The 53,296-nt window shown below is 38.6% G+C and overlaps 3 protein-coding genes and 1 non-coding gene across 4 annotated transcripts; 2 read left to right on the plus strand and 2 right to left on the minus strand.

The window, feature by feature from the left end:
• Positions 1–2,049: 2,049 nt before the first annotated feature.
• LOC140241896 (gem-associated protein 2-like) lies at positions 2,050–9,607 on the plus strand. Its single transcript, XM_072321648.1, has 6 exons — positions 2,050–2,208; positions 5,004–5,091; positions 5,963–6,109; positions 6,950–7,129; positions 8,192–8,371; positions 9,053–9,607. The coding sequence occupies exons 1-6, from the start codon at positions 2,084–2,086 to the stop codon at positions 9,146–9,148; spliced, it is 816 nt and encodes a 271-aa protein (XP_072177749.1). The 5' UTR covers positions 2,050–2,083; the 3' UTR covers positions 9,149–9,607.
• Positions 9,608–23,148: 13,541 nt separating this feature from the next.
• Positions 23,149–41,574, minus strand: LOC140241908 (persulfide dioxygenase ETHE1, mitochondrial-like). The gene is made up of 7 exons (XM_072321659.1): positions 41,210–41,574; positions 35,148–35,292; positions 34,126–34,274; positions 30,328–30,469; positions 27,231–27,320; positions 26,145–26,261; positions 23,149–23,684 (listed from the first exon to the last, which is right to left on the minus strand). The coding sequence occupies exons 1-7, from the start codon at positions 41,477–41,479 to the stop codon at positions 23,632–23,634; spliced, it is 966 nt and encodes a 321-aa protein (XP_072177760.1). The 5' UTR covers positions 41,480–41,574; the 3' UTR covers positions 23,149–23,631.
• A 431-nt stretch (positions 41,575–42,005) lies between these two features.
• On the plus strand, positions 42,006–42,077 carry Trnad-guc (transfer RNA aspartic acid (anticodon GUC)). Its single transcript has one exon. It is a non-coding gene; the product is annotated as a tRNA-Asp (tRNA).
• A 2,289-nt stretch (positions 42,078–44,366) lies between these two features.
• On the minus strand, positions 44,367–52,985 carry LOC140241918 (NADH dehydrogenase [ubiquinone] 1 alpha subcomplex subunit 5-like). Its single transcript, XM_072321668.1, has 5 exons — positions 52,908–52,985; positions 48,066–48,110; positions 46,770–46,886; positions 45,811–45,876; positions 44,367–45,123 (listed from the first exon to the last, which is right to left on the minus strand). Exons 1-5 carry the CDS (start codon positions 52,926–52,928, stop codon positions 45,025–45,027), a joined length of 348 nt encoding a protein of 115 aa, XP_072177769.1. The 5' UTR covers positions 52,929–52,985; the 3' UTR covers positions 44,367–45,024.
• Positions 52,986–53,296: the final 311 nt, after the last annotated feature.

Here is a 53,296-nt window from a genome sequence, read left to right on the forward strand (position 1 = left end):
TAACATGAATGGCATAACGATTAAATGCGAGCGAGCGAAGCGAGCGAACTTGAAAATTTTGTCATTTTGCAGTCCCAAAACTGCCGTTTGTAGCTATGTATTTTCGCTTTGGAAATTATTGGGAGGGGGCGCACCGAGCGCAACTGCTGGCAATTAAAATTTTTGACATTTTACAGTCCCAAAAATGCCGTTTGTAGCTATATAATTTCGCTTTGGAAATTAAGGGGAGGGGGTGCACCGGGCGCAACTGCTGGCAATTACTGACAGCAACATCAGGAGAATCGCATAACGATTAAATGCGAGCGAGCGAAGCGAGCGAGCTTGAAGATTTTGATATTTTACAGTCCCAAAACTGCCGTTTGTAGCTTTATTTTTCGCTTTGGAAATTAAAGAGAAGGGGCGCACCGGGCGCAACTGCTGGCAATTGCTGGCAGTAACATCAGGAGAATGGCATAACGATTAAATGAGAGCGAGCGAAGCGAGCGAGCTTGAAAATGTTGACATTTTACAGTCCCGAAACTGCCGTTTGTAGCTATATTTTTTTCGCTTTGGAAATTCGGGGGGGGGGGGGCGCACCGGGCGCAACTGTTAGCAATTACTGGCAGTAACATCAGGAGAATGGCATATAACGGTTGAATGCGAGCGAGCGAAGCGAGCGAGCTTGAAATTTTTGACATTTTACAGTCCCAAAAATGCCGTTTGTAGCTATATTTTTTCGCTTTGGAAATTAAGGGGAGGGGATGCACAGGGAGCAACTGCTGGCAAATTACTGACAGCAACATCAGGAGAATTGCATAACGATTAAATGCGAGCGAGCGAAGCGAGCGAGCTTGAAGATTTTGACATTTTGCAGTCCCCAAACTGCCGTTTGTATAGCTACATTTTTTCGCTTTGGAAATTAGGGAGAAGGGGCGCACCGGGCGCAACTGCTGGCAGTAACATCAGGAGAATGGCATAACGATTAAATGCGAGCGAGCGAAGCGAGCGAGCTTGAAAATTGTGATATTTTACAGTCCCAAAACTGCCGTTTGTATAGCTATATATTTCGCTTTGGAAACTCAGGGGGGGGGGGGGGGCGCACCGGGCGCAACTGCTGGCAATTATTGGCAGTAACATTAGGAGAATGGCATAATAAACGGTTAAATGCGAGCGAGCGAAGCGAGCGAGCTTGAAAATGTTGACATTTTACAGTCCAAAAACTGTCATTTGTAGCTACATGTATTTTTTTTTTTTTTTTTTCGATTTGGAGGGAGGGGGCGCCCGGTGCGCCCCCTGGATCCGCCGCTGGTAGTCAAGGGTGTTGGTTTGTGTTCATGATTGGGGGAGTATGACCAGCGAGGGGGCGTCGAAGTGACCAAGCGGGAGAAGGATGTCCAAAATCTGCACTTTATAGGAGCATCCCCTAATTTGTTTGCGTTTGTGGGTGTGTGTGTTTCATATAGATGGAAAAGTTAGGAAATAGCCAAGGTCAAGTCTTATTATTGGCAATGCAAGGCATTTTAATATAGACTAGTATGTAAAGCAACACTGCAAAATCAATGATCAAGCTTTGATAGCAAATGCGCACAACCTATCAAACATCACATTGCGTAACATTGCAGCGACTCTTTTTGCCATTCCGATGTTCTGAGTACACTGCGCACATCCTGCTTATATTCAAAATGCCAACCAGGAATCACGCTGAATCACAATCTTTTGTCGTCTCCGGGCTTTTTGAACAATGTTTCACTATAATACCTCTTTAGTTATATGGTTAAAAGAAATCTTAGAAAAATATCTTTTTTCTTGATCATCCTTTCATGTCGATTTCAAAATCAGTTTACTAACCCTTGAATTACCATTTTGGTATATATATATATATATATATATATATATATATTTTTTTTTTTTTTTTTTTTTTTTTGCCAGCGGATTGGGGGGGGGGGGGGGGGGGGGTTACGCCACTGATTTTAGTACTACAAAGAGCTTGTAAAGAGTTACTCTCCGGGCTTTGCAATAATAAATTTATTGTGTCCTTGTTTTGACCAGCGCCATCTATGGTCGGGGAGCGCGAGCACAAACTTCCGAAGTATCGTGATTCGTGATGGACGACTTAATGCCGATTGCACTACCCCTGAATGAAAAGGGAGATCAGTTCGAAAATATGGAAGACGAAGAAAATCATGATAGAGCCCCAACAACTGCCGAGGAATATCTTTTACGTGTCAGGTAAACGGGAATGTTTTTGTCCGTCTAGCCGCGTCTTGAGTACCGGCGTCGCGTCGAGTAGAACGATGATGCAGTCCCACGAACTGTAGATTGTGTATACCAGTTTTGCTTTAGAACCATGCCCGTGATACTGATAAGATGAAAGCAGATCACTCAGCTCGCCAATAATAATAATACGAGACTGGAGTCTAACGTTAGAATCTTGGTCTAGAACCACCTTGGTAATCTTCATTCTCATGTAGGCTTCCCCTCGTCTGTCTAACGGACTAAGGTCTTGTTGGTCATGCTTTTTATTAGGCCCTATTCAGGCTATTGCCTAGTCTAGATGGTCTAGGACCTATTTTTTTTGTACTAACTGTAGTACAATGTATCTACAATTTGTAAATTTTAATAAAAGTTTTTATAAATGACAATGTCAATGACAATGTGAATATGAAACAAACTTGAGTGCCTGCATCTACAAAGATCTGTATATGCATCCGTTCGAGTGCAGTAAATTTAGATAATCTAGATTAGAAGCCCTTCTAGACTCTATTCAAAAATTTTACATGTAGACACCTAACGTTTAACTCCTTTACCTAGTACATTGTATCCATAGCTACAATTTTGTAGCCACCCCTACCATGTCCATAAAATACAAACTTTAAAGGGGATGGCTACAACTTGTCCTTGTAAGTTGTAGTAACTGATCATCAATCAGTGCAGTGGGAATCAGTGGGGATGCTGGGGGATGATTATTCCAATCCTTGCGGGATTCATTCAAGAGTACATTATACAAATGTATATCTATAATCTAGTGTTGTGTGAGAATTATTTGCGTCAGAATGGTCTCGTATTCAATTTCATAATCAAGTAATGTGCAGTTCAATGTTTCCAGGTTAGCATGCCTGTACAATGTTGGGGTGCTCGTTAACAAGCCATTAACAAATGTATGTGATGAAATATCCAAAGCTAATAACTGCTACCGCTCGCTGGAAATACAACATTTTCTTTATGTGGCAGTAAAATCTACAATTTATTCTCATGCTAAGTTTATGTGTTTGTGACAAAGTTCATCTCTGGCTACAATGTATGTGACCCTGCACCTCAAAACGAACAAAAAGTCGCCAGACATGAATTTTTAGTTAAGACCATATTCTGAAAGAGCAGACTTTAAGCTTAAAAATGATGTGTAACTCAAATCAAATGGACTCTCCTAACCTATCTAAATATTGGAAAGAATGCACAAACTCAGGAAAGGTGTGAACTGAGAAAAGAGGCTCTGAAGTACAGTGTCTATTCAAGCGCTTAATCTTTACCAAACAGTGCTGGCTGTGCGATGAATGGGACAAAAAAAAAAACAAAAAAAAACAGGAAGTAAACCACCAGAGTAACAACAATGAAGGGATTATCAGATTAAACTGAAATTAAATATGCCTCATTAACACAGTCTGTCCATAATTAATGCCAACTTTCAAAGCAGTAGCACTATCCTTTCAAAAGTTATTAGAGTTCAAAGTGAAGAGTGTGGACAAGGTTTTTCAGAAACGAAAAAGGGATTCTAAAGACACATCTAATCACACTATTCTACCAAAAATATTCGAGATAAACTGCTAAAAACACACTTTTCTGCCCGTTTTATGATACCAAATTTTAGCATAACGTAAAAGAAGACCCGCTCTTTCAGAAAATATGAAAAAGTCAAGTTCGGCTAGGTTGACCCATTTCACTTATTTTCAGTCCTCGCGCAAAATCAGTGTGTGCGACTTTATGTTCGTTTTGAGGTGCACGGTCATGTATATAGATGATTTAGCTGGTGAACATTCTTGAAATTGTCACTTTGCGTCTCAGTAACACTAACAGGTTAAAGGTGGATTTACAAACATGTTACTTTGGATATGTTTACATATTTATCTTGCACATCTTGGAGGGTTAATATAATGTTTTCTCTATTTTCGTTAATTTCATGTATAAAATAACTCAACTGGTCTGTTTGCTTCACCCACCCGTTATCTGGCACAGGGGGAAACGAATGCACATACAATAATGTATTTGTACAACATATCATATCAGTTGTACAGTGAACAAAAGAGGTTTTTTTTTTCTCTCTCTCTCTTCTCTCCTGTTCTTTCTCATTACCTTCCATTATAGCAATCCCTTCTGTTTTTTCTTAGCATCACCTGTGTACATGACCATATGTTTTGTTGTGTGAGTTTGTTATTTGCTGTTGTTAAGTACATGTACACATCGTTTGTTAAATTCTTTTATTTCTTTGTGCATTTAATGAGGCCCCTAATATTGTGCTCAGCTTAGTGGGGATCCTCCTGTGTGGTACTTTGATTTTTTCCCTCTTTTATTATATCTCTACTTTCTCTCATGATGATTTCTCTATCTCTCATGTGCAAAGTCAGACATAACTAATGATGAATCAATGTGTATGTTTTTGAAAGTGAGTTGTTGATTTATTGTACCATGCAGAGACAATAAATTAAATAAAATGAAATCAGGTATAAGTTGTACAAGCAGTGACATCAAATCTTCATGTACATGTCATTGCATCTCAGATGCCCTTGTGACTAAACTGGTAGACTGAACGAAGGGGATTGTAATATGATATGTCTTTTTACGGACTCACTCTGAGCTTCTGAAGAGCTTTTTCCCATTTAATTTCCACTGGACTTTGAGTAAGATATGGGTATAGACATATAAGGTTAAAAAGAAGAAGAACTGGATGAAAAACATTTGACAGCTTCTGATATGACTTTTAATACTGTTTAGTAACTACGAACTGTAATATTATTTTGTAAATCCAACAGGTCTGAAGCAAGGAAAACGCCAGATGTTGTGGTGGCTCACTTGAACCAAGATACCTTCAGAAACAAGCAGACGGTTATAGTATCAAATGTGAGTAGCATCTTCCCATGTGCAAGCACTTTTAAAAAAGATACATGTACATGTACATACTTCATGGGTTTTCAGCAGGTTTCAGGTCTAAGGTTTTCAGCATGTTCCATTTACATATCATTCATTTTGCATGACATATCTTAAAAATGCAACATTCTTCAATAAAACTGGGCAAAAAATGGCAGACATTCAGAAAACATATTACTTTTGCAAAGGTTCTATCTGCTGGACATACGCTAACATTATCCAGCAAGATGTGACTGACATGCTTTATAGAAAAAAAAATCTATTCCTCATCCAGGAAACCTGGACTGTCAGTATTCACCATTCAACTGGAAAAAGTGGTCTACAGTACAGTTTATGATTTATCAGACTAGTGTCATTTTTTGTAAGTTGGTGTGATACAACAATTCTCACACTACTCTAACACTATGGGTATGATATTATACAGTATATGCTGGTCTGTAAAAAATACATAGGGCATCAATCGAAAATATCTGTCACAACACATCTTCACCTCTCTGGATAGTCTTTCTTGTCAATGGTCCTCTACAAAAGTTTATGTGTTCATGTAAGCTGATGTACCACATTTTCAGCTTTGATAAGAGTGTACATGTTATTGCTTTTTATTTTAGTTTGATAACAAGATGTCTGTTTACGTTATATTATTTTTGCAATACATAAAAATTGCACAGTCTTCTTTTTCGTTCAGTCCACTAATACAAAAGGATTTGTTTTCTGGGTCATTTTCTTTTGATGATTTTCATAAGACTCAGGGAAGCAAGAGTAGGAGCACATGTATTATATGTTTTCATTCTCTTTTGTTCTTATCTCATGCTTTAATTCTTTTCTTTTTCCGTATATATTCCAGTCCACTGGATTTACTCCTGCCCCGCGGGGCTATGCACCCACCTTTCATTGGCAACGTCAGCAGGCAGCAGCTTTCTCAGAGCTGAGACAGAGACTTGTGCGAGTAGAGGCCAGGATTGCAGCAGAGAAGAGAGAGAAAGTTGTCTTGGTGAGATCCTGTTGTTGATTTAGTATTCCATTTGCCCAAAACAAAAGAAAAAAGAAAAGGATTTTTTTTTTTTAAATCATTGTGTTTGTTTGTTGTTGTTGTTGCTTTTAATGAAGATCTACTAGTAATGTAGACCCTGCATCCATTCTGAGTTTGGTGGAAAGAATCTGAATTAAGCATTTTTTTTTCTCGATCATTGTAATCTTTTTTTTTTTTTTTCATCTTTTTCTACGAGTAATGTAGACCTCCCAACCATCCTGAGTGTAGAGGGAAGAATCTCAATTATTTTACCATTTCCAGCGGCATGTTTCAATAGGGGTTTCCTGTTTTTCTTGATAATTTTACAACACACTCTTAGGATAAATGCACTTTCTTTTCTACTTTTCATTTATAGCAGTTGATATCATATTTATTTTCATTTTCAGGCAGTTGACAGGTTGTTGTATTAAATCATTCTTGAAGTCAGTTGCTGTGTGATGGATTACAGTTATCAGAAAGGAAGTGTGGAAAAGCAAACAAATATACCGGTACAAACAAACATTACCTTCATTCGGCGTATTGTTAAGCCGAGCATATATATACATGTCCACACGAGATATAACTTTTCTTGTCCATTTGACTTGTAAAATTGTTGTAGGTTGCTATAGTTTTACTTTGAGCTTTTCTTTTTTGTCCCCGTCAAAATATAATGGTACAGTGTTATTCATTTCAGGCTTCCACCAGACAAACAGTGCAGCTTACACCTCCAGCTAATTAATGTTTCTATTCCTATGCTTGGGAATCTATGCAGGATAGTGCCAGGTGACATTTCGTTCCATTTTCATTTCCATTTCCACTCAGCCCAGGTACAAAGACGAGGACTCTTGGTGCCAATTCTGCCTCGGGCGGGCGTTTCTCGACAGGCTGCGAAAGAAGCAAGGGAGGCCGCCCGTCAACGATGAAAAAGAGAACATCTGTGACCTCGTCACTCTGAGTACACCAGTGCCACCACTCGTCACTATCATTAGCTCTTTGGATCAGGTAGACACATTTGTGTTCCATCATTATAGATTTTTTTTTTTTTTTTTTTTGGGGGGGGGGGGGAGGTAGGGGACTATCAAAGCCATTTATGTTTGTGTCAATTAAAAGATGTCTTGAAATAAAATGGAAATTACTTGTGCTAATACAGCTGTATCTCTTTTTGTGTGCTCTATTACAGTATGCAATATTTGCAATGAATGAAAATTTCTATTTGATATGGAAAATTGTGAAAGGAAAAAAAAATATGGTTAAGAGGGTCATCTAAGATATGTTTAGTCTTTGATGTGGTGATTTAAATTGACCTTAATTGATAAAGCATGATTTTTGTGACATTCACGACATTGTGTGACATCATGATGACTTTGTCACAGTAGTTTCTCAAACTTGTGCTTTTCTACTCAGGCCAACTCTCAATTTTTTTTTTTGAATTTTCCATGGATATCATGTTTAGGTTACACATACATGTATGTACACATATGATGGTTGAATATCAGTGTAATGGAGGTTTTAAGTAGATTTTACTGTGCTACCGATAGTAATTGATTAGTGATTTTAAAAAAAAAAGGAATTAATGAGAGGGCAGCCCAGTCTTAAATGTAAAATTTCAAATGCTTAGAGGAGTTCAATCCTTGCCTTCAGAGTTGTATAGGTCTTCTTTGTGTTTGTATCTAATTGTATTTTTTTAAGCACATACAGTATAGTTATTATCACTTAATTCAAACATTCAAGCTCTCAGTTCTATATGCAGGAGAAGTATGTCAAAGGGAGTACTTTTTAAAGACTGTTTGAATGAATATGGAGTTATGGAATTAGTTTCTCCTGCATTTGCATGCATTGTTAATTAAAAGTTGAGATTAAACATAAGTTAAAAAATCAAACATAAGTCTCTAAATACTCCATTGTGATTGGCTGATACCTGATTTATGTTTGATTTTCTGACTTATGTTCGATTGCATATCTTTATGCAACAGGGCCCAGAGATAGTTTCTAAACTACATGTATGCATGTACACAATCTTTTTCTTCGTGACTTTCTTCACTCTGTGGGTACTGCATTCGCCAGGCTATGGTGCAGAAACTACTGGAGTACCACGTGGAGTGGTTAGAGACGGTGGGATTTTCCATCGCCCAGGGCTGCTGGCTGTTTGCCCTGTTGTCCTGCCTTGAGAAGCCCTTGCTAGCTGACTCTACAGCAACCATTCGGACACTGTCAAGGCACTGTGCGACACTGCGTGCTGTCTTGGTAGGTGCAGAAATGCTTATTTTTATTTTTGCAAAGGCATGGTGCTGTGTGCATCCTTTTTTTCTTTGATATACGTGGATATTCTTGTGGAACTTGAAGTATAAAAGTGCTATGAAAATGCAAGAGTACAATACATTTTCACTGAAAAAAGAAAAGAAAATGTGTCTCAGGGCATATCCTAAAAAAGCTGGTTCTTTGTAACATTGTAAGGTAGAGTCTTCCATAGGTACATGTTTCTTTATTCACACGTTTGTCGTGAAAAGCTGCAGTGGCCGCAGGACCATACAGTTATATTCATTACCAGGTACTTCATCAATTTGTGCCTGTGAGCCTTCTTATAACCTATACCTCCTCTGCCTGTCTTATCTTGCAGATCAGAATGCAGATGTTTCTGCAAAATTGTCTTTAATAGTCGATAAAGTGTACACTATTGGGGCAGTATCTCCTGCTAATCAAATAGGGACTTTCTCTACGTCTATTTTTGCTATTCTAAACAGAAGTTTACCCAATCCTTTTCCAGTAAAGGATGTTAAAAAGTATGGGACAGACACATATGGAATGAACAGCATACATGACACATGTTGTTTATCAGAGGCACTAGGGAGAGACTAGATCTTTTTAAATTCCAGTTCATTTTTCACTTTCATCCCCATGTCATGTTTACCCCAACTTCTGTCTCAGGAGTCCACCAAAGATGACAACCTGCCGCCACTCAATCTCCTGATCAGCATCATCGCCAGGTACTTTGACCAGACCGATCTGGCCGACAATGGCTGATGGATACACACCAAGTGTACACGCTGGATGGAGACCACAAAACTACCTATGGACCCTCATCATGCACTTTTCGCAACCATTGACAAAACACCAGCAGCAACAGGAAGCGACCCAAAATGGATACTGGTTTGAATGAGGAGGCACCATTATGGACCCATCGCAAGTTCCATGAATTGTTGTGACAGCCAACACTGACATCACTATGAAGTTGTTGGGGCTTGGTTTTCATGTAAGAAATGGGAAAGAAGCTGTGTAAAGATTAAACAAAAAAAAATGAAAATGAAAAAAAGCAAATTATCCAAAAGACTTACAAGTGTGTATTCATTGGTCATCTTAAGTTTAGAGAGTATTGTATGCCCAATCCTCACTTGCCTTTATGAAACATCTGCTTGATATCGCAGAAACTCAAAGATTGATGTTTAGTGCAGTCAATTGCCCTTGTCCTCCATATTATTTCTCAGAAGAGGTGTTATCAAATGCTGGCTGAGATGAATTCTAATATTGATGGACAACAAGGTATTGTTAAGGTCATACTAAGGATGCACTAGTCTTGTCGTGGTCGTATGATCAATTTATGTACACATAATCAGGACACCCCTACTATTTCCAACTATATTTACCTACTGACCTTGAAAGTTTTTGTTGACAAAGGTTGAACTTGTTGACAAGGTTGACAAAAGCAAAAAAGTCCCAAACCTTAGTGTATGAAAAGGAAATTTAGAACTTTCGAATTCATGAAATTCTTCCTGTAGGGCAAATTTAAAACTGCTATCTAAAAACTTGTCTTGAGTTTAGATTGTGCTTTGAATGAGGAAGAAAACTTGATGAGCCACATACAAATAGATACACTACAGTCTGTAAGATTGCTCAGAGACCATGTAACCTAAATGCCACAAATGTGATTAAATGTCACTTTTAGCTTTTCTTTCAAAGTTTGCATCCACACCACTAGTTGCAGCCTTCTACCTCATCCAGTCTGAGTCATGGGACAGCAACCTTCCAACAGTGTCAAATGTATCATCTTGTGTCTTTGCCATTTGGCAGAGGTGTCTCTTGTCTCCCTCGCATATCATCAGATCTCACATCACATGCCAAGATATTCCTTTTTTAGCTCTGGGTCATCCTTGCTCTCCATGTCCAAGTCCTCTGGTGTGTTCAGGCCACTCATTTTTGTCTGTGTGAAGAAATTGTAGACCTTCCTTCCACAGTTTTGTGTCAAGAAATTGACAGACTTTATATCCTATGAAGCGCAGATCAGCTAGATCGAGTACAGATTTTACGTGCTGCCATTGACTCACTCATGATTTGCAACAAAGGTTTTGAATCATGCTCTCTTGCTTATGATACAATACAGCACTGTAATGCTATCTGTCCAAAGATATGTACCAGTGACAGTACACATACATCAAGCTCCTCTTTCACCCTTCATTTGCACTGTTACTGCTGTGGCTGTAAGTTCCATTTGAGAGATGAAATCTGTATCAAAGGAGCTGCTCTTGCCTTGCTCATCAGGAAGCTGATTTTCACTTATCACTTTGCCCTTGTCATTTACCATTCTGGTGTTTGATATGGTACCATACCCTTTCTTGCTTGCATCAGCAGATTGATGGAGGGTGATTGACTTTGCTGCCCTGAAAGGCTTCAACAGTAGACATCTATGTATCCTAAAATTCTGACAGATGTGGAAGCTTCCTGTGCCAGTCTTCCCATTTCTTCAGCAGCTCTGGTGGGATAGGTTCATCCCAATCTAGTCCCAGCCAACACAATGTCTGTAGAAGTTGCTCTGCTTGTAATGTGGCAGCAGACACGCATCCAAGGGGGTTGAACAGAGAACAAACTTGATAAAATTCCTCCTTTGGCAGGCAGTTGTTCCTTCGTCTGGATTTTGAATACAAAGGCGTCATCTTCCTTATGCCATAACATGCCAAGTGCTCTCACTGTTGGCATTCCTCCTTCCTCAAATGTGAAATCTATGATGACCTTCGCTTTCTCCTCAGTTATATTCTGCTCCAGGACTTCCCTCTTGTTGACCAGACTCTTCCCTTCATCCCTTTCAAGTCCTGCTCTTATATCCTTTCAGCATACTCCTTCTGTACGGTTGTATCCATGCACTCCCTGTATTTCTCATAAGATTCAGGTTGTCTTCAAAACTTTCTCTTCAGATGTGCAAGCCCCTGTTCCACAAGAGGCCTGACATTAAGTAAGTCTGCCTGCCGTTGGAATGGAAGTCCAATTTTGCAGTGCTGATCTTGCCATTTGATTGATCCTCCAACATTTCAGAAATTTCTCATTATGAAAATCTTGGTTTCGAGAATTGCAATTGCAACCAGTAGCTGTTTGACAGGTACAATTGTATGCATGAACTACTTTGTTGACATGCTCCTTCCAGTTGGCCTTCTCTTGGGTGGTCAGGGTACGTAGCATTGACAGGAGTGTGCGGTTGAACCACTCCACCTGTCCATTGCCTTCTGGGTGGTATGGTGTGGTTCTTGGATTTTTCAATTTTGCTGTGTTGATGGAGTTGGTTGAAGAGTCAGTTTTCAAATTCTCTACCCTGATCATGGTGGATCCGTCTCGGAAAACCGAACCTCGGGATGTAGTCGTTGAAAAGCCGATCTGCTGCTGTTTTTGCTGATTTGCTTGTTGTTGGATATGCCTGGGTGAACCTGGTATAGTGGTCCATGATCACCAATATGTACTTGTATCCCCCTTTACTCCTCTCCAGGTGGAGGAAATCGAGGGAAATGAGTTCAAATGGCTCTGTGGTGATGATAGGGTTGAGTGGTGCCTTGGAAGGAACATTAGGTTTGCGTTGTTTCAAGCAAGGGCAAGCCTTGGATGTGTAACGTTCGATTTCTCTCTGCATGTGCGGCCAATAGAACCTGTCACGCACTAGGCTTGTCACACGGTCTGCTCCTACGTGACCCACTTCATTATGGAGCTGGTAGAGGACAGTTTGTCGATACTCCTTGGGTAGAACAAGTTGATCGCGAGTTCCTGCCTTCCAATGGAGAATACCATCTTCATCCAGGTAGAGTCTCTTCCACTCATGGGGGAGGCCAGAAGCAGATTTTGACCATGCTCGCCGCTCTTGCCGACCAACCTGCAAACCCTGCCTCTTGGCTTGTAGGACAGGGGATATGTCTGGGTCCTTCTCCTGGGCCCGTCGAATCTCCTGCTTGGTGAATTGCTGGAGGGAACTGGGGAGATCTGTTGATTCTTCGGGGGGTAGTTCACTTGTCATACAGAGCCTAGCATCTATCGCACACGTTTGTATTCGGATTGCTTGGGCAGTTGCCTTGATCGTTGGGGAGGCGATCTCCACAGTGAACTCGTCCTTGTACTTCTTGAAGTCAAGCGAGAAAACGTGGAGAGAATGTATGTCAGTGGATTGTTGTCCATGTAAACTGTGATGTGGGGGGCGTAATACAGGTACTCCCTGAATTTCTCTGTAATGTCCCACTTCAGGGCCAAGAACTCTAGTTTTCCAGAATGGAAGTGGTAGTTCTTTTCAGCTGGGCTTAGGGTTCGCAAGCCATAACCAATTACCTTCTTCTTTCCATCTTGCTCTTGGTATAGTACTGCCCCAAGGCCATCATTCAAAGTGTCTTGCTTGGCTTCAACTTGATTCCTCATTTCTTGAGGCACTCGAGAGCGTTTACACCGACTGTTCTACTGTCTTATACACTGGATAGCACAGCCTATGGCTTGTTCACACTCACACAAGTAGCACTTAATCCAGAACTAACGCAGCTTAGTCGCAATTTCAACTCTGTTTTCTAAAGTAAATTGCTAGATCACTACAAAAATACAGTAGTAACACAACTGCTAGTATTCATAATCAATAACATCTTATAATCACACAGTCATATCCAGTATCAAATGATAACAATGAATATTCGACAGCGTCACTGAAAACACTGTTTATAATATGAATTCCTCTTTTCCTAAAAGAGGAAAAATACAATTCAAATACAAAACACTAGATATCATAGAATTCACCAAATACGCCCATCACAAGTTATGAATTAGAATAATTGAACGGGGGTAGAAGTTAGATTTCTTACCTGTAAGCAGAGAAAGATAAGACGTCCAGTCAAGATTGATGCAGGGATAAAAGTGTGCTCAAAACCACATCCATCTGAGTGATGTCAATTTTCTCTGAATTTAAGGCAGTTTGGTTAGCTCTACTCTGATTTTTAGGGGAGGATGGGTCAAATTTGTGAGGGGTTTGTTCTCTCGTTCGAATCAATGCTTGTATGAAGAAAACTTTCCCCCAAAAAAAAAATCAGGGGGGGGGGTATTTTCTTGGGGCCTTTACACAATTTTAGCCGTTGTTAATGTAATACTCGTTACTGAAACAAATTTGGATGCAAACTAGTTTGGACACTTGGTGTCCAAAATCAAGTTCAGACACTCCACAAGCTGGGCAATATTCTCTTAATGTTCACCAATCATTCAGCTTTAATCCTTGAATCCATCCTTGAATTTGGTGGGGCTCATCTCACTTATTTTCACCTGTAGAGAATTACCACGTCTGGTGATGAATCATCAAAACTTCTCGCCTTCCTTGGCTTCCTCACCATATAGTGGAAGGGGAACAAGGAGAGGCTGAAGAAGCAGGTCTGCTCTCTGTCAGTTTCTGTGTTAGACTGTTTTGTAGGGGAGCTTGTTGAGTTGTTATGATGAAACCAGCATGCTTGGGACTGGATCTGCTCAATCTTCTTCTCCAGACTGTCTAAGTGTTGGATAATCTGCTCTATAACTGCTTACTGGATAGAGTTGAGTTGGATGATTGGGTTGCAGCTACTCGTACTTGGGGCTCGACGGAGGATGTATGCCCAAGAGTGTGAGCTTTTTCCAGTCGTACTGCTACTTCCACTGCATCCTTGAATTTGGTGGGGCTCAACTCATGTATTTCCACCTGTAGAATATTACCGAGTCCGGCGATGAATCGCCGAAACTTCTCACCTTCCTTGGCTTCCTCACCATATAGTGGAAACACTTCCTTTACTAGGGTTGTTATCAGCGCTGCAAAAACCTCAACTGGTTTGTTTGGTCTTCTGACTCGGGCGTTAATACAAGACTGGAAGGTGGCTTGATGAATTGTCTGACCAAACACTGTAGTGAGTTTCTTCTTTGCTTCTGTAGAGTTCTTCTGTTGTGAAGGGCAAGACTTTCCCAGACGGTGAAGACTGCATCAGCTAGATGAAAAAGGAGTAAGATGTGTCTTGTGGTAACTGAATTGGAGTCAAGTTCATGTTAAGCTACCTCAAAATGTTTCACCCCACTGGCCAAAATCATGGCCATCTTTGCCTGTGAATATTATTTCAGGAAGTTCTAGACGGAACATGACAGCTTTCGTAACTTGTTTTTAATATACGACGAGGGGAGGTTTCTCAGATTGAAGTATGGGGCGAGATCAACTTACTGAGTGCTGTTCTTCTGTGGAGTGTTCGAGTGACTGAATTTGATTTTGGACAACAAGACGAGTGTTACATTTATATGGAGTAGCTATACCCCAAGCGCCCTCATTGTTTAGACTTTTATAGGATCACATCATATTTTATTTTTGTATGTCTTATACAGTGCACTCCCGTTATAACAAACACGGTTATAACAAAATTCCGGTTACAATGAAGTGAAAATTCAGGCCTCAAAATTATCCTCCCTTACTGTTCTTTACTGTTTATTTGTTCGGTTATAACGAAATTTCGATATAACGCAAGAAAATTGGCGGTCCCGAGGACTTCGTTTTAATGGGAGTCCACTGTACCAGCCTCATTCTCATCAGATTTCATTGTATCCTGCAACAATTGCCATATCAGGGGCGGATCCAGGAATTTTGTTTAAAGGGGAAGTGCCTTTACAAAATTAAAGGGGGCGCACGAGCCCCCCTCCCCATTTTGTTCTTTTTAATTCTTTTGTTTTAACCAAAAATAAAGAGGGGGCGTGCCCCCGGTGCGCCCCCCTCGGGATCCGCCACTGCATATAATACAACATTTTGGCCTAAAAAGTCATCTAGATGAGGTATGGGGGACATGTTTGGGGGATACATGTACTCCCCCGTCTGAGTGCTCTAGTTCCTTCTGCATTTCAAATGTATACAGCACAGATGCAGACCCCCAGTACCCACAGAGGCACAAATCTGAACGTACAATTTGTAGGACCTATGTTCAGTTTACCGTACATTGTAAAACCAGAAATAATTGTGGCATAAAATTTTCGCGAATTGCCACCAACACTCAGTGCAAAGTGTATCGACCAGAACTTACACATGCATTTTGATTTTGTGAATCTTGGCTCCTCAAAAAAATATCATGAGAATTTGTGCTTTTTCAGAATTTTTTCCTCTCCTCTCCCCTCATTCTCCTTTTCTTTGTCTCACTCTTATTCCTCATGTGGCTTACTCTCAGCTCACATTTAGTTAACAGTAGGTGTATATTTGCATGGAGAAAATTTCGGCCTTGTACTGATAGATGCATCATCAAAGATATCACAAGGAATTCAGAGTCAGGGTATAGCTTCTCGAACAAAAACTTTTTGTCATGAAGTTGATGAAAGCAGTGTGAATTTCTTATATTCCTCTGGAAAAAAAAAAATGCTTAGGTATCGTTTTATTTATATCTGTCATCTGTATAGCTGCAATGTATTTCTGAGTCCCTACAAATGTTTTCATGCACTTTTTACCCCCATTCATATTATTCACATGGACCATCTGTCTACAACATGAAAATTGACAATGCACTTTATGTAGATGTGGTTCGGAGGTCGTGCCACTCACCCAGGCTGCAAAAGAATCTACAGCAAAGCTTTGTGTGTGAATATGTACACAGTGCCAAACTGTGTTAAATATGTAACGAAAATTACTTGAACAGTTTGCAAAGAAAATACAATATTTATCTTAAAAAGCAGGAAATGTGGGTATCATTTGCGAAGAGTACTGTATACATGTAGAAGCTGCATCTAAAACGAGTGCTCAAAAATATTTGTGTGTGTGTGTGTGTGTGTGTGTGTGTGTGTGTGTGTGAGTGAGTGTGTGTACCTCGTTGCTGTGAAAGCTACATTGTATACAGGGAACCTTGAAAATTCAGGCTGCTTGGGACTACTGAAATTTCCTTATTGTATCGGCCATCTCAGGTATATCTAAAAACAAAACAATATAAAAGGAACGGGACATATCAAATTACATTGTACCTCATTATACCAGGGTCCCATTTTATAAAAGATGTTAGGATATCAACTCTTGCTTAAATGGCAACTTCCCATATAGCAACAGCCAGTCGGGAAGCTGGATTTTTGTCATTACCATGACAATTGCCATTCTAGCAAGTGTTGCTATCATTGTATCAACTTTTTATGAAATGGGGCCCAGATATCTCACTATATCTGAATTTGTTTTGACGTTCCACTATATTGGGGTCCGTTTGTCTTGTTTGTTTGTTGGTTGGTTGGTTTCTTGCATACTTTTCAATGCTGCATTGGAACCAACAGCACATGGAACACAAGTAATGAGATAAAAAATATTCTTTCGTTTAATTGCAATCAGATTTTCTTGAAATATTTTGCACATAGCTCGCACACAAGTGTAGTGTACATGATCAGCCAATTACACTGGAAAACTAACTTGTAAATGATGAATGCACACCATACACTGCATATACTCCAGAAACAAAGATCATCAATGTAGTGTGTCTGGTACTACATCTAGTAATGTATTCAGCACACAGCTCATATACAGTATAGTAACCAAAAAACAATTTTAAAAAAAAGTAGAGAAAGTAATATAAGTGTAAAAGTGGAAATTTTCCTGCACTGTGCACCAAAACAAGTACGAAAAGACAAACATGCAGTTTTTTTTTGCTTGTCATATGATGTTACTGCTTTCCTTCAGCAGAACGAAAAACACAAAATTCATCTTTGCCCACTTAGTGAAAAAAACAAAAAAACTTTTACAGTACCTTATTCTCCAAGCTAAATTTTATCGGTCCATCAAACGCAATGTTGGATGGGTCTGATGGCATAAATTTACCCTTGCTTCAATATCGAACACTGACAATTATTGGCTGTAATGTCGGGATTTTCCTTTCTTTAAACAGCAGGGCCAGCAGAACCACTTTTTTTTTTGCACCATACAAAGGAATACATATTAAGTGTCACCACTTTTTTCACCCCGGAAGTGCGAAAGTGGCACTAGAAAGAAACACGTAAGAAACCTTGAAGTGTGAGCGCGCTAAGGCTTTGTTTTTGCGCTGAAGACCTTTTTTTTTTTTTTTTTTTGCCCAACAGCTGAAGAAACCCCGAAGTGGCACCCGACAGATCTACAGAAGTTGTACTGAAGACCTTTTGCTTGTCAGCTGAAGAAAGCGGGAAGTGGCAGGGCACCAGAAGTCTGAAGTGGGCCCCCCACTTTTGAAAACGTGGCGCCAGCCTTGTACAGTTTAGTAATTTCTACCCTCTACACACACACAACAGTAGGGAAGAAAGAGACCCTACAGGAAAAAGTTGGAAGCCATTCTGGGTTGTCATCAATGACATACAGTACAATGCTACAGTGTACATATCGACAATGAAAATCTTGCAATGGGCAGGGTTTTTTTTTTTTTTCTTTTTCTTTTTTTGTGTGTCTTTTTCACTGTCAAGCAGCTGAAAGCCTTGAAGATCTGCAGTACATAATTTATCCCCAAAATAGAACATTTGCCAGCTGAAGGATTGTGGCATTCATTCTTCAAATTTCAGTTTTAACTGTATTAATATGAAGTTTTTTTTTTTTACACAGCTTCTTCTGTCATTTTTGTTTCAAGTGGATATTCAGTGTCCCAATCACATCACACCCAGAATGATTTCTACCTCAAATTGAATTTTAAATTCTTATTAACCACAGCATATACATGTACAAATTAATGAGATACACAGATTTGATCAAGAAGACACAATACATAATCCAATTAACTATGGATTTTAGTCGCTTACATTAAAGCAAGAGACCAAGGGATCCAGCATTCATCTGAGTATCACAAGCACACCTCCCATGCATTCTTGGAGACTCTCATCTATGAACATTGCAAGCAGGGGGAGACTTTGAGGGAATCCATGGAGGCATGGTGTCCACTTGTACATTCTATCACACTAGTGATTGTACCTGCCAAGTTTGTAGAAAAATTGATCAAAATGTGAAAACTGACTGCCGATTCAGTCTTGGCCCTTATGGAGCCACCCCTGGACCTGCAATTTGCAAACTAGGTCATTCATAATTCCCTGAAGAGTAATTTCAGTTGTGTTTTCAAGTAGAAGATGAAAGTGTAACATTTGGGCCCCAATTTGGTCCCCGGTCCCCCCCCCCCCCCAAAAAAAAGTAAGCAGCCTAAGATCTGCTGTGAATAAACTTCAAACTACAGTAACAACCCCCCCCCCCCCCCCCATGGCAGAGGCACCAAGGGTTATGGTACATGAGAACATCATCCGACCTGCCAAGTTTGGTGAAAATCTGTAATGGGTTTTTCAAATAAGCTGAAAATGTAAACAGTTTAATTAAGGAATATGCGCAACACACAACGCCTAACAGATGCCAAACAATGAATGATTGCAATAGCTCATCAGATGAGCCAAAAAAGTGTTCCAAGCACAGCTTGAAATCTTACTAAATTCAATCTGCATAACCAAGATAATGGGCAAACACAAAACACTATTAAAGTTAAACAATATGGCCCGAATTCACAAAGGTGGTACAAATGAAACCATGGTTTAAACATGGACAAAAACCATGGAGCACTAAGTGTCACATGGAATATTTTGTTACGAAATCAGACATTTCGTCGATGAAATGATTATTTTGTAACGAAATGACAACATTTTGTAACTAATGAACATTTCGTCCACGAAATGATATTGTTAACGGAACGGTCATTTTGTCGACATAATGACCAATTTCGTAACGAAATATTCCATGCGACACTTGGCACTCCATGGTTTTTGTCCATGGTTTAAACCATGGTTTCATTTGTACCACCTTCGTGAATTCGGGCCTATGTGTACAGGTATTAAAGTTGAGGAAATGCGTACTTGGGAATGCAAAAATGGCCTAAATTGGCCTCATTAAAAGGCATGCAGTGCGGCTAAACAATTATATAACCAGTACATAGGCATACAATGGACTCTTGAGTTGCAAACAAAAAGCATATAAGCATAGAATGAAATTGAAATTAGTGAAGATCCAGTTCTAGCAATGCCACATGTATTCAGTATTCCTGTGTCAGTTTTTACTACGTACCACGTTAGTAGCATGACTAAATATTGTACAAAATTCTGAATAGCAAATGGATCGCACTCTGTGTATCATACTAGAAACAAAACATACGCAAAGCAAAGAACTTATATCATTCCTTACATCAAATTTTTGTTCCTGATAACTTGCAGTATCGATCTCTTTTCTTCCTTTTTTTTTGTTTGCTTTGAGCAAAATATTACCTGCAATTACTGTCATGTCACTAGTAATGGTCATGATAGGACATTGTACCATGTAAACATAAAGTCATGAAAGTTGCAATGCTTGCAAAAATTAGCACAAACACAGCCTTAGCATTGAAATTATTGTAATTATACTCTGGCCAATGCATAAAAAGAAAAAAAAAAAAACAAAGACAAAAATATGTACAAAAAGATTGGTTATCTGATGCCCTGAGAGTCATTTTCTTCTCTGCACTGGTAATATGACGCTTCTTGCATAAACACACATTTTAACTGACAAGAAAAAAAATATCTCAAAAGTTTATCACTGTTTACTTATCATTTTCATTACAACTAGAAATAAATGCATCAATATACTCAAACCCCACCAAAACGAAAACACAAACAAACAAACAATGATATAATGGTTACAATCACAACTCTGCTTTGGCAGTTATATAAAAATACAGCATGAATCACAATGGCACGAAAAAGGAGAATTAAGAAAGTTAGGCTGTTTGTTCTGACAGCATCACTGGCATTACCACCACAAATCACTTGTGATGTTAGCATTCTATCACTTCTGCTACATTTCTCTTTGAAGTTTTCGGCATATAAGTCTTCAATTGCAGTGCAGCACTGAAATACAGATATTCACATCATAGCAACTGATATACAAGGGGCATGCAAAGGGATCAATTTGCTATCGTGATGATCAGATCAGTATCAGAATTGGCTGAATCTGCAAAAAGGACTATATAAGGACATTAATATGCGCAACAGGCACATGGAATACTAAAAGGTAATTGCTATAGAGATGTCACATAAAATATTCACCAACATGAAGTGATGATCCCCCTTTTTTTATTTATGAGAAGTGCAAAGATTACAGGTTTTCATTGCCGACGATAAGCAGCAAGTCAAATATTTGTGCAGAAGTTATGTGATCAAGATATGATTCATGATGGATTCTCAAACAAAAGATAAGAATGCAAAATAACAAAAGGAATGCTCTACTTGTGCAACCTGAAAATCAGTGCCTCACAGAGCTAATAAATGCCTCCCGCATTATGCTTCCATGATCTTCATCTATTTGATTAAGAATTGTGTGTACATTTGTCATACTACTTTGGGGTTGATCGTCTTTATTTGCATTTCTCTCATACTAAGGGTTAAAATGTTCATAGTACTGATTAGGAAAGAGCATATTAGGCTCAAATATGCAGACATTTTGGCAGACAGCAACTTGAGTCATTTTCAGAAGTTTCCACCCAAACATAGCACACTGCTATGTCTGTAAGATAAAGTTGTGTACATGTATTACCAAATAAACTTAGATTATATATTCATAGATGCATTGCATAATGCACCTTTAACACAAATGTCCAAAATACATACACGTATATAAACACCATCATTCTGCAGACAAATTGATATTTACACAGCATTAGTGGGGAGATGCAAGGAACTAAAGACATTGATGCAAACTCACATCTTCACAACTCACTTCACTTTAAAAAGAGAAAAAAAAAAAAACTTTTACAATGTGCTTCAATCGATTATGTGATTTATGAGTGACTTTTAGTATACCAAACGGTTGCAACTCATCCATGGATTAAAACACAGCAACGTGTAAATACGAAACAACATACAATGAAAAAGAAAAAAAAGAGAGAGAGAGGGAGAGAGAATGTAAACGAGCTATGTCTCCGAACATGCCATAAAAGCTATCAGGATATACTTAATATTACGGCCTGTTCAGGTCAACAATGACTCGTTCAGTGCCTGTTTGTCACGTATATTACTCACCCCCCCCCCCCCCCTTTCAGTTTCCTGTTCTTATACAAAAAGATGGCTGGGCATTGGTTCCACAATGGTGTAAAATGTCCATTGGTTGGTTTGCTCAAGCACTGGGATTTGTGAGCATTATCAAGCTCACGCTTCCACTATACATATAGCTCCTCTCATTATCCATCTCTTTTTTAAGTCTGCATTATCAGCAAGTCTGCAAGTCTGCATTAGTAATCAAGCCCTGAATATTCAGCGCATAACTGAGAAGACTTGCCATAATACTTTGTACTATCATATTTTGTTTCTGTGGAAAACACTAACCAAGGAAATATCACCATCAATATCTACACAAAATAATGCTGGAAGAACAAAAAAATGAAAAAGATAATAAAAACATAAATTTCCGTCCATTTCCTTTACATGGTTCAACAAATTAACTGTTACATCTATCATGAAAGAAGACAAAGAATATCATGGTAATATGAGACAGTATGTGTAATATGCCCAGATATTCACATGCTGCTAAACAAGAAGTTCCTTTGAAGGATTCATACATTTACATACTGTAGCCATTTTTAACCAGGATGAAAGATTTTTTGTGTTTGTATGTTTGTGTTTTTGTTTTGTTTTGTTTTTTGTCTTTTTTCCTGAAACTTTAATCCAGTTTCAGTTAAACACAATTGCATAGCAGAAATCACATCTACACTGGTATCAAAAAGCAACTGAAAGATGAAAAACTTTAATACAACATACACAGTATGTAAAAAAAAAATACAATCCAATTTCTGCCTTCATAACTTTCAAAATGATTAAACAATTAGAATGCTATTTCACGGTAAGAAACTACAACTTTTTACCTACATGCTGGAGAAACCCCATTCAATTTGGTTGAGTGAATGGTCAAAGAGAAATGTGGGTTGTTTTAAAGCATGTCATGGGATCGTTTCTTCCAAGTTTACCACTTTGATGCTCTTGGCATCCATCTTAATGAAATTATTTTGCCCCCACCTGACAGGATATTTACCAAATAAATTCAAATGTTGTGCATGAAATCATACCAATATGGAAACATGTAATAAATATGCAAGTTTGTAAATATTATTGTTCATGATTATCTTGATGAAAAAATGAGGGGAAATTAAAAATAAAAGGAGAACAGAACAAAGAAAGTTAAAAAGCAGGAACAGCTCATCAAATCTTCCATGAATTTATAATTAAATCTTTCCTTCATCATCAATTTTCAACGCCTTACCACTGCTTGCAAACTCAAATCTGCTTCCTTTTTGATGTAACGAATCTTTCATTTAGTTAGTTGAAGCAAATCAGCAGGGGTTTTGGGTAAGATTTACATGTAGGTAATAAGTTACTGGGTGTTTCATACTTTGAAATTGCATTTTGATTGAGTAAATATCTTTGAGGTTGACATTGCAGAAGGTCCCATTGTAATTTCTTTGGGGGCGTATGGTATATTCCACAACATGATTGGCAATGTATGCTTTTTTTTCTCTTTGCTATGAATTAAAAGGTGACACACTTAAAAGTCTTTATAACATGATAAAATTATGATTTCGGTGTAAAAATTCTTCACACTTCAACCTAGATTCTCATGGTTACTCTCTTTAGACACACACTACAAGTAACAATCATAGATAATGAATTTGAAAAAATATATCTGTAAGTTAGAGCTCTGACCCAAAAGCAAAAAAAAAATTAAAAAAGGAACAACAACCCAAGACTTCTTTTGTGTGTGTGTGTGAGTGTGTGTGTGTGGATGCTGTTGGAAAGAATCTGCCTTTCAATGGATTTGTAACACTGGCTGGACTCAGCAAGTCCTTACGAATCAGGTACTCTACTGAATTCTGTTTGGACTTTTCCAGCACGGCGACAACTGGTTTTCTTTAGATGCAGCAAAACAAGTCTATACATCTTTAGGTGCAGCAAATTAGGTCTATACTCTGTTCGAGTGGGATGTAAAACATTAGACACAATAAATTTAGATGTCTTATTTTAGTCTTGGATACATTTGACATCACACTGTTCAAAAAAGAATTTAATTTCAAAAAGGCACTTGGTGCATAAATTCATATCAGCTCTTTATCAAGGTTCAGGTGTGTTCATCGCAGGATATCTCCTGCCCATGTCTATCAAAGACTATTGCAAGACACGGCACTATTCTTGAGTGCACAGCCATATTGATTCATTCCTCATTTCACTCCCCTGAATGTCTTTGTCCTGTTGGATGCTGCTCAGTAGCCTTCATCCACGACGCCACACACCAAATTAGCTGGAAGTGCTCGATCTGGGGGGAGGTAGGGATACAAGGAGAATAAATGCCAGCCAGGAATTAAAAAAAAAAAAAATGGCAAAAGTTGTCCACATGTAGTATGAGGCAATGGCATACTGACCACACAAAAAAAGAAAGAAAAATATTACTGAACACTGTACTAGTTGTATGATAGCATACTTACTACACTTCAGCCATTGAGATATAAGTTGTCCAGCTCAAAAGAACAAAGTAAGACTATATGGCTATTACTATAATCATCGTTGTCGCTAGCATAACTATTAATATTATCATCATTTCTATCACCACTATCACTATCATATCACTTTTGCCATCACAATGGCGATTATTATATTATGACTTCTATTATCATCTCATTATTTTCATTATTACTGAATGGCACAGGGAATAAAACAGCACAGTCCAATCAAAATTCTTACAAATAAATTGAAACATCATGTCAAGTGACTTGACTGCATTCCATTTTTTAATAGAAGTATTTAATACAGTCATGAAATCACATAACTGCACACAACACAGAACAAGAGACCCGTGGGTCTAGCGCTCACCTGAGTATCGCACATTCACCTTCCATGCAGTCACTAATCTTAAATTATTCACAGCTCTACCAAAATTTGACCAGGCATTCTCAAGTAGAAGATGAAAATGTACAATAACGGCCCAAATTTTTAAAGATTCCTTAATTTGGGGGGATTGGGGCCCCCTGGGGCCCTCTGGTGGGGCATGGTGCCCATTTTAATAAATTGAGATCCTGACCCCCTAGGGATGCTACCTGCCAAGTTTGACAAAAATCAATCATGAGGTCTTCAGGAAGAAGATGAAAATGTACAATTCAGACCCCATTTGGACCTTCCCACCCCCCCCCCCCACCCCCAAGAGGGGCACCCCTGGATCTGCTACGAACAACCTTGAAACTACAGTAATTAATGTACTCACTCGTAGTATTATCTTAGCTCTATAACTTCTGATTCTAGAGAAGATTTTTAAAGTTTCCTTCATTTTGGGGCATTTGGGCCCCCCTGGGGGCCCCCCTGGGTGGGGCATGGTGCCCATTTGAACAAATTGAGATCCTAACCCCCTAGGGATGCTACCTGCCTGCCAAGTTGGGAAAATGGGTTATGGGGTTCTCAAGAAGAAGATGAAAATGTACAATTTAGGCCACATTAGGACCCCTCCCCACCCCCCTCCCCTGGGTCCCAAGGGGGGACCACCCCTGATTCTGCCATGAACAAACTTGAAACTACAGTCATCAATGTACTAACTCATAGTATTAACTTCTGGTTCTAGAGAAGAAGATTTTTACAGATTCCTTAATTTGGGGGGGGGGGGTGGGCCCCCCTGGGGGCCCTCTGGGTGGGGCATGGTGCCCATTTTAACAAATTGAATTCCTAACCTCCTAAGGAGGCTACCTGCCAAGTTTGTTGAAAATCGGTCTTGGGGTTTTCAAGAAGAAGATGAAAATGTAAAAAGTTTACGCACGACGCACGACGGACGCCGGTCGAAGGGCGATCGCAATAGCTCACTTGAGCCTTTGGCTCAGGTGAGCTAAAAATAAACATCTTTTAATGGTGTTTGACATAATACTACCATCATTAAAATCAGGTTTATTAACAAACATTTACATTTGCTCATATCCATATGGGCTTCTGCCAACAGGTTCTGACATGAAAGCATATTTGTAGAACACTTTAATGCATAATGCAGAATATTTACATCATTTATTTATTACATTCATATTATGTTCGCTATCAAATACGGTTCACTCTGCGTTATCACAAACATGTTATAACAAAATTATTGTTACAATAAAGTCAAATTCCAGTCCCAAAATTATCATTACCAATCTATACACTACTCTCTTTGGTTATAACAAAATTTTGTTATGATAAAAGAAAGCTTCTGGTCCCGAGGGGGAAAAAAAAACCACAACTAATGCCCCATAAAAGAAAGCTTCTGGTCCCGAGGGGGAAAAAAACCACAACTAATGCCCCAGTCACATAGACATCCCCGGATCACCCCGGACCACCCCGGATCTGATCCGCGGAGAGATCCGTGTTGACGCCGGGAGGCCAACACGGCAACTTTTGGAGGTCAAAAACATCCGGCGTCATCCGGGGATTGCCGTTTTGGCAGAGCAATCTGGGGTGGTCTGTGTGGCTGCCGTGTAGCTGCTGTGTTGATCCGTGTAGATGCCGTGTTTGTCCGTGTAGACGCCGCGCTCTTCCGGCCTTATCCATGTAGCTGCCGTGTTGATACCGTGTGTACGGTCATACCAAAATCCCGGATCTCCCCGGATATCCCCGGACGTCCCCGGATCACCGTGTAGATCCTTAAGCATCCGTGTTTATATGTGACTGGGGCATAACGAATAGACACAAACACACAAACATTGTACATATACACATACATACATACACACATACATTCATACAGGTAGGACAAGTGACAACTCACCAATGGCCTTGGGGTAGGGCAGGTTGAGCTCTTCCATGACTTTGATGAATTCTTCTTTGGACTTGGTAAGTCTCGGATTGTAGAGAAGTTCCTCTTTCACCGTGGTCATTGTTTGACCTGTACACAAGGTGGGGGAGGGGGTTTGAAGAAGCACAAAAAAGCATTCATGATACGGCTTATTACTCTAAAGAACACTAGAGCAAATACTTATCACTAGTAAGGTATGTTCCTAGGACCCAATGTCCTATGTCACAGCTCTGAGCTAGTAGGGGTTATCACATCTATTTGATTGTGCAACGTTCAATCTGCTGCACAAACAATCTCCTGCACAAACAATGACAGAAATTCAGGAGTACACCACAAAAATGTCCCTCTTATGTCACCTACTGAGACTTGTGCTAGGAACACAGGGCCAGCAGAACTGGGGAGGGGGGACTTGCCCCCCCCCCCCCCTTTTTTTTTTTGCACAATACATAGAATACATAGGGTGTAACCACTTTCGGTCCCCTTTTTTTGTACTAAACCAACGAAACCTTGAAGAGAGAAAAAGCGCAGGTAAGACTTTTTTTTTTCTTTGCTTGTCAGCTAAAGAAACGCTGAAGGGGGGGGGGGGGGGGGACTGTTGCACTGAATGCCCCATATCCCTATAACCTATGTACCATGTTTGGTGAAAATCAGTTGAATGCATACATCTCAAATGAATGGAATGGCTCATACTTTGAGCTATAACTCATTTCATCCCAAATTACTCTGGTAAATTGTTCCTTCATTGCGCTAAGTTTGAATGAATTCTGCTCATTTTCCTTTTCTTATCAAGTTTCCATGAATTCCATATATTGCCCCATTGAATGACCTCATTACTCCCAATCTCAGATTATGCTACTGCCGCACATGATACACAAATTTCCAAGCTGAGACACCTTGAATCTTTCTCTCAAGAAACTATAAAGCACACATAGACAAACCTGATGAAATCTAGCAACCCCTTGCTCCACTGTGATCAGATGGGACATAAATGGGTGCATGAGAGAGAGGTCAAGTGCTACTTTTGCTCCACTACATGGGTCTACATAAAAACATTCTTACCTGTGTAATCATGAGCAGGATATAGAACTGTGTCTGGTGGTAGGCTAAGGATTTTCCCATGGACAGAGTCATACAACCTGGAGGAACAGCCTGTTGCAAAGGAGATAATGAAACTGTCATTAATCATTAACATAGTATCCCTGTACCTGGTTTCTTTCCTAATACAATTTAGTAACACAAGACATGCAGTATCTCCAGTGTGAAGTATGGATAGAAGCAAGAACAAAAATTTGGCCAATGGTCGAATTGCAATCAAGAACCACAGTGACAAAATGAGATATAAGTACTATCCTTTTTCAGGACAAATATCAGTGACCATTCGCCTTGGTAATGATATATGGTACATTGCATAACAGGAGATTATCATTGTTATCATGTTTGTTTTGTTTGTTGTTGTTTTTTTTTTTTTTGGCAAATATCAGTCCACTAACTAAATTCTCTGTTAACAAATAACAGTACTGTGTCTACAATACTTCTCGCATACAAAATCAGAGTAATGCAGCATCTATTACTCAACTCAATCTTACCTGGAAAAGCCAACAAATTTGGCACATTTTCCTAATTCTGTGGCAGCTGATACACGAAATACCTGGAAGCACTCACTTTTTTTTTCAAGTCAAATTTATTTAAGTCTTTGACTGACTTTTTCCATATTTTTAGACTGTAGTGCTGCACCAATAACATTTCATTACAAGAAAATGAAACTACGTCATTTAGTATGCATACATATGTGCATTGTACAGGTCAAGAAAGTAGGTGAGCTCAAACATTTTGTTTACTTTAGTATTAAATCAAAGGGCAAGTTTATAACACATTATATTTGCTTTAGATATGAGTAATACATGTAAGATAAACATGATCCATTTCAATATCTTTACAGCACAATTGTAATCTGTGTTAAGAGTTAGTTTTAAAGAGTGAAACATAACCACAAAATCAAAAGCTTCATGTGGACCTTTTGTTTCCAGGAAACATAATGTGGCAACCATTACAGATTTAAGTTATTATGCAAATTACAGAGGTCGTGGCTGTTATGTGCAGTTGAGTTTCTTTCTATAAAAACTGCACGATATACATTTTAATTTATTATCTCATTTCTATAAAGCTGCATCACTACACAAATGTCTAATTGCATCTCAAATCTACACTGAATTTTCAGACCCATTTTACAGTAGACGTGAAATCATGACGCCAAAATTGTATCCCTCACATCAAATCATTGTTCTATAATAATAATAATGATAATAACAATAATAATAATAGTAATAATGATAATGAAAATAATAATAATATCAATAATAATAATAATAATAATAATAATAATAATAATAATAATGATAATAATAATAACGATAATAATAATAATGATAATAATAATAATTATAATAATTACAATAATCATAATAATAATGGAACAAAACATGTCATGGAGCAATGACAAAATTAACTTTGGGTGCTGGTTTTAGATAAATAAGGATGAAACACTTGTCTTGTAGGTAATCAAAAGAATAAACTGGATGACATCATCATCCACTCAGCTCATTACATCATAGGTAATCAAAGAACAAATGTGACTCGCGACAACGGTTTCAGGCAAAAGTCTCAAGAGCAAATTCCCTCCTAGGTGGGGTACAAAGATCTTTACCATCATTTTTGTCGATTTTGGTTTTTTGCAAAAATCAAATCTTTGATATATTTTCTACATCCACACTAAATTTCATAGCATAAGACTACGTTTTTCCTATCGAAAATGGAATTTCAAGCACCCTATGTTGGATCGCACTCGTCAGTTTCGAGGTTCTTTCGAACGCCGCGCCAATATCCCCAGCGTTGCTACGGCGCAGGGTCTCACATGCGATTGGCTGGTGCGTCGCACACATTTACATAATTCGGCCTTCGGAGACACCAGGTGCAGCAGCGTTTTGGGAATGCTTTGTCCACGCGTGCATGATTACATGCTCCATTGTTCTTGTTACAGTGGTTTATACGCTCGCTGTGTAGTGCGTGCTCTTCGTTTGGCTTTCTATCCAAACTATTCTACCGCATTGTTCGACAATGGAAGTGAAACAAAAATCATGTAGCACGACATAATCGTGTGAAAAGAAAAAAAAAAATAGTCTACTTGTACATGTAGTAAGAATTAAAACAGCAGACTGACTCAAGGGAAGGATGATGAGAGGAAAGGAGAGGTCACATGTAACCAGTTATATTCAAATACTACACATCAAGATCGCACCAAACGAGTCGTACGTGTTTGTTTGTTTGTTTTAATATAATCAACACCACCGAACAAGGCAACATATGCACGGCTTGCAAAAGCAAAAAACAAACAGGAATCATGACCCTTGCCAGCACTGGCATTTTTCTGCCTTCAAAAGGGTCGTCAATGATAAAGTCAAATCAACAACAATGAAAACGCGATTTGTAAATGTGTGGATTCGCCACCCGCTCCCGTTTACATGCACATGGTCATGGCGTGTGGATGCCATTGCCTCATGTGTATACCATACACAATGTACACAATACGTGCAATTATCGTATCCGCCATCTTGAAAGACGTACTGGTAAAACAAACCCGAGCGAACCGCATTGTTTTTCGGCTCCATACGCGGAGCTACTAGGAAGGGTGCCCGGGAAATTTGACTCTCTCAGTGAGCCAATCAGAAGGCGATGTGGTTGCTAGAGGCGGAGCTTAACATCAATTGGCACCATCGTACGGATGGGTGATTCTTACCTCGCATCGCCGCTCGGACATTGTCTTTGAGTAAGGGGTGAAACTTCAAAGCCCGTTTTCTCGCAATTTTGTCAGGCTTACAACTTAAAAAGTACATTTTATTTCGCTTTCCATGCCAACTTATGGTGCCGAAGAATACAAGTGTTTTATATCAATGCAAAGCTTAGGAAATGGGCAATGTGATTCAGTGAAAACATGAATTTTCAAAATGCCCGACTTTTGCCTGAAACCGTTGTCGCGGGTCACAAATTGGATTACGTTATCCACTCGGCACATTACATCATCAGCTCAGCGCACAATGGCTTAAATGTAGCTGAAACTTCAGTTTATTCTTGTGAGTACTGGCCTGATTAATGCACATACCTTGTTGAAAGTCAGTCCTCCCACAGCCCCTGATGAGGATAGCGTCTCCTGTGAATGCCATCACCGGCTTTCCAGACGAGTTGCGCAGAACGTAAGTCACGCAGCCGTTCGTGTGACCTGGTGTTGCCACAACATCGAGGGCCTTCAAATGGAACAGCAGTCGGATTTAGTATCAAAGCATGAAGATACTATGACATAGAGGATTAAAACAGAGCTCTTGACCCATTGTGTACCAGACACCACAATTCCGAGGTTTTATCATAATCTTCATCATTTGTCATTACTACAAAGCCAGAAACCCTCGCCTGCATTTTAATTTTGCGAATTTCGAGAGAGCCAACATTTGCTAAGTCAAAATGCACTTGACCATTCTTGTTTTTATGCATTGAACGTCCATGGAATTTTGTTTAAAGATAAAGATTTTCCTTTCATTTGAGCCTTATTCTGGTCATAAACCATCATTTCTTTGTGTTTTTGGATGTACTGTAATCATGGAAAGCCAGTAAGAACTGAATTTGTGACAGATTCTTACACTGATCACAAATACTTAATGATTAAAGTAAATAATTCTTTTTTCAAGTTTGAAAATTTTGGCACATTCTTTTGGTACTGTAGGGATTGATTGAAGTTCATCAAATTCCAGCTAGTCTTCTGCATTAAATGAAGAAGAGATGATCACTTTCAAAGCAAGATTAAACAGAGACTTGATGGGTTAAACAACATACTGTATACGCTATAATTTTCGCATACATAAATTTTCGCGAATTGCCGATGTCACACATTTTTGCGAGTGGTTAAATTCGCGATTGGGGGACCAGAGAAAATATGAAGTGGCAAAGAAAGTGTGAATTTTCAACTTACTAGCAACGAATGCTACCACAGCGACTGGGCTGTGTATACTAATACTAGTAGTTAGACGAGGACATGTACATTGTATGTACGTAAACAAGCTTAGCCAGCATGGTCTGTTCGGTAAGCCGTAAAATGTTCGTATCGTCAAGGCAAGGGATTCATTTTGGAAGGTAATATTTTCGCGTGTTGTTAATTTCGCGAATAGCTCCCGACTCGCGAAATTCGCGAAAATAAAACCCACGCGAAATATATAGCGTATACAGTAGTGACTGACACATAATAATGCACTTTGAAAACTAAAATCTCTACATAAGGTAATCAGTAATCCCCAAACAAATGCCCAGTAGGTCAACTGCTTGTTATGTCTATGTGGCTAGTTCATAATACATCCCATTGTTTATGTGTAAATGGCATCTGCTTCATCTTATCACAAATGGTTTATCAAGACCAATCTCGAGTTTGCACAGCAATTCTTGAAGGATTTTCTATCACGACAAACACTAAGAGTTATCTATCAGTTCCAGCAAAACAGATAGTAGGACACACTCATGCGCACGTAATGTGGCTTGTGATCTTGTCACATCCAACAAAATAGGATGGTTGATAGCATAAGATACAAGCTAACCTTCCTTTTCATTGCCGTCTATTAAAAGCTACTTGACTCATGACTCGCCTTGAATTACTTACCACATCAGTATCAGTACACCCAGATATCTTAGGTCAATAAATATTATTCAGTCATCTAGACAACATCAACAAGGATATCTATGAATAATTGTGAGGAAGCTGGAGAACGTTATTAAGTGTCACATACCCCTTTTGCAAATGTCACAAAATAATGGTTGAAGAATTATATCCCCAACATCTTGCATGAAATCTTACAGTAACATACCTCAGATTCCTTAAAATAAATGACATTTGAACTAAACCAATGTCACTCAAGATTATGCTCCCCTTTTGTACAGAGAACAGCAGTTGGAATATTTTGGGGGTCCAAGAAATTCACTGGATATCTATTTATTATTCCCCCTCAACCAGAAAGAAGTTTCCAAGTTTACCAATATCAGGAAAGTTCTGAATTGCCCCCTCCACAATAGACCAGGTTATGAAGGGAATCTACAAATGTAATTGTCAGTGCTGCAAAATGGACACACAAACTCTACACAAACCCAAGCGCAAAAGAATTTGAAAAAAAAAATCTAATCAGCAAATTTGTCAATACAAACATACACAAACAGTCAGATCTGTATGAAAGGACTCTCATAATTATGTTATCAATGAGAGAGTCATTATAGAGAAATTACTGTCTAGTACCATGATGACAGAATAAACTAGGAAAGCACTCATAGAGCACAGACCTCTGCCAAGCATCTAATTTCCACCCATTTTTATACATGCACGCTCAAAATTGCTCACTTTCCCAATCCAATATGGAAGCCATTTGTTTACATCATCAGTTTCCAGCTACGCGGCACCTCGTCTGAGCAGAGCATGCTTTAGAACGCGCATGCAAACCTCGAATATGTGCAGCTTGAACTACCGAGGGCACTGACCTGTCCATTCACAACTTTTTGAGTTATTTTGCAAGTAGACAAACCAACGCAAAGCCAATGATCGCTTAACCTCCTCCTTCCTTGGCGGACGTAATTCGGTACACACAAGTAACATGTATAAACAAGGCTCAAGTAGTATGCTGTACAGGATTCACATGCTCAATGGCATACAGAACGCTATATATCTTGGACAAACTATAAGACTAGGCCATATTAAGAGTTTCTCACACAGACTTGTAAATGAGTGCCCTCCGGTTCAAGAAATATTTGCAAAGTGCTCACTCTCGACAAACATTCAATATTTCATGATTCATATGACTCTTATAACTTTTACAACTACATGTACGAATGACATACTGAATGATCCCATGTATGCTTTTTAAAAAGGGATTATACAATGGTTTCTTTGCATAGCCTACAATGCTGTATTACTGTAAAGTCCTCATATACATTTTTTCTCCTCTCTTTTGAGAATACATTCCTCTCCTCTCTTTTGAGAATACATTCCTCTTTACAGTGACCCTTCATAGACCTCCCAATGTTTAAAATGCAAAATGGCAGTATTATAGGGGCTCCTGTAGTGATGGATTACACACTACTTATAGACAATTGTGGACAAGATTAGTTTGACTTTATACATGTACATGGGTAACTTGACCAATATGACACATCTTATATTTTAAAACCATTGGCATTACTGTACATTGTATATTGTTGTTTGTGGGTATTTCTGTTCTAAAATTCTCCATCCCCTAAAAAAAAACACCAACCAAAACAACCAAAAGAAACAAACAAACAAACAGACAGACACAAAAATCTAATGAAAGACAAATACCCTAATTGATGTTGTTTTTCATTATCATTCAAGATGCCATGATATAGTTTTTAGATTTGCCAACAGTTCTAGCAGGGAGGTGACCTGGTTCCAGCATTCAACATTCACAAACAATGCCAAATTTTAGTACAATGGCCTGTGGAGTACTGTACGAGCTGAAATTTTCGCATACAGATATTTTCGCGAATTGCTACTAGGAGGACATTTCCATGTGTTGTTAATTTTGCGGTTGCGAGGTCTAACTGTACTTATCTATTCGCACGTTGTTATTTTCGCGGTTCAAAGGCGATTCGCGAAATTCGCGAAAATAAAACCACCGCGAAAATTTCACCTCGTACAGTACATAGATGGGTCAAAAGTGCCTGTTTAAATTACTCCCCCCCCCCCCCCACCACACACACACACACACTCATGTAAGATGAAATGCCAGGGCATGCTATTTAATCACTAATACTTTGAACTCTCCCTATACCACTCCACCCTGAATAACGGGGATTTTGTTACTACAATAATTGTAGGCCCTAGTTAGTGTAGAATTGTCAATTACGAGACACCCACCAGAGAACCAAACTTGACTTGGTCACCATCGTCAATGAAGATGTCGGCCTTGGCCCCACTCTCCCTGCTGATGACACTCTGGCAGCTTGGCACCTTCTGCTTCAGAAGGCCCGTCCCAGTTATGTGGTCGGCATGGCAATGGGTATTGACTGATAGAGAGGGAGAGAGAGAAAATAAACACAAACACAAGAAAACCAATGAACAAGGAGATAGTTCATCAGCTCTACACCACATGTACATGTAGGAGAGAGATATAAACAGATTTTTGTAGAAAAGGAAAGACGAGAGGAATACAAATGCAAGGCGACGACTGACCTGCAAATGGAAAAGAAAAAAGGTCTAAAGTGACCTTGCTTGGCCTATCTGACTAGCAGTTAACAACAGCCGCAGTAGGGTTAGCACCATCTGAATATTACAAGTTTACCTTTCAAGCATTCTTGCAGAGTGATACCTAAGAAGATCATAGCAAACTTGGGGGGGGGGGGGGGCCTGGGGGCCTCGAAGGTGGGGGGGGGGGGAAGAGCGTGGTATCCATTTGCATATTCGATCACGCTGGCGATAGTTCCTGCCAAGTTCATAAAAAATTTGGGCATGCATCTTCACAAAGATCAAAGTGTGGTACCTGGCCTCCACCTTGTTCCCACTACCACGCGAGTCGAGCCTAGATCTGCCATAAAGCAAACTTGAAATAATGTGCACTGCGCCCATTTGATCAAAATGAGGTCCCGTAATCCTAGGGATGCTACCTCCCAAGTTTGGTGAAAATCTGTCGCCATCGGGTTTTAAAGAAGAGGCTGAAAAATTGAAAAGTTTACAAACAATGGATGCTGGACAATGAATGATTGCAATTGTTCACTTTGATGAGCCGTTCACCTAGGTGAGCTGAAAATACTTGCATGAGTTCATCATTCGGTGTTACCCTGCTCCTACCCTGGAGCAAGTTAGTCATGATGATAGGAGATATTCTGCAGGAATAAAAGACACACAATGCGCATCAAGAATGACAGTGACGAACCACCTACTTGCATAGACAAGAGTGAGACCTAGGTCCTCCAGAAGATGAATGTCTCTCCTGACGAGTTCAATAACTGGGTCGATAAGGATTGCATCCTTGGTGTCAGTATCTCCGAGCAGATAAGTGTAGGTGTAGGACTGGTAGTCAAACAACTGTCATGTGTACAAAAAGAGGTGGGAAAACAGTATAAAGTGTTAAATGTATCAGTATGGTTCTATTTGTGGTTAAAGTTTACTCTGACAAATGTTCACCATCAATGCCACAATGAACTACTTTTAGTGATTACTAGTGGTTCATAACGATCTGAGTCATATTCTTCCTGAGAGGCTTAAGTCTAATCTCTTACAATTATGCAACATCTACAAATATACAACATAATCTGACAAAAATGACAGAAGAGCATTGTACAATGTATTCACTTAATCTTGACTCATTTAGGTATTAATTACTTTCCTGGTATTTTCACTTACTTTCACATTTACAGTAACCCGTTGAGGATGGACTGATTTCTCTACAAGATGTATTTTCCATAAACACCTGCCCAAGTACACTCAAGACTTGTCCATAACGGGTTAAAACAAACAGATTCAAGCAATATTGTCCAAGTACACTACTATTTGTGCAATTTTGGATGCTTCCAATTTTTGATCTGGTCAAACTGAATGTTCTGTTGTTTATGTTCTAGTATCATCAAAATATGTTGCCCGATGTATTCAGCAACATGTTCCAGATGAATTCCTCATTCCACTCAGGGAGGTGCGAGAGAAGGAGAGGCAACTACTGCTCTCCTTTGAAGTCATGCGCGGCACCGCCGAGAAGTTATGCGTTCAACTACAGGTGTTACCCATGTGCTTTGACAAAAGAGAGCATCAATAATCGGGACTAGCGCTCTCACATCTAAAAATATTTGCTCCTACTGCAATTCACTCTCTCTTTCAAAGTGATGGCAACAGTGAATTTGTGTACCTTGAATTGGAGCAGCGAATCAAAATGCAGTGTAAAACTCACGATTTTAACAGCAAATAGTTTAAAAACACGCTGGAACACGCTTTAACGGAGTACTTTATTTGAAAGATCAAAATATCCCTTATTAAAAGATAGAAAATTAACATGCGGAAATGTGCGCATTATGGAAAAATATTAGGTTTTTAAGAGGGCCTAATTTTCATTTCATTTCGATTTGCGAATTAGGAAGAAACTAGAAATACATGTTAATAATATTGAATTCTTTCCTAAACTATTCTAAATCAATTCGAGTATTTCATTTGAAATTTTGCGGTGAAATAAACTTGTAATTCAACGAAAGGTGAAATGCGTTCTTCGTCTCCGAACTCCGTCTTGCAACTAGAGCGGTGCCGAGCATGACTTCAAAGCGTAGTGGAATGCTAGATATCCCATTGTAACGCCTTGAACCCAAACAAGTGTTTGCATGAATTACGAAGAGTTGCCACTCCATCTCTGTAACACCTCCCTGTTCCACTTATATCCCACCTGGGAACACAATAATTTTCATAAACCTCTGACTTATTCAACTCTAAGATTGCAATCCATAAGTTTTTACAGGTGTCAAGGAATGGAATTCTATTGATGGTAACCTTAAATCTAGCACTATATTTTTTAGGTTTTAAGTTCTATATAAACAGAGTGTATTTAGACAGATGGTATATTCATGACTGACAAGACTTCCTTTCTTTCTTGATACCGTACCTTTCTTTCTCTCACTCTTATTCTCTGTACACTTTGTGAGTGTGTGTGTCTGTGTGTCTACCAACGAATTAAGCTAAGATAAGTCTTTGTGTTTGAAAACAGATGATTTAAGTCCACCTATGTGTTATTTCAATCTCCTGTTCAAATGTATGTATTGGTCCATGTCACAACAAGTGTTGGTTGATTGCATGTACAACTTGTACAGCTGTATTTTGCTGTTTTAGTTTGAGGGCTCCAGCCACAAGCACATAAATTGCTTCTTAGGAATCCTGACATGTGCTGTATTTGTTCCTTTCTAATGACCTGTAAGTTGCATATTGTTTTATATTTTGCCAAATAAATGAATGGATGAATGAATGAAAGAATGGTTTACACTGAAAATACACAGACTTTTGGTGCCACTTCTAGGTTTCACCAGCTAACAAGCAGGGTAAAAAAAGTGGGGGACCCAAAGTGGCGACAGCTCATAAATGTATTCTGTATTCCTTTGTATGGTATGGGGGGGGGGGGGATTCCCCTTTAAGTATAGACCAAAAGATCAGTCTGTACATGGTCGGGATATGTTCTTAAATACAGATTGAAGGCTGACATACCCAATACCCGATACTGTAAGGGGACGATCTGGCATGGAAACCAATGTGTGATTATTAAACAAATGCATATTTGCCAGTAACAGTTATCACAATGCGGTAGCCTGTCAATGAGCTGATGCGCTGGTAGAGCCCTGTGTCTTATTCCATGAAAATTCCACCCAAATCTTAGACACTTCAAACAGTTGGCGAGTGGATTCAATTCAATTCAATTCAATAGAACATTTATTTCCAGATCAATTCGTGTAACAACAGAAACAATTCAGTAATGACAAATTGGAGGTGACAACTCAGTAAGCACAGCTTGAATTGAGTGCACCTTTAACATTTGAAAACGTAGTTGAATCTGAAACATAGCTAAAAAGACATTAAAATACATTTACAAGATGAAATACAGATACACAAGAGACTAAAGCTAAGGATGCAGGAGGAAAACAGATAGGAAGAAGGAAAAAGAGAAAGAAAAGAAAAGAGAAGAAAGAAAAAAAATACATTAAGGAGAGGTAAAGAGAACCCAAAAATATACACTTGTAATACTAAACCAAACAAGGCAACATTGTACATACATGTATAATGCATTTTAATAAATCAAGAGAAATTTAGCAGCCCTCACTATAAACTACCTTATATGGATGAATACAACTTTTTCTTGAGTCTTATCTTAAAACAATTTTGAGATGGTGCATTTCTTATGTCTTTAGATAAATTGTTCCATTTCTTGGGGCCCATAAAACGAATATTATGTAGGTAAGACAAGGTTCTGGGTCTGGGCAAATGCATTAATGACGAGGAGCGTGTATTGTAATTATGCACATTCTGATTGATATCCAACAATTGAACAAAATGGTCAGGCATAAGTTTGTTGACACACTGATATACAAAAATACATTGCTGATAGGTGGTGATATTTTTCAAAGTAAGCAATTTTAGTTTTGAGTGTAACGGGCCTGCTTTAGATTTCGGGTTCGCTCCATGTATAACTCTTACTATTTTATTTTGCTTTGAAGTCAATTTCTTTAGACTGGACTGAAAAGTACTTCCCCACACCATGTTGCAATTGTAAGACAAATAGGGCAAAACAAGAGTGGAGTATAACATCCGTAATACATCAGTAGGTAACATGTAGCTTAGTCTGGATATAATACCAATGTTCTTTGATATTTTTTTCTCTGTCTCTTGTATATGAGGCCTCCATGTTAATTTTGAATCTAAAATAACACCAAGAAGTTTTGTTTTCTCTACCCTGGGAATTTGAACATCATTCAATTCCACTTTAACAAAATCAGTGTCATATGATTTGTTACGATTACTAAAAACAATAAAGTTACATTTGCGGGGGTTAACAGATAATCGATTTGCCTGAAACCATGTACACAATTTTGAAAGGTTACTATTTACTTGATCTTGCAAAGAAGGAAGATCCTTACCACTGAACAATATATTAGTGTCATCAGCATATAATATGTACGATGAGGTATCGGAATTAGAAACATTTACAATATCATTTATGTATAATATAAACAACAGTGGTCCTAATAAGGACCCTTGTGGAACTCCACATAATATTTTCTTTAAGTCTGATATACAACTGTTATATTTTGTACATTGATATCGTTTGGAGAGGTAGCTTTTAAACCAACTGTATGCTACACCTCTAAAACCATAATGCTTTAATTTAGCTAACATAATATTATGATTAATTGTGTCAAAGGCCTTTGACAAGTCAACAAAAACACCAATAAGAAAGGAATTTTCCTCAAACGTATCAACAATCTTATTCGCAATGTCAGTTAGGGCCATGGAAGTTGAATAATTGCTGTGAAAGCCGTACTGATAACTACCCACAATATTATTTTGATCAAGAAACTTAACAGCACGGTTGTAGACAATCCTTTCCAAAATTTTCGAAAAACAAGGAAGCACTGAAATTGGTCTGTAATTTGACAATTTACATTTGTCACCTTTTTTAAACACAGGGGTTACACCAGCAATTTTCAATTTTCAATTCATCTGGATTGCATATTTATGAGATTTTAATTTGATTAAATGTAAGTGTAAATTTGCTGGTGGAGATGAGGATTGGGCTTTTAACTTTTTGTGAGATACCAAGAAACCACTTAATACAGAGCACACTGTTCTAAGACTTCAGAGGAATTCAAAGTTTATCATTAGATGTGAATCAGTTTTGGAATGACTGAGTAATCCCAAAACAAAGTAAAACAAAGCAATCCTAATAAAAGGTGCAATTGGTCCCATCTTTTATATGGATTGCTCTATTTTTTATATCTTTACAAAGCCATTTCAAAACCAATTTTCATTCAATAAATGTTAAATCCCTCTTGGAATTACATCATCTTTCATGTTTCATCAGAGCTTTCTCACTATCTCCAAAAAAAAAAAAAATGTTAGATACCTGAAGTGACGATCCCTATCAGGCTGGTCTCCCCTTAACTGCGACCAGCCGGGCAGCCCGAACACCGAACAATGGTTAGTCTCCTTATTCTTACACTTCTTATGAATACTCTTTAGTTTTCGTTACAATAACTTAAATTACAATCTGTATGGTCACTACCAGAAATTACTTTATCTTAATGGTAACAAATATGTTAATTATGCTTAATTTAAATTAGGTCCAGGGAACTGTTCTATCACTGCTATCCTAAATCCTACCTAGCCTTACCTTAACCGCACCAGCGACCCCAACCTGTACCGAGTCGGGGTCGCATGGCAGCCCTATGGCTATCGAAGAACCGCCTGATATGGCTTAGCATTTTGGTTACCAGAGACCAAAATACAGGGTTTTTACACTGAAATTCGTAGCCATACATTGTACTATTAGATAAGATACTTACAATCAGAGCCGCTGAAATCAATTTACAATACGATCTGTATAATAAGAGTCCAATGAAAGATTTTATCTGAGGTTTTAGTCCCTCCGCACTTCGTATCGTAGTACAACTTACCCAGCGCATGCGCTAACAGCCTTGCTGTCGATCAGGTATGGATAAAACGTAGCACATATTATAATACAAAATGTATGCGTGTGGAAAAAAAAACATGACGGCTAGCTGAGAATTCTGAAATGAATATTTATTCGCGCATGCACAGATCATTTTATTTAAGTGATATGTTCAAAATGGCGATTCGCATCTTGCGGAGATGGTCTCAAAGATGATGACGATTAATCTTGTTTTCGGAGGTAATGGTGAGGGATACGATGTACATAGTTGCCTATAATATTCAACAATATGGTATTTCAACATGTGACTTTTCGTTGCGAATCCAAGTGTTGTTTTGAACGATGAGTTGTTTACAGAATTGCAAGCATCGCAGTGCACTTATTACTTCACTAAATTGCATACAAGTCGTCGGGGCGCTGTTACTGGTTACAGCACCCCGCGTCGGGGTTAGCCTTACCTATATGCATGCCCCTATATGGTAGAGACATAGGATCTATTAAATTAAACCGTGTATGGTCTAACGTTAGATGTATAGTCTAGAGCCAAGCCCATGCATGGACCATCCATGTGTCATTCCCATGGTATTGCCAATTGGTAGACCCTCCCTTCCTCAAAAATAAAAAATGAAACTTTCATTAGCACAGTTTGTGTAACGTTGAGTAAATTTACTTCCGGCACCGATATTTTTTTTTTCCCTTGTCCCTTGTCTTGATCTTCCCCTCTAAACATTGCTAAACTAACAGTGGTCAACTGGTGGTAACATTGACTAATTTTTAGGTTAATTTCTACCTCTAAAAGAACCGTGGATTTACCTGTCGAAATATTAGATTCGGGGGACAGTTATCACCATCAGGCGAGGTCGACATCCCTCTGCGGATCATCTCATAATGCCGTGAATGTCCACTCTCGTCGGACAAACACGGAATTTTGTGATGAAAGGACAAGGTAGACAACGGTGCCGCAGTAAATGGCATACGAGGCGGACGGCAAACGGACGCTGACGTGATCCCCTGCCGACACTTCGGAGGGAGACTGCGCCATGCTCTCGAAGTCAACCCGCAAAGCACGCGAGCTCTCGACATCGTTCAGTTCACATTCACCGTGGTACAAATACAATCACAACGAAACTCTTGTAGTCACCCTTTGTTTGTTGTGGGTAGCAGCTAGCAGGGCAGGGATCATCAGGGAAAGCCAAATTCGATGTGATGATTATATGTGAGACTCTGAGAGCCCTGCGGACTGGGACCTACTCAACAAGTCAACAACGGGCTATCCATCTGTAGCTAGCTAGCGATCTTCTTATTCTAGCGTGCATGCGCATTTGCAGTCGTCGAGCGAGTACAGCTCGCTAGCGCTAAACCGCTAGCTAGTGCAGTGCAGTGGCAGCTAGCTGCAGAGGGGCACCCACACGCACAGCGCTAAAGCCAGCATAGCGCAAGCAGTCCCCAGATTTAATACGTCACTGACCCCTATCATGGAATCATGGTGCCATAGAGCTGTATTTTAAAGAGCTCTATGCTTGGTGCTCATGTTGAAAATGGAATAGTCCAAAAGAAAAAAAAACCCGTACATTTATATTTGTTTGTAAGCACTGCATCGTCAGCGAAATCCTTGGTAGTATAGTGGTAAGTATCTCCGCCTGTCACGCGGAAGACCGGGGTTCGATTCCCCGCCAAGGAGGCTCTCTTTTTTTTTTTTTTTTTTTTTTAAACACTATTTTTTTCTTTCTTTCTTTTTTCCCCTATTTACCTTTTTTACCGTTTTCATTTCGTTAAATACCCTTAAATATTTTTTCCCCAGTCCCATTACCGTTTTGTTTCTTACCATGGTTTTTAGCTCCCCTCTCTCTAGCTCCCTCTCCAAGACTTTGTTTTGTTTTCTGTTTTGCTTCAGGTTTTATTGTCGGGGAGGGGAGAGGGGGCCGAGGGGAGGGCACAAACATTACTGTCTCTTTTTTTTAATTTTCTTTTTCATGTCCTCCACCTCATTTGCCAAGACTATTTCTGGGCCTTGGAAATGGATTCTGTCGCTCTTTTTTTTTTTAAACTGGAGATCAAACAGTGACCTTTACCCAATATGATTTCTGACCGTTTGTATTCACATAATCTAATCAAGTACACATACAGTGCACACCTATCAATTATAACTAACAAGGGTATAACTACGAAGTACAAATTCAGATCTCAAGAATCATCATCTATGTGTATATCTTTTTACACATCATACTTCACTCTTTGGCTATAACAAAATGTTGATCTCACAGACTTTGTGATAATGGGGGTCGCAATTGTGATAACAATTCAATACAGTGGACTCCCATTAAAACAAAGTCCCAGGGACCAGCAGTTTTCTTGCGTTATATCAAAATTTCGTGATAACCGAAAAACTAACAATAAAAATACAGAGAGTGGATAATGTTGTGGCCTGAATTTTTACTTCATTGTAACCGGAATTTCATTATAACCGTGTTCGTTATAATGGGAGTGCACTGTATATTATTGAATGTGGCCCCCATTATATATTATCACAAAGTCCGTCGGATCAAAATCTTATCTGGTGGAGCCCTATAATATTGACCAGGCATTTGGTACAATCTTTCGTGCTGTTAGTGCTTATCGATTGATGAAATAAAAAGTGACATGCCACCATTCTCAGCTGTACATGTTTTAATAAATACATTTAAAAAGTGTAAAACAAAAGACAGCAGTAGTTACTGCTGTGTTTGGTGATGATTTAAAGAGATGAACATGTCGATGAAACTTTTGGGACCTGAATATTTTTGCCTCTTTTTGTAAAAACTTGTGGAATACACACGTTATGTCCCCTCGAAACCTACTGTAAAAGGTTGATAACACACCAGGACATACCAACAGCGTGTACATTTGGGAGGTTCCACATGTCAGCCACTACACATGTACCTACATATACACAAACACATGCACAAACACACACACACACACACACACACACACACACACATTATGCTAAAATTTCCACATTGAGTGCTCACAAACTGAAGAGAAATGCACGTAGATATTGAAGAAAATACATACATGTCTAGGATGGCAAACTTCCATTATACATGTATAGGGCCTAAGTATTGATAAAATAAACTGGTTTTAACAGAGGAGATTTCATAGGGAATTCAGTTTAGTTGTTTGAATTTGCAGATACTTCTAGTTTAACAAAAAAAAAATCAGATATAATAAATGTATATATACATGTATATACATAATTTATTTTAGTTTTGGTTTTGCTGTTCTAAGTTAAAATCCTAACAGAGCTTTACATTTTGTGGTGCTTCTATTTAGGCTTCCTGGAAGTCCATTCTATGTCTAATTATCATTTACCCTGCATGTTCATCATTTTATATGTCTTGTCTTGGGAAATGTAACATTGTTAACTGTTGCCACGCTGTATTTCTATTGTGTAATTCATGCTGTGACATCTTTTAATGCTTTCCTTTGCTTGATCACATTCTTTAATACATATCTCACACTTGTAAACAATCAATGTTATTGGAGCAGATTACCGTGACAAGTCTTTGGAAGTTTGTTGTAGACAAGGTGTATTACCCTACTAAAATACATTCCTTTCAGTGGTTACTGCTGTTTTGGGATATAAAATGTAATACAGCTGTATGAACAATCCTGTTGAACTTTGGCATGACTATTTTTGGCTCCTAGCACTTACATTGTTCTGTCTTTGTTTTGCTTTGTTCAAGTTTTTAATTTATGCATATGTAAGTAGATCAAACTACCATATTACATGTACACTACAGGCATATACATACATACAGTGGGATATGCAGAAATTATATCCACTGTGCTAATTTTGATTTCTCTTAGAAATATATGTACTGTGATAGGGCTGACTGATAAGGCCAACTAAAAATGCATTCCTCCTTCATAAATTTACCACAGTGTATTGATAGACAACTTTGAAATCATGACAGTAAAACACAATATCTGCATCTTTCCTCAATAAATTTTATTCAAATACAATGTGGCAATGGCCAGAGTGCTTTATCTCAAGCACTATAATCTCACATTCCAGCATTACCATCATTTCGCACCTTTGAACATTCAGATTACAGTTGAGCAAAGGGGACATGACAATCGCCACTCTTCAGTCATTTTATGTGAACCTGTCACGCCCGCGACTCCTACATTTCTAATTTTGACTCCAGGCTTCTTCAAGTAGAAGAACCTGTTCGTGACTATGTATTAGCAAACCAAGAAAATCATGTAGTACTTGTTGCTTTATAAAGACACAGCCAAGGAAAGGTCTACTGCTTCACAATTAGAACATAAGCAATCCACAGAATGACTCATCCAGATGGAAAAAGAAAGGGGATCAAAGAGGGTGTCAGAGTTATTGTATACAGTAGGTCTGCATGAAATTTTGAAAAATTTGAAATTTGTACAGGTAGATGTATCTCCTTACTTAAAACTGATGTTCTTCTTGTTATTTTTTTTTATTTAAATATCTTACACCTACAAAGGTACACACATTCAAACTGTCGGGTCCATACACAAAGGTCTTCACACACTCATACACTTGTATGTGAAACAAATGTACTCAGACTTCTCAGGTGATAATGTTTGCACAACTGAACTTTTCAGATTCATGGCCACTTCCACTGACCAGGTGGGGCATCACCAGCCAGAGGTTCCCATGCTTTCCAGTCTGCCATCTTCCTTGCTAATGACAGCTCTGCTTCCGCCTAAAATTGAAGAAATTGTGACGACATTCCTTTCTTTTTTAAATATCATTTAAAACATCAAAATACTTAGATCACACAATACTAATGCAAGCACAAAGGTGAAATATGTTAACACATATAGGATATGCTATATACTATACATCATGTACATGTACAAATGTATTTCATACAAATGTGTATTATCTAAACAAACTATTGGTTTGCTTTTCATGAGTACTTTAATTAAAGCTGTTTACATTCCACTGACCCTCAAGTTGCAAGAGGAAATATTCTTTTCTTCAGTTGTTTATTTAAATACATTCAGCAAGATCTAGGCATGAACAAAATGCAAAAAGAAAAACATCAAAATACAGCCACCAGGAGCACATCAAGAAAGATGCATATCTTCATGGACTCCACACATATGCCCTGGCATGTATTCAGAAAGAATAGAGTACAACTTGTGCTTTAGTCAAAATTTATCTCTGGGCTCAACTAACAGGTCTTACATTCACAACTATGACTGGTACAGTACAAATTCATGCTTGATGAAAAGTTGCCCTTCATGGTCAAATAGAAGGCTACCATACAAATTGTTATCATGATCATCAAAACGTCAATGGTTCTCATTATAATGAGGTTCCCCTGTATGTACTATAGAAGAAGGCATCTGCATTAATTCTCATTGCTGATCCATTCCTTACATACCTGAAGAATCACCTCTTCAATCTGCCCTGATTGTAGTCTACTCTCAATCTTTTGAACATCATTTTCCTGCAATGCAAAAAAGTATACAAAAATCTTAAAATACCACTCATTACACAATATTTTCAGTAGTCATTCATTCTTCATAATTTGGTTTGAGATACATCAATGATATTTTGATTCGTTATCACATGTCATCCTGGACGGTTCCTGAAGTTGATTCCTGAATTACAGAAAATTATGCCAAATTATGCCATAAGCCAAACTGTGGTTACATGACTACAGGGCCCAATATTACACCATGCTACCTGATTTCATATACAGTGTACCAAGCTTTAAACTGCTGTGGCTATGTGCACAACTTGGTTTCAGTTTTCCTTGTGCTTTTGTCTTCTTTTCCCATTTTCACTTTGAGCAACTATATCATTCTTTTTACATTTTACTAGTAAAAATAACAGGAATGCCAGACATTGCAGGAATTTACAAATCAAAACTTGCTAATACTGTATTCTATTAACTTTCAACAACTACATCTTGTAATGTGTACATCGTACACTGTAGGCAATATTTGGATGATATAAATGCTAATTCTGAGATTTCAGAAATAAATTTTGAGATGATCACATAGCTGTAATCTCACTTGTGCACAGCATATTTGCTTCTTCAGTAGGGAAACTGATGAGAACTGCTATGCATAATCCCAGGATCTTTAGCATTTTGTGCCACTGAAATCACTGTATCTATAATTTCTGGCAGGAAAAAAGTGTCCTTGCAATCGCATTTATGAATGTATGGTCGCAAAATACTTGCTTTTGGTCACACCAGATTTCAGGCATCAGACTACTAGTAGTGCTACTTTTTGAAAGTTAAAATGTCCCAGACAGCTATGTTTTCCCATAAGTGGCAAAGTGCAGTAATCAATGAGACACAAAACTGAGTGGGAAAATGGTACCATCACTTACAGATTGGACAACACCAAGACGCTCATTCACTATCTGCTCTGTGTACTGTCTATATGATGCCTCTTTAGGAATCTGTTGTAAGGAGGCAAGGATTTTGCTGTACAAAACCCTCAATTTCTGCAGACAAAAGAAAAAGTTAACAGAGCTATTAGAACATCATGTACACTGTAAATTGCTCATTGATATCAAACAGATCGTTTTATGGGACTCAAACGCTCTTCCACACTCTATGTAGCACAATACATTACTAACAGTCAGTTTGTGATTTGACTCTGGACATCTAGTGATACACATGCTAATCCCAGAGTGTCCTGTAATATTTGTGTCTTTCTCTACTTATCAAACAATATGTGTGAAGATAATTCTCTTTCTTAAGGATGTCAGTGTGAGGTGACAGTGAGAGACTAAGACAGTGTAAATATTGAATGATCACCTTTCTTTAGCAGGATGGCAGTACCTTTTCATTATCGTGTTCTGACACAACTGCTAGCATGATATTATTATGACATGGCAAGATATGGAAGTTATCAATTCTATCAACTTATATGAAACATTATAAACACCATTTGTAACCTTTACAACAAAAGAAGGTACAAGCCCCATCACAGGAAGTTGACAACAAAGCTGTACAATTAAATGAATATCAAAAGAGAGAGAGAGAGAGAAATGACCTCCACAGATGATATCAAATGCATGAAATTACAGTTCTGAAAAAAAAGTAGGGAGTACATTGAAAGAAAGATATTATTCAGAGGGGTGAAGGCTCAGGTTTGAGTTTCTTCAGTTTGTCTCCCTCTACAAATGAAAATTTGTTAAGATCGCAACTGCTGATCTGTAAATTAACAAACATGTCGGAAAAAAGGAACCAGTGGGACTCGAACCTGTCATCTACTGCTTTCCGGGCAGCGACACTACCACCAGGCTGTCCCTGGTTGCCGGCAGTGACACGACGAACATGGAACAAATACCCAAGCTCCGAGATTCTGACATTGTTATGTTAAGTAGTCCAAGGCGGACAAGGCATATATGAAAGAAAGATATTACTCAGAGGGGTGAAGGCTCAGGTTTGAGTTCATTTGTAGAGGGAGACAAACTGAAGAAACTCAAACCTGAGGGAGTACATTGTACATTGTACATGTATGTTGCTAGAATTTCTATACTGCAGTTGAGTTCACAGATCATTAATGCATTTTGTCACTGTATGCTATAAAGGATGTCCACTACAAAAGTTGTTCAGCAGAATTTCATATCATAGTGCCAATTGAATACTAAATAGTTAATGTGATTGAAACTGACCTCATGAGGTTTTGCCTCCACTGCTATCCCAACCAGACCAGTAGACTGAAAAGAAAAAAAGAAGAAGAAGAAAGAAAGTACATACAGTAATGGAAAAGAGAGTGCTTCATCAACATCATTGCATGGTTATGTACAGTGGAGTAATTTGAATTTCTTATTGTGACACTATTAAATCTATGACCATTAAAATGATCAATAATCAAAATACGTATGAACCCTTAACCCTAACTAGGCCGGGCTATTTACACTGTAGGTAGATGATTAAAAAAAAAATAAAATAATAATCATTTATGCTAAATTATGCTAATTTATGCATAATGATGCATCAAATCAATTTGGTATAAATCACTAAAGAAAGCTCAAAACAGGCACATTTTTTGTGTAAATATTCTTTTTAGTGTCCTTAGCAAATGTAAGAGAAAAAAATTGTGCAATCAGAAAAAATTTCTTTAAGTATTTTGTTTTTTGAATTTCTTATGTGTTTCTTTGTTTTTTTCTATGAAATTTGTCCGCGACATTGTTCCAAACAAGAAAATATGTTATTAATTGACTTTAACCAATAAAACTCCCAAATAATCATGCTTTTATGAAATTCGCCTGCAAGCACAGTTTGCATTAAAATTGTACACAAATTCACGTTTTTGAGCAATTTTTGGTCTGACATGCACGTACATATTTATGCGCAACTTTGGAACCGCATGCCCGGGCATTGCAAATTTGGTGTCAAAAGATGCGGGAGGCTCGAAAAAAAGAAGGCGTGAAACATCGCGGCGATAGTTTTTTTGGAGGTAGAAGAATACATCCTTGGTTGATTAACCCTATAAAGCCCAAGGGGGGGCACATTGTGCCCCCCCTACCATATTTTCGTTTGCCGCTCCTATACCCTTTACCCGATTTCAACCAAATTTGGTGACTTTTCCTAAAATCTTATTGCGCACATTTTGATATATAATTTAGCTATATCCGATATTGCTGGTTGCCATGGCAACCATAAATTGACAACCATGTTCGTCAGATTTTGCATGATTTTCTGTTCCAAGTTCAGTTAATAGTATAATTATGGATGAAATGGGGTTTTTCTTGGCTGTAATTTGCTGAAGAACCAAAGGGTGAAGGAATTATGGTTGTGAATTACCCTGAAATGATTTTCTTATTATTTCCTTTATTTTCTATACGACATAGGCATCAAACAATAGATATAATAAAAAATAATTGAAAATACAGCATTTTCCAAAGACTACCCTTTTATTTTGTGTTATTTTCACACAAGCTGTACCTGTAATATCATTTGTTTATCATATTATCAATCTGCAAACTCAAAATTACAATATTTTGGAAATATGAAATGCAATACCAATATATGTATTCATTCCAAGCAATACATTATAGGTTTTATATATTTCTTTATATTGTAATGACTAGCGCCCCCATGTGTTGACCTTGAGAAATTTCAACCATAACAAACAGTGAAGGCTGACTTGCTTTATCTTTGTGGTAAATATGAAAATGATTGATATTTAAACAAAGATATATACTGGGGATAAAGAAATAAACAGAAAAAACATGATTCTAGCGTATTTCCTATGTATTTCTTTATATTTTGGTAAACAGCGCCCTCAGTGGGTGACCTTGAGAAATTTCAAATGTTGGGTCATGTAGAGTACGAGTTGCTCTACCCATGTGCCAAATATGACGGTCATACATCATATAATAAAGAAGTTATACAGGGGGGGCACAATGTGCCCCCCCCCCCCCCCCCTTGGGCCTGGCAGGGGTCAAAATAGCTTGGGCTTTATAGGGTTAAGAAACATTGACATTGTTCAAAAAAAAAAGAAGCAAAACAGAAATATTTTCCAATGAGGAAATTAAACAGTGCACAACATACAATTATCAAGAATTAAAAAAAAACCAAGAGACCCTCGGGTCTAGCGCTCACCTGAGTATCGCAAGTTCACCTTTCACGCAGTCACTAATCTAAATTATTCACAGCTCTACCAAAATTTGACCAGGCATTCTCAAGTAGAAGATGAAAATGTACAATAAGGGCCCAAATTTTTTAAGATTCCTTAATCATTGGGGATTGGGGCCCCCTGGGGCCCTCTGGGTGGGGCATGGTGCCCACTTTGATAAATTTAGATCCTGACCCCCTAGGGATGCTACCTGCCAAGTTTGACGAAAATCCATCATGAGGTTTTCAGGAAGAAGATGAAAATGTACAATTCAGGCCCCCATTTGGACCTTCCCAACCACCCCCCCCCCCCCCCCCAACCCTGCCCCCAAGAGGGGCACCCCTGGATCTCCTATAAACAAACTGAAAACTACAGTCATTAATGTACTCACTCATAGTACATGTATTATCTTAGCTCTATAACTTCTGATTCTAGAGAAGATTTTTAAAGATTCCTTCATTTTGGGGGTTTGGGCCCCCTGGGGGCCCCCTGGGTGGGGCATGGTGCCCATTTTAACAAATTGAGATCCTAACCCCTTAGGGATGCTACCTGCCAAGTTTGGTGAAAATGGGTCATGGGGTTCTAAAGAAGAAGATAAAAATGTGCAATTTAGGCCCCATTAGGACCCCTCCTCACCCCCCTCCCCTGGGTCCCAAGGGGGGCACCCCTGATTCTGCCACGAACAAACTTGAAACTACAGTCATCAATGTACTAACTCATAGTATTAACTTAGCTCTATCACTTCTGGTTCTAGAGAACCAGATTCCTTAATTTTGGGGGGTTTGGGCCCCCCTGGGGGCCCCCTGGGTGGGCATGGTGCCCATTTTAACAAATTGAGTTCCTAACCCCCTAGGGATGCTACCTGCCAAGTTTGATGAAAATTGGTCCTGGGGTTTTCAAGAAGAAGATGAAAATGTAAAAATTTTACGCACGACGCACGACGCACGACGCACGACGGACGCCGGACGAAGGGCGATCGCAATAGCTCACTTGAGCCTTTGGCTCAGGTGAGCTAAAAACCTAAATGGTGTATTGTTTATATCATATACTTCTATTAGCATGTTTATAGAAAGTCATAAAATACATTGTATGTTCCTTAACATATGACAAGCAGACATCATTGACGATAAAATTCTTTTTAATTTGTATGAAAAAAACCCAGCACACAGAAATTGACTGTCCTACAAGCTACATGTAAAATGGGGTGCACTTCAGCATCTTGTTTTATTCTGTATGATAATAATCAAGTACATGTGTACTTCAAATGCACAGATATAAGTGTACACATACATCCTTCCCATACAGCAAAACATTGACTCTTTTACTCATTTTGCAACTCATTGATGCATCACACATTTTTGAGCATAGTATAGCATATCAAATAATACATTGTATTGAATATAATGTGTCATTGAAGAATACACATGTAATGCAAGGACTACTTGTGGCTACACATCAACTGCAATTTGTATTTTTATGATAATCACATCCATGAAAAATGAGGGTCAACAAGAAATTCTACACAAGGTGGATGAAAAAGGGAAGAAAGTTGTACTTTTTCATTAACTGCCACATTTTGATTTACATCTTGATGCAGAATGGATATCAAATAACAACACAAACAATAGACAGAACAGTTGAAGAACTGTTTCAAGCACCCCTGACCAACAGCCAACAGAAGCAGACAAAATGGAGGATTGCGCACAATACTTTACTACTCAGAATTTTAATTCAATTTCATCTGCCTTTGTGATGCGTAGTATTGTTAATTTCACATATTTCTCTTTGTTACTACAATGTACATTGTACTATGTATTGATATTGTGTTATTTTGTGAATGTAAATGTTTTGCATTGTTGGAAATAAAATTAAATGAAATGAAATTAAAACACATGGAAACAACTGAAAAGAGGATGCCTCCAGATAAGAGCGCCATGACAGTACTTTTGACTCTGATGCTCCTGGCACAGCTTCTTTTGCATGCAGAACCAAAGCCAAAACCTGCCTGTCCAGTTTTAGAACATTTTTTTTTTCTTTTTTACTTTTACGGTTCTCCTTCAGAGAGGGATTCCATGAAGCCAGACGGGCTCTCTGCAGAACTTTGATATACTCAATAATACAGACTGATCTTTCAGTCTAAAAATGCATGTCCACATCATCATGCTCTGTGACTGATTAAAGATCGTGATAAATTTGACTGCGACTGTGCAGAAAAGAAAGATAACACTGGGGTCAGAGTAACCACACCAGCGACCTCAACACATACAGCACCCTGGGGTTAGGGTCAGAGTACAGTTTGTAGAGAAACCCACATTCTAATACATGTACAATTTACTGATAGTATACTACCTAATTCTCATCCCACCTCTAGCTCTCTGGTTCTACAATGTAAAACTTTACATGCATACACATGTAAACCATCCTCCCTCCGTCAGCATGAGCGACTTCGCCTAAAATTTTCTCGAAGCAAACAGCTTTCCTAGTTTTCTGTTTTAAATATAAAAAAAAAAAAAAAATCGGTTGTTTTCCTGCTGCTCAAAGTATGGGTAAATCTAAACAACCATTTAGCAGACAGTTAGAGTCAGAGAGAGAGAGAGAGAGCTAAATAGGCCTACATTGACATTGTACAGACGAACATTTCCCCAAGTGCCAGCGGTGCTCTGCAGACAGACACAGTATAATCCTTGTGGTTCACATCCTACTACCTAGTCCCAGTCGTTGTATTTCTTGTAACCATTTCACTGCACAGCACGTAAGCAGTAAAAATATTCTGATTTCAGAGTCAAATCATACAACTAAAATTCACTCTATGGTTCACACATTTCTATAACAAAAACTGAGTTTTCTCATTGAATTCAGCTCTCAGAAATAGGAACACTCAGTGTTAATTTACCTTTTTAATAGCACCTGACATCTTGATCGTGTCTGATGACTGTGTGTGGCGTTCAAACAGTGTGCAACTATCGTCGGATCGAAACAGAATCGCGTCGGATCGATCTCACGTTCCGCATAAGAATTTAGCACACGCACTGACTGCAAGAGCCATTTCATAAAAAAACAAACAAACAAACAAACAAACAAACAAACAAAAACACAACACAAAAAAAAACAAAAAAACAAAAAACAAACATTTCAATTCAGATATATTTATTCCTGTCAGATCGATCACATACAGGGATTTGAAACTTTGTATGACAGCATTATAATGATCACTGAGGTAAATATTGGCGGACAGGTCAAACGGGCAATTATCCCGGACCCTTCCCCTGACCCTATAACCCT

Source organism: Diadema setosum, chromosome 2 (assembly GCF_964275005.1).
Source record: "Diadema setosum chromosome 2, eeDiaSeto1, whole genome shotgun sequence".
Lineage (NCBI taxonomy): Eukaryota > Metazoa > Echinodermata > Echinoidea > Diadematoida > Diadematidae > Diadema > Diadema setosum.

Bases quoted from the DNA above. Each gene is read 5' to 3' on its own strand.
- LOC140241896 (XM_072321648.1), top strand. From the start codon at position 2,084: ATGGACGACTTAATGCCGATTGCACTACCCCTGAATGAAAAGGGAGAT. The intron at 2,209-5,003 runs GTAAACGGGAAT...TAAATCCAACAG, and splicing joins GAATATCTTTTACGTGTCAG to GTCTGAAGCAAGGAAAACGC. The intron at 5,092-5,962 runs GTGAGTAGCATC...TATATATTCCAG, and splicing joins AGACGGTTATAGTATCAAAT to TCCACTGGATTTACTCCTGC.
- LOC140241908 (XM_072321659.1), bottom strand. From the start codon at position 41,479: ATGTCGAGAGCTCGCGTGCTTTGCGGGTTGACTTCGAGAGCATGGCGC. The intron at 35,293-41,209 runs GTAAATCCACGG...TACACATGACAG, and splicing joins CGAATCTAATATTTCGACAG to TTGTTTGACTACCAGTCCTA. The intron at 23,685-26,144 runs GTGAGTTGTCAC...ACCTCCCCCCAG, and splicing joins GCCCTACCCCAAGGCCATTG to ATCGAGCACTTCCAGCTAAT.
- LOC140241918 (XM_072321668.1), bottom strand. From the start codon at position 52,928: ATGTCAGGTGCTATTAAAAAG. The intron at 48,111-52,907 runs GTAAATTAACAC...TTTTCTTTTCAG, and splicing joins TGTCAGGTGCTATTAAAAAG to TCTACTGGTCTGGTTGGGAT. The intron at 45,877-46,769 runs GTAAGTGATGGT...TTTGCATTGCAG, and splicing joins GTCTTGGTGTTGTCCAATCT to GAAAATGATGTTCAAAAGAT.